The following is a 67,703-nucleotide window of genomic DNA, read 5'->3' as shown; positions in this document are numbered from 1 at the left end:
GGGTGGTAGAGGTAAATGGCGTAGCTCAACAGCCAGTGCAGGTACTGTATTTCCACGCATGGTAGTCAACGGTGAGTTGCTCTATAGGGTAGACAAAATCTGGGACGAGGTTGTGGAACAGTTAGTGGTACCTCAGTCGTACCGTCGGGCGGTTCTGGAGATGGAACACACACACCTGCTGGGTGGACACTTAGGGGTTAAAAAGACACAAGAACTAATCTTTTGGCCGGGGATTTACGTAGAGGTCCAAAAGTACTGCGAATCCTGCCCCAAATGTCAACTGACCACACCCACTGCCAGTTTCTGTAGCCCATTGGTACCTCTGTCAGTGATAGAGGTACCTTTTGAACGGATTGCAATGGACGTGGTAGAACCCATTGTAAAATCCGCTCGTGGTCACCAACATATACTTGTGGTCGTCGACTATGCCTCCCGGTACCCGGTGGCTGTACCTCTACGCCACACCTCGGCGAAACTGATTGCACAGGAGCTGTTTGCCATGTTCTGTCACCTTGGGCTACCTAAGGAGATCCTGATGGATCAAGGGACCCCTTTTATGTCCAAGGTGACGAGGGAACTGTGCAAACTGCTAAAAATAAAACAATTGCGCACCTTGGTGTACCACCCTCAAACCGACGGGCTAGTAGAACGGTTCAATAAAACCCTCAAGTCCATGTTAAAAAAAGGTGGTTTCTAAGGACGGAAGGGATTGGGACATGTTGCTACCCTATTTGATGTTCGCCGTTCGTGAGGTACCCCAGGCTTCCACAGGGTTCTCTCCCTTTGAGTTACTGTATGGCAGACACCCTAGGGGTCTGTTGAATGTAGCCAAAGAGACCTGGGAACAAGAGCTGACTCCACATAGGAGTATAATTGAACACTAATGGCTAATATGCAGGACCGGATCGCGGCGGTCATGCCCATCGTGAAAGAACATCTGTTAGATACCCAGGCAGTACAGAGGCGTACATATAATAAAAGAGCCATGGTTGGTCGGGTCTTTTAACAAAGGCGATTGGGTGTTGGTCCTGGTACCCACAGCCAAGAGTAAGCTCATGGCCAAGTGGCAAGGGCCATATGAAGTTCAAGAAAAGGTGGGGGGGGGTAAATTACCGGGTGTATCAGCCCGGAAGGAGGAAACCTGAGCAGCTTTATCATGTAAACCTGCTAAAACCACGGAAAGATGGAGAGTGTTTAGTTACAGACGTCACTCCGGGCATGCCGCCAGAGAGTTCTCTACCTTCAGGGAGAGGTCAGGATAAGTGATGCTCTCACTAAACAGCAGCGATGGGAAGCTAGCTCGCTGGTGCAGCAGAATACCGACGTGTTCTCAAAGCTACCGGGTAGGACTACGGTTCTCCAACATGACATTGTCACTGAACCTGGGGTAAAGGTACGAATGAGACCGTACCGGGTACCCGAAGCCCGGAGGCAAGCCATCACGGCTGATGTAAAACAAATGCTCCAGTTAGGCGTCATCGAGGAATCACGGAGTGAGTGGGCTAGCCCCATCGTACTGATTTCGAAACCAGACGGATCATTACGCTTCTGTAACAATTTTCGGAAATTGAATGAAGTGTTGAAACTTGACCTTTATCCAATGCTCAGGGTGGATGAACTGATTGAGAGACTGGGACAGGCCCAGTACTTTCCCACGCTCGATCTCACCAAAGGTTAATGGCAGGTACCTCTCACGGAATCGGCGAAGGAAAAGACCGCCTTCATAACTCCGGAGGGTCTATATCACTATGTGGTCTTACCTTTTGAGTTACATGACCCCGGCTACATTCCAGAGGCTGATGGACATAGTACTCAAGCCTCATCAAAAGTACGGGTATGTGTATCTAGATGATATTATCATCTTTAGCACCGACTGGCATACGCACCTATCCGAGGTACAAGTGCTGCTCCCAGTATAATCGGAGTGGGAAGGCCCTCCAGGACATAACAAGGAATTACTTCATAATGAAAAGATCCCACCCTTAGTCTTATATTATGTACAATCTGAGATCTCTGCAAGTGCCGCTGAGTCAATGGCATAAATAGGGATGGGCTTAGTTAAGGTACAGCTAGTAAGCCCATGAGTTCTCACAAACCCAGCCTCAACCATGCTGACTCCAGCTCCACTGTCCACAAACACAGAAATGTTCTCAGTCCTGCTCTTTAGCACCACCTCTGCCCTCAGGACAAACTGAGAACTGCATGTTGAAGACAAAAACACCCCCTGATTATCCAACTCCTCACTACTAAGGGTTAATCAAGTTTCTTTTTGCTTAGGAACCGAGGGACAGACCCCAATAAAATGTCCCTTTTTACCACAAAAAAAACGCCCCCCCCTTTCTCTTGCGGATTTTAGGGGAAATATGAGACGCACTAACTCCCCCTAACTGCATGGGTTCCTCCATCTCCATAAGTACAAGTTCACCCCCAGACCGTCCCCCCGGCAAAGGGGCATGGCCCCAAAAAGGGGGCTCAGGAGAAGCTGGTCTCACCCTCCTATCCCAAAAGCGTCTATCTACGCATATGGCCAATGACACGGCAGCCTCCAAGGACCCCGGGGTTTCGTAAACTGCCAAGGCATCCTTTAACCTTTCTGAAAAGCCCTAACAAAATTGGCTTCTAAGAGTCAGGTCATTCCATCTGGTATCGGTTGCCCATCTACGGAATACGGAACTATAAGTCTCCACTGACCAATTCTCCTGCCGAAGGTGACGCAGCCTGGATTCAGCCAAGGAGACTCGGTCAGGATCATCATAGAGAAGGGCCAGAGCCCTGAAAAATCCTTCAAACAATCTGAGGCAAGCAGAGCCCTGTGGCAAAGAGAAAGCTCAGGATTGAGGATCTCCTTGCAACAGTGAAATCACAATCCCCACTCACTGCTCCTCGTTTCCAGAGGAGTAAGGTCGAAAATACAACTTACAAGCTTCTTTAAATACAAAAAACTTGTCTCTACCTCCTGAAAACCTGTCCGGGAGGGCAATTTTGGGTTCAAGCTGGACCGGCTTGAACCCAACATTTAGAGTCCCCAACATTAAGAGTCTGTGGCTGCTGCAGTTACTGCTGAACCTCTAATCAAAGGTCAGTCGCCTCCAGTGACAAACTCCAAAGCTGCTCTGCCAGCACCGAAAAGGGATACATAAACCCGGAAGGAAAAAAAAAAAACACACAAAAAAAAAACAAAACACAAAAGTCCCCCCCCCTCCTAAAAGGTTGGTGATAATGTCATGCTAGGTATGGGAAGAACCCAGAGTACGACTATGGGAAAAGGGGGGAAGCCCAGCAACTAGGGAGAGGGGTGAGTGGAGACACCTAAGCAGATCTAACAACACCCTGACTCCCCTATCGTCCCTAAATAAGTTCCGCTCCTATCAGCGAGCAGGATATATGAGCCCTGGCTGACCTTAGAGCTAGACCCTAGGTAGGGAGGGGTGAGCAACTAAAGACAAACAAGGGAAACATACAAGGTATACACTTAGCTTTGAGAAGACATCAGAGAGATAACACCTACAATCCACAAAGGAACTCCAAGGAGAATCTAGCCGACTGCTAGAATTCCAGACCTGAACAGAGGAATTAACTTTATCACCAGCAACTCTCTGGAGAAACGGATTGTATTTAAAGATCCAGCAACGTTGTGTCAATTAGCAGCAGAAGGTGGAGATCACCGCTGGGTTCTAGAGAGGGAGAGATAATGAAAGGATCAAGAAGGAGTCTGCCAAGCCAAGCACAGTGACCTTCTACAGCCGGATCCAGAATGACTGTCTGTGAAACCTAACACAGCCGTGACAGTTTTACACAGTTACATGAACACGGGTAAGCCTCCTACATCCCTCCAGCCGAATGCAAGTTGGCATGTTTCTCAAAATCTATATTAATCAATTGCCGATTTGTAATGGCCGTACTGTTTTGTATGGTTTACGAGCAGAACTGTGTGACAATTAATCAAATTGGTGGCAGACGCAATGTAAGACTGTACCCTCGCGTTTATTCACATATCAGTATTTCTCACCCATGTTCTGTGCTTTTAAAAATAGAGACCCATGATTTTTAAAGGGGATCGATCACTAATAATTGAATAATTTAACTAATTGAAGATTAGCTGAATTTAGAGACAGAAATCCTGATCCCAGCGATGTGTCAGTTACTGGGCTGCTTGCTGTAGTTTTGATAAAATCACTGTTTTATCAGCAGGAAATTATCACTAGAGGACTAGTAATCCTCCTGCCATGTAGTTCAACCCTGCCCCACCACTGATTGGCAGATTTGGCAGAGGTTTTATCAAAACTGCAGCAACTAGAAAAGAGATCTCAGGGTCACTGCCCCTACATGATGCTACTCTCAGATGGAGTATGAAAAAATGGTGACAGAATCCCCTTAACCCCTTCCTAACATGTGCCATATATATACGGCGCTGCAGGAGCTGAGCTCCCGCAAGGCTACGTACGGCGCCGCTATCGCGTGGGCTCACGCTGAGCACCACCGTGATCGAGTGCGGGTGTCAGCTCTATGTGCAGCAACGCCCACAATCGGTACTAGCACCGATCGCGGGCCTTTAACCCCTGTAATGCAACATCGCAGCGAATCGCACAGAGAGTGAGGTCCCTGTCTTCTTCCATCAGCACAACGCGATGCGATCGCGTTGTGCTGATGGTCTCCACGGCGACCCACGGTCCCATGATGGCCTCGAGGTCCTTCAGCGTCCTTCAGGAAGGTGGCATGTCATCGCCTGCTCAGATAGCAGGAGCTGAGACGCCTCCTTCCTGCCTGTAAGGCGCTGATCTAATGTCACTGCAGAGTATTAGATCAGTGATCAGGGGAGGGAAAGTTGATGTCCCATAGTGGGACAATCAATATAATAAAGTAAAAAAAATGTTAATAAAAATTATAAAAATATTTTTTTTTAAAAATCACAAAATAAAAAACAACAACAAAAAAAATTAATCCAATAAATACATTTGTGTAAAAAACAACAACAAAAGTACACATATTTGGTATTGCCACATCCGGAACCATCCAACTTATAAAACTATCCCACCAGTTAATCCCTTCAGTGAACACCGTAAAAAAATAAATTAAAAACAAGGCAATAAACTATGCTTTATCATCATACTGCCAAGCAAAAAGTGGAATAAAATGCAATCAAAAAGACAAATGTAGATAAAAATGGTATCACTGAAAACGTCATCTTGTCCCGCGAAAAACAAGCCACCATGCAGCTCCGTCGTCAGCAAAAAAATAAAGTTACAGCTCTCAGAATAAAGCGATGCAAAAATAATTATTTTTTCTATAAAATAGTTTTTATTATGCAAAAGCGCCAAAACATAAAAAACTATATAGTAAATGTAGTATCGCTGTAATTGTACTGACCCAAAAATAAGGCTGCCTTATCAATTTATTGTGCCACTGTAAGGAGATGGACAAGTGAGAAGACTCACACAGTTAATGCCTAACCGAGTGCCTGCAAGCGAACACCGCCATCTGCTGGTCAAAGATGACAGGAAAATTAAAAGCAGAGAGAATTACATTAGAAGGAACTGAAGAGTGAAGTGCATGTTCCCTCAGGTAAGAGATTGGAGGAGACACCAGGTTAGGTGATAGCTATGGCACAGTTAGTAATTATAAAAGGCCCAGGAGGGCAGTGAAGGGGAGGAGTCAGAGATTGGACCTGTAGCAGGACAGACGTGTGGTACAGTGGGTTTGGCTTATAGCCGCCATTATGAGTGACCAGACCCAAGTAAAGGACCGAGAGACCGGAAATAGAACTAAGTGATCGGGGCCAGAACCGAGCGAACAAAATTGGAGCCAAGAGAAGCGAGCAGATCTTATTAGAGGGACATTCGTGAGATCCACAACATAAAGGGCAGAAGTACGGTACACAGGTGACCGAGGTCGTGCTTCAGAGAACGGAGGCGGCCAGCATAACGTGTGCTAGAAGCGGATCACCAAGAAGGGACTTGCGGCCTGTGTAATAGCATAGAATCCCGTTGGGGCCTAGACAGCGTGTGTCACTACCGCCAAAGTGACTGGGTAACAACAGTGATGTAGTGCCGGCGTCCCTGCCCTCTGCTAGGCAGGGACGCTGCTCCCCTCACCGCTCTGCTCCGTGCCCGGCTTCCTTCCCCCGCTCTGCTGTCAGCGCGCGCTCCGTCCCGGCGTCCTCCTCCTGCTCTGCTCTCAGCGCGCGCTCCTTCCCGGCCCCTGTGCTTAGGGCGCGCGCGCGCGCGCTCCCCTCCTCTTAAAGGGGCCGCGCGCGCCGCCCTAAAGAGTCCCCGGCCAATGGCCGGAGGACTTCATCATATATAAGGCACCTCCTCCAAAATGGAGGTGCCCGAGCAATGTTGTTTGCACCTGTGTCTCACCTGTGCTTCAGCCCTCAGGTCCCGTTGCCAGTTACCTGCCAGTTACCTGCCAGTTTCCTGCTAGTTACCTGCCTGATTCCTGCCTGAATACTTGTTACCTGCCTGCCTGCCTGAGGTCCGACGGTCTGCCTTACAACTCCGGTCAGTCTGTCTAAGGACCAACTTGTCCGCTCACCTGGGAGCGCACATCAGCTACCTGCCTGCTTGCCTGAGGTCCGACGGTCTGCCTTACAACTCCGGTCAGTCTGTCTATGGACCAGCTTGCCCGCTCACCTGGGAGCGCTTCTCCGCTACCTGCCTGCTTGCCAGCCCGGAGGCTCCGTTGTCACGTGCTGTGACCACCAGCTATCTCAGAGACTCTTGCCCGCTCACCTGGGAGCGCATCTCCGTTACCTGCCTGCTTGCCAGCCCGGAGGTCCCGTTGTCACGTGCGGTGACCACCAGCTATTCCAGAGACTCTTGCCCGCTCACCTGGGAGCGCTTCTCCGTTACCTACCTGCCTGCCAGCCCGGAGGTTCCGCCGTCACGTGCCGTGACCACCTGCTATTCCAGAGACTCTCGCTTGCTCACCTGGGAGCACACATCTACCATCTGCCTGCTAGCCTACCCGGAGGCTCTGCCATCACAGGTCGTACCTACCCCTTACCCAGAGACTGCCCTGATCACTTGCCGTAACTCCCTGTCCGTTCATCCAGAGACTGCCACCCGCTCCCTTACAAGGGCCGCCCCCTTGTATAGTAGCTCAGAGGTTCCGCCTCCCGGACCCGTTACAGTTTGCTCGGGCCATGGAACCCGGTGGCACCCAAGCTCCCTCGCTCACGGACCTGTGTCATGAACTATCCCGTCAAAGGTCCCAACAGGAGTCCATCCTGGGTCACCTGCGGAATGTCAATACTCGCCTGGACACTCTGACTGCACCACCTGCAGCCACTGCCAGTACCATGACTCGCAACCCGGCAGCTCCGCTACCCACTAATACCATGGTAACCTATCCCGGACCCCGGCTGTCTGCACCTCCTCGCTTCGGAGGTGACTCCGCCCAGGCTCGGGGCTTCATAAATCAGTGCACCCTGCACTTTGAACTTTTGTCCCATCAGTTTAATTCCGACCGGGCCAAAATTGCCTTTATCATGTCCCATCTCACCGGGGAGGCCCTGGCCTGGCTAAATCCTCTATGGGAGAGAGGAGACCCCCTGGTGTCCAACTTGCCTGCTTTTCTCTCAGCTTTCCGGAAAGTCTTCGACGAACCCGGACGGAAGACCTCATCCGCATCCTCTCTGCTACGCCTCCGTCAGGAGGGTCTCACCGTGGGCCAATATGCCATACGGTTCCGCACCCTTGCCTAGGAGCTGGCCTGGGATAACGACGCTCTGGTATCCGTCTTCTGGGAGGGTCTGTCCGGTCGTATTAAAGATGAACTTGCTGGTCGGGACATTCCTACCTCTCTCGATGATCTAATAACCCTTGCCACCCGGATTGACCTACGGTTCCAGGAGCGTGCCAAAGAGGTCACCCGTGAGAGAAGGATTCCACGTTTAGCTCCTACTTTCCAGAAACCCGTCATTCCCTCCGTTTCTCCCCAGGTACACTCTCCTGAGCCTATGCAGGTCGACCAGACCAAGATGGTCAAAACCCGTCAGGACTCACGCCGTGCCGAGGGGAGCTGCTTCTACTGTGGCAGTAAGGAGCACCGGATCCGTGCCTGCCCGGAGAGGTCGGGAAACGCCTGTGTCTAGGTTCGCTCAGAGAGGTCCACCTAGACAAGAATAAATCCTCTCCATCCCTGCTGTTGTCTGTTTCGATCATCTACGGGAAGAACCGTTATTTCGAACTAGCCCAACTTGACTCTGGAGCAGCCGGGAACCTTATTTCACAGTCCCTGGTTGAGAAATACCGCATCCCCACCAAACCTCTGGCTGTACCCTTGTCTGTCGCTGCCGTGGATGGGGGCCTCTTACCTCGCCCCATTCAACTCATCACCGAATCCATTACCCTGCAGGTGGGAATGCTGCATTCTGAAAGTATCTCCTTTCATGTTCTGCCTGGACTCTCTCACGCCCTCTTGCTAGGTCTGCCCTGGCTCCAGAGACATGCACCCGTGCTAGACTGGCAAACCGGAGAGGTCCTTCGCTGGGGACAAGACTGTCATAAAACCTGCCTGGTTCCCGTCCATCCCGTCCGTCCCTCTCCTACCCCAGCTAATCTACCTGGACTTCCGATTCCTTATTGGTCTTATGCAGATGTCTTTAATAAAAAGGAGGCAGAGACATTACCACCACATAGACCATACGACTGTCCCATCGATCTGCTACCCGGTACTACTCCTCCCCGTGGGTGTATCTATCCTTTATCCGCTGCTGAGACCCGGTCAATGTCCGAATATATTGAGGAGAATCTGGCCAGAGGATTCATCCGGAAATCTACCTCCCCGGCGGGAGCAGGCTTCTTTTTCGTCAAAAAGAAGGACGGCTCTCTCCGTCCCTGTATAGACTATAGAGGCCTAAACCTGATCACGGTGAAGAATAAGTACCCCCTTCCGCTCATTCCAGAATTATTTGATCGTCTGAGGGGGGCTAGGATCTTCACCAAACTGGACCTTCGTGGGGCGTACAACCTGGTTCGTATTCGTCAGGGGGATGAATGGAAGACGGCATTCAACACCCGGGACGGCCACTATGAATACCTGGTAATGCCCTTTGGTCTCTGTAACGCTCCTGCCGTCTTTCAAGAGTTGGTCAATGACATCTTCCGGGACCTTCTCTACTCCTGCGTAGTGGTGTACCTGGACGACATCTTGGTCTTCTCTCCGGATCTCCAGACTCACCGGAGGGACGTTCGTCAGGTCCTGCTCAGGCTAAGGCAGAACCATCTCTACGCTAAATTTGAGAAGTGCCTCTTTGAGCAGACCTCGCTTCCGTTTCTGGGCTACATTATCTCTCAGACCGGCCTACAAATGGATCCTGAGAAACTGTCTGCCATCGAGAAATGGCCCCGACCGGAGGGGTTGAAGGCCATTCAGCGATTCCTGGGCTTCGCCAACTACTACCGCCTCTTCATACCACACTTCTCTTCCCGGACGGCCCCAATTTCTGCGCTCACCCGTAAAGGTACTAATCCCAAAGAGTGGCCACCCGAAGCAGAAGAGGCCTTTCTTTCCCTTAAACAGGCCTTCTCTTCCGCCCCGGTGCTGCATCGCCCAGATGGCAACAAGCAGTTCTTCCTGGAAGTTGACGCCTCCTCCTCTGGAGCCGGAGCGGTACTTACTCAAAAATCATCTTCCGGGAGGATGGTAACTTGTGGCTTCTTCTCTAAACTCTTCTCCTCCTCTGAGCGCAACTATTCCATAGGAGACCGAGAGTTATTGGCCATCAAACTGGCATTGGAGGAGTGGCGTTACCTGCTCGAGGGGGCTCTTCACCCGGTAATAATTTACACTGACCACAAGAACTTGGCTTACCTCCAGCATGCCCAGAGACTTAACCCGCGCCAAGCCCGGTGGTCCTTGTTTTTTGCTCGTTTTGATTTTGTCCTTCATTTTCGCCCGGCTGACAAAAACGTCAAGGCGGACGCCTTGTCTCGATCCTTTCTGGTGTCTGATCTCGAGGAGGATCCGAAACATATCATCGATCCCGCCAGAGTAATGCAGGTGGCTCCCGTGAGTCTAAATCGTCTTCCTCCTGGTAAGACGTTCGTACCAGTACCTGATCGGGAGAAGATCCTACACTGGGGTCATTCGTCTAAACTAGCTGGCCACGCCGGTCAGAAAAAGACCCTCCAGCTTATTACCCGGCACTACTGGTGGCCTAACCTGCACAAGGATGTAATAGACTTTGTTTCTGCCTGTGTGTCCTGCGCCCGCAACAAAGTTCCGAGACACCTGCCGGCCGGCCGCCTCCTACCTCTGCCAGTACCTGCTGCCCCCTGGCAGCATATAGCGATGGACTTCATTACTGATCTGCCCGTCTCTGCCGGTTGTACGGTCATTTGGGTGGTCGCTGACCGCTTCTCCAAGATGGCTCACTTCATTCCACTGCCAGGTCTTCCGTCTGCACCCGAGCTGGCTAAAGACTTTATCCGCCACATCTTCCGTCTTCATGGCCTGCCCCGTCACATCGTGTCGGATCGTGGGGTACAGTTCACTTCCCGTTTCTGGAGAGCCACTTGTAAATTGCTGGACGTCACCCTGGACTTCTCCTCCGCTTACCACCCACAGTCTAATGGTCAAGTGGAGCGGATCAATCAGAACCTGACCAGTTACCTTCGGCACTTCGTTAATGCCCACCATTCTGACTGGGTGGATCTCCTGCCATGGGCCGAATTCTCGTACAACAATCACGAGAGCGAGTCTTCCTCCAAATCCCCGTTTTTTGTAGTCTACGGTCAGCATCCTCGGATCCCGTTTCCCGTCTCCACCTCGGCGGACAATCCGGCTGCGGAATCTCTTGTTAACAAATTTTCCTCCATATGGGAGAGTACCCGGTCCGCACTCCTTCTGTCATCCGAGCGTATGAAAAGACACGCTGACAAAAAACGTCTGGACCCTCCTCAATTCCGCCCTGGGGATAAAGTCTGGCTCTCGTCCAAATATGTCCGGCTCAAGATCCCTTCCTATAAGTTAGGGCCTCGGTTCATCGGCCCACTGGAGGTCATCAGTCAGATCAACCCGGTGGCCTATAAATTGAAACTCCCGGCCAACTTACGGATCCCTAACTCCTTCCATGTATCTCTCCTCAAACCTGTGGTACTTAACTCTTTTTCCAAGTCTACAGGTACGCCTCCTGCTCCGGTTTCTGCTGAGGACGAGTTTGAGGTAGAGAACATTCTTGCCACCAAAAGGGTAAGAGGAAAGACCTTTTTTCTGGTAGATTGGAAGGGGTTTGGTCCTGAGGAGAGAACGTGGGAGCCCCGGGAGAACATCCATGCCCCTCTCATCCTAGCTAAATTTCTGTCTGGCCTAAAAAAGGGGGGGCCTAAAGGGGGGGGTACTGTAGTGCCGGCGTCCCTGCCCTCTGCTAGGCAGGGACGCTGCTCCCCTCACCGCTCTGCTCCGTGCCCGGCTTCCTTCCCCCGCTCTGCTGTCAGCGCGCGCTCCGTCCCGGCGTCCTCCTCCTGCTCTGCTCTCAGCGCGCGCTCCTTCCCGGCCCCTGTGCTTAGGGCGCGCGCGCGCGCGCTCCCCTCCTCTTAAAGGGGCCGCGCGCGCCGCCCTAAAGAGTCCCCGGCCAATGGCCGGAGGACTTCATCATATATAAGGCACCTCCTCCAAAATGGAGGTGCCCGAGCAATGTTGTTTGCACCTGTGTCTCACCTGTGCTTCAGCCCTCAGGTCCCGTTGCCAGTTACCTGCCAGTTACCTGCCAGTTTCCTGCCAGTTTCCTGCTAGTTACCTGCCTGATTCCTGCCTGAATACTTGTTACCTGCCTGCCTGCCTGAGGTCCGACGGTCTGCCTTACAACTCCGGTCAGTCTGTCTAAGGACCAACTTGTCCGCTCACCTGGGAGCGCACATCAGCTACCTGCCTGCTTGCCTGAGGTCCGACGGTCTGCCTTACAACTCCGGTCAGTCTGTCTATGGACCAGCTTGCCCGCTCACCTGGGAGCGCTTCTCCGCTACCTGCCTGCTTGCCAGCCCGGAGGCTCCGTTGTCACGTGCTGTGACCATCAGCTATCTCAGAGACTCTTGCCCGCTCACCTGGGAGCGCATCTCCGTTACCTGCCTGCTTGCCAGCCCGGAGGTCCCGTTGTCACGTGCGGTGACCACCAGCTATTCCAGAGACTCTTGCCCGCTCACCTGGGAGCGCTTCTCCGTTACCTACCTGCCTGCCAGCCCGGAGGTTCCGCCGTCACGTGCCGTGACCACCTGCTATTCCAGAGACTCTCGCTTGCTCACCTGGGAGCACACATCTACCATCTGCCTGCTAGCCTACCCGGAGGCTCTGCCATCACAGGTCGTACCTACCCCTTACCCAGAGACTGCCCTGATCACTTGCCGTAACTCCCTGTCCGTTCATCCAGAGACTGCCACCCGCTCCCTTACAAGGGCCGCCCCCTTGTATAGTAGCTCAGAGGTTCCGCCTCCCGGACCCGTTACAAGTGATGGATTAAGATCTTACTGTGACGCACCCTGGAACCGAGCGACAGCTTAGAGAAGCTTGTATCCATTGTAAATGTTCAGTGCTTTGTATAATAGGGTTTAATTGTTAAAACTGTGAATGCTGCTTCTATCTGAAGAAGTAACTTATGTTTAGATTGCAAATCATTTTATTGGTCTCTAATAATCTGGTAACCTTGTTTAATTTTTTATCCTAATCATTCACATTTCTGTGTTAGAATAATAAACAGTCTTTGGTTAAGTTACTGCTCTGTCCTCATCTTCTGCACTGTTGCATCCCAAGCACCTGTTTACACCACACACCGACTATAAGAAAAAAAAGTGAGATTATTTATTTTATTATATTCACTTATATAGTGCCATTAATTCCACAGTGCTTTACAGACATTAGTGGTGCAGTCCACATGGGGGCTCACAATCTGTATTTCCTATCAGTGTGTCTTTGGAGTGTGGGAGGAAACCCACACAAGCACAGGGAGAACATACAAACTGCTTGGGTTTTGATCTCGGGACCCCAGTGCTGCAAGGCTGCAGTGCTAACCACTGAGCCACCATGATGCCACCAGTGGCTTGTACCACTCAACACTATATGCCATCTTTGGTGCTGGACCTCATGTGCCTAGTGACAAATATGGCCTTCACTTGGGTGTCTGCCATGGTAGTAGTGCAGGTCCTCATTGAATGTATGAGACTTCATTAAATAAAATAATAATAATAAAAAAGCACAAAGTGAGTTTGTGTTATAGGCGTGTAGCTTTTTTTCCTTTGAGGAAACAATCTCACATTCCTTTGTCACAAAATAATCTCACATTCGCTACATTCTGGTAGACAGCAGCTGTCGTACTACAGAGTGCCATAGTGGTTGCATTGAATTGACATTTGTACGTGTATGCTAATTTGATGTAATTAGGGCTTTGCCTTTGTCATACAACTTCAGTGTAACATCTCTTTTTCACCCCCTGTCTTCTTAAGGGACTCTGTCAGCCCAGAATGACTGTTCAAACCAAGTACAGGCGCTCGGTGCCCCATGACATGGCCAAACATTTAACTATACCTTCCCACCTGCTTGTTTTCCCTCAATCTCCGCCGCCCCCTCTTCTTTGATTGACAGCTCTGGTTTCCAGGAGCCAGAAAAGGGTGGAGATGGAGGGAAACCAAGCACGTAGGAAGGTGTAGTTAAATGTTTGGCCACGCCATGGGGCACCAAGCGAGTGTACTTGGTTTAAACAGTCATTCTGTGCTGATAGAATGCTTTTAATATCATAAAAGTAACCGCTAGGCGCTACATGAACCCCCTCTTAAGGCAGTGTTCACACAAGCATATAAAGCATTGTTCAGAGTTTCACCTATAAAATGTGGATTTTTTTTTCTCGCATTTGTCATCCGTGTACAATCCACTTTTTTACAGCAGCAGCCATTAATCATTTACAAGACAGTTTACAATGCATCCGTAAAAATCGGATGTTGTCATGCTGTGTCTCCGTATAGCATCCGATTTTTTTTACACACCCATAGACTTTAACTGGGGAGTCTCATCCAATTTACGGAAGAAGCTACTGCATGCTGCCATTTTTTGTTTTGTCAGCGAAATAAAAAAATATATATATATCGCTCATCTGCACTGCCCGATTAAATAACATTGGTCCGAGTGCTGTCTTTCACGGACAACACCTAGACTGAAAAAACGGTCATGTGAAGGAGTCATTAAACTAACAAAAAGAAATGGGGCATTTAAACTATGGTCATATGAGGAAGGTTTTTTAACATTTGAAAAAATCTCCAAGCCCCCTCTTTAAAAACACAAAACCAAACCTGGGTGTTGGAGTAGGGTCGTTTTTGGTGTGGTCCAACACACCTAAACTCCGAATGATGCACGTCTCTTGGACGTTAGAAAGACAGCAATCACTGGCGGAATTGAGGGAGGAATTTCCAGAACTCCATATATCATGGTTTGAGTATTTGCAGCTACGTTCCTTTGTGTCGTCCCACCAGCTGACTTCAATACATGAAACAGATCTGATGCCATTGGCATCATTGATGATGTAAGAGACGAGCCCTGCACGCCCAGTCTCACAGGTATACTCAATTCTTATGTCAGAGAAAGCTGACTATGGTTTGCCTTGGATTGGGAACAGGAGATTTGGCTAGTTTTCTCCTGAGCAATGGAAAAGAGCTTTTTTCTGCGCACACAGGCTTCTCCTGGCTTGTAGGGCTCAGGAAATGAACTTTAAACTTTTAACTAGGTGGTACAGATGTCCAGCACACCTTCATAAGGTATACCCACTGGTATCTGACCTCTGCTGGAAATGCGAGGCATCTGAGGGTACCATGCTCCACATCTGGTGGGATTGTCCAATAATTAAAAGACTTTGGAATAAGGTTTTTGAAATATACTCAAATGTTTCTGGTGACATCATTCAAAGTAACCCACAACTGGGCCTACTGTCAATGATTGAAGGCTCCTTTAGGAACATCAAGATAGGACTCCTAAAACATTGCATAACGGCCACTCACACTATCATTCCTAGTAAGTGGCGTTCTAAGACAGCCCCCAATATCGGGGGTTGGATAGTTGAAATGGATTTCTTATGTAGGATGGAAAAGCTATCCACTGTTACCACACAGCGTGAGGATACATTTTACAAAGCATGGCAGGAATGGATTATGTTTCGCGAATCACCGGAATTCCTAACACTCTCGGAGACACATTAGCGGAGTAAGATAGAACAGAGAGGAGGTTAACACCAACGGGAAAGACTCAACTCTCCTCATACTTCACCCCTCAGTTCCCCCTCTCCCCCTTTTTTTTTTTCTTTTCCTCTTCCGCCCTCTTAGCCAGACCCCCCTATCTCCTCCTATCCCCTTTTTCCTTATTTTATATTATCTACTCTACACTCTTTTCTTTTAATTTTATTTTGTTTCTCAGATGTTTATGATGATAAGGAATATAATACTCAAGACAGCATTATGGCAACGCTCTGGACAATCAGTCAGTGGTTTTTGAGTGAATTTGACTTATGAAGGCGGATATGTTTTACTTGATTGTCTTACTGTTCTATTTGTCTGTTTTGCTATTTTTGCTTTTTCTTGTCCCTGCATGGACACGTTATTTTTTGTATGTTATATATGAAAACATCTAATAAAAACTGTTTAAGAGAAAATACAAATCAGTTATGTAAAGATTAATTATTACCAATCTGGGGCTGCCTTTTTTATTTAATAGAATGGGCAGCCCCACACTGATTTATCTATCGCTATATATAGTTGAAACCAGAAGTTTACATACACTATATCAAAAGACACATATGCATGTTTTTCTCAATATATTTCTTAATATTTGCCAAATGCCAGAATAATGAGAGAGAGAAAATGTTTTAAGGCATTTTTATTACTTACTGCAAAGTCAAAAGTTTACATACATTTCATTAGTATTTGGTACCATTGCCCTTAAACTGAATGACTTGGGTGAAACTTTTGGGATATCCTTCCACAAGCTTCTCACAATAGTTGGGCAGAATTTGGGCCCATTCCTCCTGACAAAACTGATGTCACTGATCCAGGTTTGTAGGTCGCCTTGCTCGCACCTTCCTTTTCAGCTTTGCCCATAAATTTTCAATAGGATTGAGATCAGGGCTTTGTGATGGCCACTCCAAAACATTGACTTTGTTATCCTTAAGCCACTTTGTTACCATTTTGGCAGTATGCTTCGGTTCATTGTCCCTTTGGAAGACCCATTTCCGCCCAAGCTTTAACTTCCTGGCTGATGTCTTGAGATGTTGCTTCAGTATTGCCACATAATCTTCTTTTCTCATGACGCCATATATTTTCTGAAGTGCACCAGTCCCTCCTGCAGCAAAACAACCCAACATGATGCTTCCACCCCTCGTGTTTCACTGTTGGGATGGTGTTCTTAGGCTTCCAAGCTTCTACCTTTTTCCTCCAAAAGTAACGATGGTCATTATGCCCAAAAAGTTAAATTTTAGTTTCATCAAACCACAGGACATGTCTCCAAAAATTAAGGTCTTTGTTCCTGTGTGCATTTGCAAACATTAATCTGGCTTATGTTTATTTTGAAGTAATGACTTCTTCCTGGCAGAGTGGCCTTTCAGCCCATGTTGATACAGTACTCGTTTCAATGTGGATATTGACACAATCTTACCAGCTTCCACCATCATCTTCACAAGGTCTTTTGCTTTTGTCCTTGGGTTGATATGCACATGTCGGACCAAAGCACGTTCATCTCTGGGACACAGAACCAGTCTCCTTCCTGAGCGGTATGATGGCTGGACATTCCCATCTTGTTTGTACTAGCATATAATTGTTTGTACAGAAGAACAGGGCACCTTCAGGTATCTTGAAATTGTACCCAAGGTTGAGCCAGACTTCTGCAAGTCCCCAATTCTCTTCCTGAGATCTTTCTTTAGACTTTCCCATGATGCTATACAAAGCAGAAGTGGATTTCAGGTGTGCATTAAAATACATCCACAGGTGTTTCTCTAACTCAGATGTTGCCAAAAAATATATCAGAAGCTTCCAAACATATGACATCATCATACGGGCAGTCCAGAATTGTTTAAAGGCATAGTAATCTTAGAGTGTGTAAACGTTTGACTTTGCAGCAAGTAATAAAAATGCCTTAAAACATTCTCTCTCTCATTCCGGCATTTGGCAAATACTAAAAACTATGGTACTCTTAATTGACATAAAATGGGAAAGGTATATTCTGATTTCATGTCAGATATTGAGAAAAACATGCATATTGGTCTTTTTGTAAAGTGTATGTAAACTTCTGGTTTCAACTGTATGTTATTGTTTCAAGTGCTCCGAAATAACACTAAATGACCCGAAAAAGGCCTAACTTTCTAGCTAAAGTCAGGCCCAAACTTCCAAGTTGTGGTTTCCTGGCATGGATTAATGCAAAGATCGAGAGCAAGGAAGGCCACAGACAGTTGTGGGATCCCATAACCCAGAAGTTTGGGCTCCACTTTTGCTATAAAGTTGGGTCTTTTTAGGGCCATTAGGGTTACTTCTGAGTACTTTTGACAACTTACATTTAGCAAAATCACCGGTCTGGGTCAGCCTACTCTTTTATTAAGTAAAAAGGGCAGACCAAGATGATAGTTACTCTGAAAGGAAAATCTTAGGCACTGTTTCCAACCGTGCAGCAACTGGAGACTCTTGGAGCTCAACTCTAATATAGCCAATAAAACTCAGGTAGGACTTTCAAAATCACACAGCCACTGAAAGCGGTGGCTGCCACAGCTGGTAGACCTGGCCTTAGAGATGTATATGTTGTGTGTATCTGTCTGATGTCCAGTGAACACTTTCATGCAAGATTTCTCATTGCTGCTCAGGAAAGTCCAAGATCAGAATTGACTCAATAATGCAAGATTCACGCATCAGTGTTTCGTGGTTTGAGTACGGACCGCCCATCGGTCTCCCGAATCTTATTTCCATAGCTTCATATATTCCCAGATAGACAGGGTCAGAAGAACAGAGTGCATCACGGTCCGTACTTGGACTACAAAACACAGATGTGTGAATCAGGCTCAACTAGAATCAGTTTTCCTCTTTCCAGACACAAGTAAACCCTATAAAAAGTCCTTTTACACCAACTTAGTTGACACTTTACCAATCTATGGAGCCAAATAATGGAGGTTAGAAAAAAAAAAAAAAAAAGTTCTTATTTTGTAATTCTACATCGTAATAACTTTTTTTTTTTTTGAAGGAATAAGTAAACTTTGGTTACATGCAAAGAGTTTCCAACATCTTTAAGGCAGGTGCAGATGACTGCAGATTCATCCGAGATTTGGGCTGATTATGCAGATCAAACTCTTAGTGTGATCTGATTCTCTTGGATGTAAAAAAAAATAAAAATTCTCCATCTTCTCCATAGTGTCAGTACTTGGAAATTGGACTGCACTTAGATGTCATCAGAGTGCAGTACGATGGTTTCCAAGCGCTCATTGACTTGCATGGCTGAGTGCAATCTGAATAAGCGCTCAAACTGGGGCATGCAGTGATTTTTTTCCCCTCAGACTGGCTTGGTCAAAGGAGAAAAAAAAAAAAAAAAAAGTAAAAAAGTCTTGACATGTGCACGGCCCCATAGCAATCCAATGTTTTGGTGGATCACTCTCAGACCGAAAATAGGCTCCACACACCCCAACCTTCTGCCTGATCATATGCCTTTACCAGAGTATAGTTTTTTAAAAGAGGTTGTACAGGAATAGTAAAAAAATTAAAATAAAAAAAAAAATGTTGTGCTTTTTGGGGGGTACTGCAGCTCTGGACCATTTAGGTAAATCAAGACTAGCTGCAACATTAGACAGAACTTGGGTAAGAAAAGCCCTGATTCTGGGAAAGCCTGGTCTATTGTCCTTTTCAAGCACTAATCTTCTATATGAACAGAGTATTATGTTTCTGTAGCCCAGTTATATTTTCTTTCCATTTCTTCACGTTGGGAGGGTAAATTATTCTAAAATGAACCGCTATATGGATGGATTCTGAATGTATCTCACAAGTTCATTCTCGGTCAGTGTCTCTGCTCTCCTGATCACCCACACCCAGGATCGGACACTTTTTCTAGTTTTGGTCCAAGCTTTTACATCACTTCTGACGGGCACGGATACTTTACAGATCTTTTCCTCCATGTCTTCACACAGACTGACACCACTTTTGGTAAAATAAGACAGGCACCAATGCAAACACCAAAACTTAAAAAAATAATTACAATTTATTCCAGTATCTTAGAAAGATCATTTTGATTTTATATACAAGAAAAAAAAAATTCTGACCTTTTAGGTAAACTTCCAAGAAACACCAGATTGGGAAAAATAAATGGAAACAGATGCTTTATTCGTAAAGAGGTCACTTCTTTACCAGCATGAGAAGAGGAGGGCACAGGGACCAGCCATAGTAGTTATTAACACATTGCTTCCAGGTCATTTATACATCACTAAGCCAATGAATGAGAAGTACCGGATCATACAGATAGATAATGTGTTACAAAAACATCCAAAATCTAAAACTTGTGTCTTTAAACAGCCGTATAAAACTGTACAAAATTCTGTTGGCCAGATCAGGACTAAAAGGATCACACGGGCTGCAGCGTGACACCTGGTATGGTAGCGACAGACCACCGGGAAGTATTTGTTCACTAATACCAGAGAAGTCATATTCTAAAGTCATAAGTGTTAAATGATAGATTTTGAGGGTGTTTTTTTTTTTTTTTTAGTAGCGAAGTAATCAAAAATGGTTTTGGAAAAAAAAAAAAGTTGGGAGGGTGATGGGGAGCGGAAAAAAAATAATGATAAAAAAACTGACATAAACACCCCTGCAGACATGTCAAAAGATATATTTATGGCTTGTGGATACTTAATCGGCTTGTTTAGAGTAAAAAGCAAAATGGCTTTCCTGTGGCTGTCGGAGCATGCTGGGAGTGGTAGTTCAACAGCAGCTGGCGACCAGTGGTATATGGTATCTGTGGCTCTCTACCTGTTGCTTTGCAGATATGAGTTGCCACAGAGATGTTGAAAGCAGGTACAGGCTATGGACATCAGATCAGTAGGGGGCAGTGTAGTGTGCGCTGTGTCTTACTTGCTGAAATCACGCTCTCATGAGACTGGAGCTGAAGCTAGACCTGTAAGTAATAAATTAATTTTTCTTAACTAAAACAGAGTTATATTACAAACATACGATTAAATAAAAAATAGACATTATCTGAACGGAACTGGAAAGTAGCTTTAAAGTTAATGAAAGGTCCATAGCGAGCAGCGTAAAGAAAACCCGACAAGACGAGATCCGAGCTTTTCATGGATTTGGCTCTTGCTTCCGCAGCAGACACGTCAGCCAGTGATTACTGGACCCATAAGACTGGACACTGGCGCACCCCTTTATTTAGCACAGGTTGCCGCCGCTGGTGTATGTCTTCTCATGGTGCCTGCACATCTTTCTTTTCCACTAGTGAAAAAGCGCCTTTACTCTATAGCAAGTTTCCGTTAAATATTCTGCTCGTTCCCTTAGATATCTTGCTCTGGTCTAAGATGCAAGTGAGGTTTCTGCAGGTGGTAGAGGCTCATGCAGCTTTCTTCATGCATGTACCAGGCATGTCTTGAAGGTTGATTTTGGATCTGGAAAAAAAAAAAGAAAAAGTGTATTGTTCAATATATAAAAAATGTCACCGCTGGTCACGATAAAAGCCTTAATGTCAGAAATGTGACAAGTCTCTCGACTGACTACCATTGAACAGTGCAGTCATGTGACTGCAGCGATTCTGGTTTGAAGTGTTGCAGTGTCATATGCGCTAGACCACTTGGAGGCGCTCATGCATGTGGTGCTAGAAGTTCAGTTTTCTATAGAATAGCCGTAGGAAGAGATGCGAGTAGAGTTGGGGACAACCATTGGTTTCGTAGATTCTTGTGTTTTGTAACAGTTGTATATAGAATATAATACATTTCTCTACAAGTTTTTATTTCAGTTTCTACTTTAATGAAAATACCCTCCATATTACCTGTTGTGGACCATGTGGCTCTTGACTAGGTGGCCAGCTGCCAAGGCAGACATTAAGGAAAGCTCTCCTGCCATTACTGTGCCACAGACGATCTGTGCAAGCTGGCAGGCATTTTTGCCAGGGTATTCTGTGCTGGCTCCTTGGACTCCTAGCATCTGTACATAAAAGAGAGATTTCATGAATGCATAGCTACCATTATATACAGCCATCAGGATTTTATTTATTCTGCTCCAACACAGTATGACATTTCCACACCTTTTCTTTTTATCATAAACGTTTCATCTTAAAGAAGCACTCCTCCTCCCATCAAAGTTCTTATCCTATTATACAGCACTGTGCATTTACAATTGCTCATTTTACCCTTCTACCTACTTAAAGAAACTGTCAGCACAGAATGACTGTTCAAACCAAGTACAGACGCTCGGTGATTTATGGCGGGGCCAGATATTTATATACACCTTCCCACCTGCTTGTTTTCCATCTATCTGCACCCTTCTCTGACCCTATGAAGCCAGAGCGGTCAAAGAAGAGGGGAGAGGAGACAGAGGGAACACAAGCAGGTGGGAAGGTAAATTTAAATGATTGACAGCGCCATAATGCACCAAGCGGCGGGACTTCGTTTGAACTGTTATTCTCTGCTGACAGAGCCCCTTTAATTCTTCTGTTTTCCATTAGGTCTATGATATCACGTGATAAAAACTGACTAGCAGAATCCCTCTAAGTTCTATGTAGAAACAGGAGGTCAATTTTCCCTGCATGAGTCATCACTGCAAAAGTCAATGGTAGTGGGAGCTGCTAGGTCAGGAGTTGGAGGGGAATGATACATGCAGGGAACATATACTTATGTTTCTACAAAGAGCAAAAAAAAAAAATAAAAAATTAACTGGGTAGAAAGGAAAAATGAGCAATTGTAAGTACACAGTGCTATATAATATGAGGAGAGCAATATATTAAGAGGATAAAAACTTTGATCGCAGTGATTTAAAGAAGAAATTCCACCCAAATGTTTATCCACCAGTCTTTTCAAAATATGCACGTGAATACTTTCAGATCGCTGACTTCCCCAGTTTCCAATGATGATCCGCTTCTCTTCTGGCTGATGTAAGCGCCACTCACCTCAACTTTGCCAGATTACATAGGGACCGCTGTATGGCTCTGCTACTTCTACCAATGTAAGTCAATGGGATTCAGAACCAGGCCCTATAGACTTACATTGTTAAAGCAACTTCAGGTTGATACATAAAACCTGAGTGATCCGGCTAGTCAGAATTAAAGCCACATAATTCAGAAGAGAGGAGCGGCACTGGAAACTAGGAAAGATGGCGATCGGTAAGTATTTTTGTAGGTAGCATGGTGGCTCAGTGGTTAGCACTATAGCTTTGCAGCTCCTAGGTGGCACTACAGTTCAAGTCCTCTTCCTCTCTGAAGAGAAAATTTGCATATTTAAATTTCCCAGAGGAACACGCAAGGCATTTAAGTCTCCTCTATTGGCGTGCCAGGCCTGGCATGTCACTCTCCACAAGGAGAAACCTTACCCCTTAAATCCCAGCTCAGAACTCAAATCCCACCAAGGACAATATTAGCAGTTTATATGTTCTCCCAATGTTTGCATAGGTTTCCTCAGGGTTCTCCGTCTTTTTCCCACACTCCAAACACATACTGATAGGGAATTAATATCATGAGCCCCAATGGGGACAGTGATGAGTTCGCTTGTAAAGCGGTGGTATGATGGCACTATATAAGCAAGCACAATAAAATACAACTACACTACATCACATACAATCCTGCAGATTCAGGCAATCCATGGATTACATAGGAAGACCTTCATCTAAATGATGCAGTACAATGCTATATTCTCTCCGCAACAGCAGAAATGCTAAAGAGACTGCAGTCATCAGAAATAACTCATTCACTTGTCTCAAAAAAGGAATCTGGCTTCTGAAACCCCAAGAAATTGATGATGTATATAGGTAACCTACCAAATTATCAGGCGATTATTAGCAGTGTGCTTTTGCTTGAGAGAAAACCCTTTATTATACGTACTTGTAGACAGGCCTGTTGTGGGGCCAGGTTGGTGCCTCCTCCCACAGTCCCGATCTCTATAGAAGGCATTGTGCAGCTGATGTACAGGTCCTCATTTGTGGGACCTGTAGCTTCCATCAGTGTGATACAGTTTGAGCTTCCAACATTTTGGGCAGCATCCTGTAACGTCAAATATATATTTTTTATAATATATAAATTACTCTATGTAGCAATGTTGTGCATTTTGTCAACTTTTCCATCATCTGACCTGTCCACAGGCAATGTAAATTGCAGTCACAATATTGGCTGAGTGTGCATTGTAGCCTCCGATGCTGCCCGCCATTGCAGAGCCAACCAAGTTCTTGTGAATGTTCACTTCGACCAATGCAGTTGTAGATGTCTTCAGTACCTGCAGACGAAAGATATTTGGTGTCAGACACAACCCATACAATAGAAGTTGTAAAATAGAATAAATGGTTACTTTTCCCCCCCAGCTCTTGCACATAGGTTGGGTCCGATTGCAGCTCACCATCATTCAAAGTGAAGACCCTTTTTTGCAAATCTAGTGCAACCATTTTAACCACTCAGAGAAAAACCTTTATGACTCCTGGGCATATACCAACCAAAATCAAAACTGTGCATTAGAAACTGTTCAGTTCATTCTTACCTCTCGCACCACATTTGCTGGTATGGTGGCTTCACAAACAACAGACTTCCCTCGGCCCTCCACCCAGTTGATGGCAGCCGGCTTCTTGTCGGTGCAGTAATTACCACTAACGGCAAGAACTTGGAGCTCAGGAAATTCCTCTTGTAATCTGGAAAGAGCCTTTTCAGTGCCCTGTACCAATATGATAAAATGTTAATACTCAAAAAAAAAAAATAATAATTTTTTACCAATAGACAAGGTAGTTCACCTTTGAAATCATGTTCATTCCCATAGCATCTCCAGTTTTAGACTGGAAGCGAATGTATAAATTCCGCCCGGCTACACTGGTCTGAAGTCTCCCAAGACGAGCAAATCTAGCAAGAAAACAAGGTGATAAGTGAGGGAATGGTCCGGACATTAACGCAAACTGCAGAAGTGGTCATTGAATATTGTCATGCAGAAAAGCCTCTTAGGCCACAGCCCCACTATCAGTATTTGGTCAGTATTTTTTCTCAGGAGTGGGAGCCAAAACCAGGTGAGGAACAATCAGAGAAAAAGGTATAATACAAACAAGTCACCAATTCTGCATTTACCACCCACTCCTGGTTTTGGCTCCCACTCCTGAGAAAAAAAGACTGACCGAATACTGATAGTGGGGCCACTGACTTAGCCGAGCAGTGGGACTGCCATGTACTAATACTTATCGTACTTACAGATCGCCGCTTCCTAATAGAAACAAATCTGTTTGTTTTACTGTTTTATGCCATAAAAAAAGTCCATTATAGTGAAAAGGGTTTAAGATAAGAAATAAGACCTGCAGTGGAGTGGAGACATGCTCAAGCCAACTTCAATTCTAGTTTCCCCATACTAAGGTCATGGGCAGTTGAGTAAGGTACTTGGGGCCGATGATCTGTGGGGGTCGTAGCAATCTGACATATATTATCCTGTAGACCGGTATCAATTTTCATTGTGGGAAGATCAATTTAAGGTTGCAGTCAAGACGGCCGTATTACTTGCGTGAGCATCGCAATCCTCGGACTTTCCGTCAGCTCTTCTTACCGGAGCGTGATAGCTGTATACAAATACATTCTGTCATGCTCAGGTGAGGAGAGGCGCTGGCCAGTCCGAGGGATGCGATGAGAGCACAAGTAATAAAGGCTGTGACCGCGCCCCAAGAAAAATTTCTGGAACCCCCAGTCAAGATTCTGTCATGTTTTGCCGATATAGCAGTAAGCTGCATTACAATCGGTGTGAATGTAATTTAAATGGTTCTGCAAGTACAGTTGCCATTTATGCTCATCAATATAAAAAATAAAATAAAACTCACAATAAACAAACAGTGTGGTCATTAGTGCTAACTTTAATACTCAATTTTTCCTATTCTGTGGAAAGAATTTCTGAAAATATAAAATTCACCTACCTGCTTGTGCTATCAAAGGTTTCTTTTATAACTTTAAATCCCTCAGGACTATCAAGCCAGCCCTTAACCTCAGCAGCTTCACAAGCTGAAGGCAACCTGGTAACTGGTCCACGAGTCATGCCGTCAGCAAGGATCCGGCTGTGTGCTCCACCGCCCAGCTAGGAGGAAGGAATTAAAGCTCAGTATCTATTACTTACTGGCACCAGGTCTCCCAAATGACTTTATAGTAGTCAGCAATGTCAGAAGATTGATCATAAATGATTTTCTAAAGAAACCATAAAGCTGTGAATTAAACTCACCATTATGGCTCTGCAGCCTCGGTTGGTGCTGGCCACAAGGCAACCTTCTGTTGTAGCCATAGGGACCTGGTACTCTTTATTATCCAGGATAAGAGGACCTGCTACTCCAACGGGGATTGGCATATATCCTATTACATTCTCACAGCATGCACCCATAACCTAAAAAAAAAAAACCCAAACCATAAGACAGACTTAAAATTATCAAATTCAAGAAATATAACATCTAACTGTGACCCATGGAAAAGAAGAGACAAAAATATACAAATACTGGAAGATGGAAGTGATCTGTAATCTTCTCAGCACTAACCACTTACCAAGGAGTAGTTGTAGTTTTTGTAAGGCAGATTCAAAAGGGCCGATGACTGAGGCAACTTGTGAGACAGCATTTGTCTGCGAATTGCAACTCCCCTCTCCGGGGACTCCATCATGGACTCCAGCTTATAGGAAGGGATGTGTTTAGCATTCACCAACTTGATCACTTCCGCATCACTTAAGTACTGGGCGCCTTGCTACATAGGAAAGAAAATAAATTCTGATGAGCGATTCCTGCAGAAAACTGAAAAATACAGAGGCAATTGTTATGTTTATTAATCCAAAAGTGACAATTCCCCAATTTTCAAATATATTTTACCCCTAATCTCATCAGACTTATTTAGCGTGTTTGAAGCTTGGCCTGAATTGTTCACAGCAGCTGAGAGGTTTATGCTCACACCTTCATTAGTAAGCATATTTTAATAGGGATTACCTGGAAGCTGAGAACTTATTTAAGTCTGACAAATCCACTTTACGTCACAGCATTACAGTTTATATATGCGCCATAATGCGCAGACCGAATGTATCATAACTAGATGAAATACGGTCCTGATCTGTACTGGCCAGAAGTTGGCCATTGAGAGTCCACCACTTTTCTGAAAACAATTGTGTTTTTAAGTCTTCAGCTTGATAAAGTGAGACATAATATCTAAAAAGGTAATACGATGTCAATGTATTTATATGCAGTAACCATATGTAATAAAGGCTGGATAATGATACACTTTAGTATTGGTAAAAGTTAAGGGGTTTTTCTCATCATGTTAAAGAGATCCTGTCATCAGGTCAAAAGTGGCCAGTTTGTGGTCTTATTTTATTCCCTCTGATCTCCAGAGTCAGAAGAGGCAGGGTATGAGCAGGAAGAAAATGACAAATCCTCTAAGTGTTTAAAATTGCAACCAGCTTCTAAAACCAAGTAACTTTGCAATTTCCTTGTTTTTAAAAATACTCTCAAGAAGAGAGGAATTTTTAAATTTTATAAGTTCACTGTTCAATGCCTCGGCTACCGACCTCCACTGCAGTGCATCAGTGATGGCTGGTCTCCTAGGGAAGACCCTCTATGAGATATGGTATAGCTTCCTTCCAGCTTTAGTGCCCCTGTGCTCCTCCGATGCTGCAGAGCTAAAGCGGCCTTTGCGTGCAGTAAGAGAGTGCAGAGTTTGTGCCAGCGGTGAGACAATGTCGCCAATCAGGAGCCCATTATGCTCTGACAAGAAGGAGGTTGGGGAGTGGTGTGCTCTTGTTCAATGAGATGAGAATAACCCTGGAAGAAGCTTTAGATCAGCAATGCTTTGGGGTCATTCAGTTACTCGCTATTCACTTACATCTGGATTCTTAAGGATGCGGACACATTCGTCAATGGGTCGGGGCACCTCTGGTATATCAAACATTGTTTCCTTCTCCTCTTCACTTGTATCAGGTGACGATGATGAGGTATCGCCCAGCACAAAGTTAGCCTTCGTTGAATTTTCAAGTGGCAATGGCTTTATGACCGCTTCTAAAAGTATACAGATAGAATTCGGTGAATAAAAGTGAAAAAAAAAAAAAAAATGAACAATTTAAAAAACGTACCGAGTTTAGATATAAAATATCTAAGTAATACCTTTCTCTTCCTTTGATGACAGGTCTTCTACTTTACAATCTTTGGCAGGCTTTTCGGGCACCGGTTCCATTCGGCAGCAGCCATCTACTTGCTTCTTTGGCACAGTGACAGGAGAGGTGATTGGGTTCTTTAAGGAGAAGGTAGACTCTGTCTCCGTCTGCTCAAAAAATATGTACTTGACTGCCAGAAGGAGAGCAAGACTCAGTGTTATGACTTGCTCGATGTCCATGGTGACCATCCTGTGGAATACAGATACAGCACTATCAGATGCTGAGGCGAGGCGTGCAACGTAGGGTTATCTTTATTGTACCATTTCAGAAGATATATGTAAAAATTACACACACTATGTATTTATAATAATTGCACACATAGCAAATAAATAAAAAGAACAGATAATTAACTTACCTAGACAGATAGAATTGCCAAAGAGCCATGTTGGGTTCAATTCTCTTTGGCATGGTATCATCTAAGCCAATAGTAACCTTGTGATCTGAAATGGAAGTGTTGTTCTGAGGGGACGGTTCACTTATCCACCGACTGTGTGCATGAACAAGGACCAGGCCGAGGGACTGAAAGAGAGAAGGAATATTAAGTCACCAGAAACAAAATGGCAAACAGAAATGATAGATTATTGCTTAGAAACAAAATCAAAAGTACACAATGTACATGCAAAAAACCCCCAAAAAACAAAAACCACAGCATCCAGCAGCTCAAGAGAGGCACTCACCATGATCATCTTCACCCTCTGTGTCACAGGGTTTGGTTTGTTATCTTCTTCTTCCTCTAATACATTTGCAAACTGTGTAAGCTGCCAGATTGGACGTCCCTCCCGGCTCTCCCTGGAAAGCTGGCAAAAGATCAAAGCATGTTCTTCATCCACAACCTTACATGTAAATATGCAGAAATAGCATAGACAGGTAACCCAGGACAATTATATATGTATGATAATTAGCCGATACTAATTCCGCTTTTAAGTCACGCACCTCCAAGACCAAAGACACGCAGGCTGGGAAGAATGTCATGAAGGCAAAGTAGTTTGCTAGGACGGACATGCAGCCAAAACAGCACATAATCTCTAACTGGCGAACACCTAAAAAGAGAATAATTTAATAATTCTATATAATAAATAAAGGTATAACAAAAAGCATGAATAGACATAGCCATCCAGTGGCCTCTATTGGAGGCTTCTGTTGCTGGTATACATTAGAAAATGTTTCCAAAACATACCTACAAATGAGAAGACCCAGAAGGTCTGTCCAAAGCCTTACAAAACACACTGAGGACAGGTGCAGGTGTATGCTCTCTTCCAAGAGACTTGGGCCGATGATGCAAATCACACCCTGATCAAGCTCTGAACAGAGTTTGATCAGAGCATGAGCCAATTCTCTTGGATGAGGAGAAGATGGTTTCCACAGACTCCTTGACCTACATTGCCGATTGCAATCCAAATATAGGATCAAACTCGGGTATTCCAAAGAAAAAAATTTGACATGTGCATGGCCTCATAGACTAACATTGGTCTGAGTGTGATCCGTTGTTTTGTCATGCAGGCTGTCAATGTGCAGGGGAGTAATAACAGCGCACTCACTGTAGTGAATGGTTGCTGCTATTGTCCCGTTGACTGAACGCAGACAGCTGCAAGGAAAATAAAACATAACTTTCTCCCTGCAGCTGCTGCTACAGTAATCAGGCTGCACAGGGTTTAAGTGCCATTTACTTGCAGATTAACCCTATATGTGCAAGTAACTAGCATTTCTGGACATGACCATAAACTTTTATATCTGAATCACATCTTCCTGTGGTAAATAAATACTATACAATAACCTTTATAGAAGAGATTTGCTACTAACCAGACATTGTTCCAACTCCAATCACAAGACATTCTACAAGGGCATCCAGGGTAAATGTAGGCCCTAGAATGGCCATGCCACGAGCAATGTTGTCTCGAACTTCATCCTGGAAAAGATTTTTTTTTTTTTATATATTTTCATCACCAGGTAGATATAAAAGTGCTGTAATAGTTTTGGAGCCAGAAATGTACCTCCAGGCATGATTTATGTGCTCACCTGAGAGTTGGAGCTAAGAGCAAACTTCGCCAAAGCACTGGCCTTTGAGAGGTCAATAAGAAGCAGGAAAAAGGGGAGCGCCTCGCTGCCGGTGGGGGAAAGAAGTGTTAATTTCTACAGATATACTGCAAAATTATAAAATGCACCAGCCAACACCGACTTACTTCAGGCCTGTCAATTCTTTATCCAGAAAATGAATAACCACTGTGCTGAAGACAAAGCTTGAAAAGATGGTAAAGAGGCCAGCAATACCTAAATATGAAGAAAACCTCAGTTATTGACGCAGATCATATAACGACAATGGCTGGAGATGAACGGCACATACACTGCACATACCTAAAATGTATTTGGAGCCAAGCTGCCTGAGGTTCTGAAACTGAAAGTAGATGTAGAGGATTGCAATGCACCGTGTGATGGTCAATATGATAATGTCGCTGCTCAGAACATCCTGTAATGTGGAAAAGGAAAACCAGAAGTTACATACAAGTGCTTAATTCACCTTCTATCATCCTGTCTCACTGCTCACACAAAAACACATACATTTTGTAAAAAAGTATATAGGGAATCATTTAGGAAAATGTACACAAATAAACATTATTTATCTATTTCTTCTATGTCATATGATACATATAACATAAGTATGGACAATAATATGCAGGGGTGGCCAAATCACTATAGGTATTAGAAGCCAGTTAGACCAATCCGGCATAGACCGTAATAGAAAGCAATCCAAAAACTGAGGCACATGCTGAAACTTTGAATGCACTTTTGCTTTTTGGCTCCTGGGATTTCTCGCAAACTAAGGCTAGGGTCATACGTCCCATTTTCTCAGAGGTGGAGAAGATGTAAAAAAACGAAAACAATTATATACCGTATTTTTCGGACCATAAGACGCACTTTCCCCCCCCAAATTTTGGGGGGGAAAAGGGGTTGCATCTTATGGTCCGAATGTAGTCAAAATATAGATATTATGGTGCTTACTGTGGTGGTGTGGGGTGGAGGCGGCAGGGGGGGGGGGGGGTGATTGAGTGTGGTCGTACTGCAGGTAGCGGGTGGCAGAGCAGGGCGAGGGATCACACACAGCAAAATCAGTGGCGCCATTAATGCACTTACGCTGCGTTACACAGGAGAAAGTGGGCGGTCCCGGGCCAGATCACATGCTGCAGTGACGAAACAAAAGAGGCAGGGCCGGGGGGACTGCACGCTGTGCTGTTATGTGTTGTCTCGGCCCTACCTCTTTTGTTTCGTCACTGCAGCATGTGATCTGGCCCGAGACCGCCCACTTTCTCCTGTGTAACGCAGCGTAAGTGCATTAATGGCGGCGCCACTGATTTTGTTGTGTGTGATCCCTCTCCCTGCCTAGTCCGATGGAGCTGTCATAGTGAATCCAACGGCGCTGTTATGAATTCACTATGGCAGTGTTAGACAGGAGTTAGTGGGCGGTCCCGGGCCAGATCACGTGCTGCAGGGCCGGGGCAACACAAAACAGCACAGTATGCAGTCCCCCGCAGCCCTGCCTCTTTTGTATTGTTACTGCAGCATGTGATCTGGCTTGGGACCACCCACTAACTCATGTCTAACACTGCCATAGTGAATTCATAACAGCGCCGTTGATCCCTGATGATCCTCTCCCAGCAGTGCGACCCAGCTCCCTCCAAACAAGAAACAGTGAGGCAAGCATTACCCTAGTTAAAGCACATACAGCAAAACACTACCAGTGATGAACTATAAGTCATAGCATGCCATAGAAGCTGCAGGACATGCTGGGAGTTAGTTCTCCTCAGGGAAATCACATGAAATAAATGTAGGGTGAACTATAACTCCCAGCATGCCATAGAAGCTGAAGGACATTCTAGGAGTTATAGTAAATTTTACCACATTTTTTGCTACAGAAGTTTTTTTCCCCTATTTTCCACCTCTAAAACCTGGGTGCGTCTTATGGTCCAGTGCGTCTTATAGTCAGAAAAATACGGTAAATATATTTTTTTCATTCTGTCAGTCCGTGAAAACTGGTCATCCAAGTGCGCTTTTCTTGACGGACCCATTGACTTGAATGGTCGAGTGAGATCTGTTTTACGGATGCAAATTGTGCATTCTGCGAAGTAGAAGCTAAACCCCCCCCCCACCAAAAAAAATGGAAATAGACATGTGCACGGCCCCAGAGAATAACATAGGTCAGAGCGCGATCCAATGTTTTGTCAGATCGCACTAGGAGTCAGAACTTACTTCTTCAAACTTGGGGCACTCATAGTTCCAGCCGCAGATCTTATCATTCCCAGTGAACATGTTCATGGACATCATGCAAATAGTGATGGTCACTGTACCCACGATCACCTCCCATGGGTGGGAAGCCACAAACTGGCCATGCATGCGGAACAATCGGGACAGCATCTTCAAGGTTAGTGTGACCTAAAGGAAAGGGGAAAAAAAAATAATAAAAAAAAAAATATATAAAAAAAAATTAACTCTTTCATTTGCACGAATCTCACATATGAGGAATTATTAGGTAACCCTGTTATCGCACTCTTCCTACACACTGAATCCAATCTCAAAAAAAATCTATCTCCATCAAGTCATCTTCACAAATGTCCAAATACAGCACCTCAGTGTTATTTTTACCTTCAGCACCGAGTCTCTGCTGCTGCAAACTAACCTGCTATTAACCATTTATTCTACAGCTGTAGAATATAACAAGGATACTCCATAACTATATGTATGATAGCGTTTCTCACCTCAGGGATCCCACCAATTCGGAGGTGCTCTTAAGATGACTGCAAAGCTTTAAGAACTTGTTCCACAATGTACATTTATCACCCATCTACTTATGTGGGGGCACTACTGGTAAGACTCCCATGATCACTGGAATTTGGGTCCCAACTCCAGGATTGGTCAGGGCTTGAGTTTTCAGAGCATGAGGGTTTCATCGCTACATTGCAGCAGCTGGACTTTCCACTCTAGATCATGAGTTATTCTGATATTCTACATCATGGCCTGCAATGTTGGGAAAGCCCCTGCTCTCATCACTGGCAGGCACAGGATTCTTGGTGGACATTTGGCTTCGTTTACAGGACTGCTTTTTCTTGGCTTTAGCTGAAGACCACACTGACTTTCACTTTGTGACTGTCAAATCATTTCATGGACATTACATCAGCATTTCTCCACTTCCATTCTCACGTTACTGTCGGTACAGTTCACCTGGTCCATATTTAACACATCCATACAGCACCGTCACCTTTATACATACTAATCATTATCTGCTCATTATGTCTCTTATCAGGGAGAGTCCTTGGACTTCGAAGTTTCCAATGAACACCAAGGACACTCACACTGATTGATGTATATAATATTACACAGCTTATCATACTCTATTAGAGGGCTGAAACAGAAGCTACATCCGCTCCCACAATGAGAATTAGGTCTTTGAGGGGACGTATGAGACGACGGGACACACTTGCCCCCGATCTGTGTCTAGTACTACAGTTACAGGTGCATCATACTAAGTTAGAATATCATCAAAAAGTGAATTTATTTCAGTTCTTCAATACAAAAAGTGAAACTCATATTATATAGAGTCATTAAAAACAGAGTGATCTATTTCAAGTGTTTATCTCTGTTCATGTTGAATTATGGCTTACAGCCAATGAAAACACAAGAGTCATTATCTCAGTAAATTAGAATCATTAACAGAAAACACCTGCAAAGGCTTCCCAAGCACTTAAAAAGGTCCCTTAGTCTATTTCAGTAGGCTCCACAATCATGGGGAAGACTGCTGACTTGACAGATGTCCAGAAGGCAGTCACTGACACTCCAGAAGGTCCCAGAGTTCCAATTTTCATTTGGAAATCAAGGTCCCAGAGTCTGGAGGAAGAGTGCAGAGGCCACAATCCAAGCTGCTTGAGATCTAGTGTGAAGTTTCCACAATCAGTGATGGTTTGGGGAGCCATGTCATCTGCTGGTGTAGGTCCACTGTGTTTTATCAAGACCAAAGTCAGCGCAGCCATCTACCAGGAAATTATAGAGCACTTCATGCTTCCCTCTGCCGACAAGCTTTTTGGAGATGGAAATGTCATTCTCCAGTAGGACTTGGCGCCAGTCCACACTGCCAAAAGTACCAATACCTGGTTTAAAAACAACAGTATCATTGTGCTTGATTGGCCAACAAACTCACCTGACCTTAACCCTATAGAGAATCTATGGGGTATTGTCAAGAGGAAGATGAGAGACACCAGACCCAACAATGCAGAAGAGCTGAAGGCTGCTATCAAAGCAACCTGGGCTTCCATAACACCTCAGCAGTGCCACAGGCTGATCGCCTCCATGCCACGCCGCATTGATGCAGTAATTGATGCAAAAGGAAAACTGACCAGGTATTGAGTGCATTTACTGAGCATACATTTCAGTAGGCCAATATTTCAGATTTAAAAAACATTTTTCAAGCTGTTGTTATAAAGTATTCTAATTTACTGAGATAATGACTTGTGTGTTTTCATTGGCTGTAACCCATAATCATCAACATTAACAGAAATAAACAATTGAAATAGATCACTCTGTTTGTAATGACTCTATATAATATACGAGTTTCACTTTTTGTATTGAAGAACTGAAATAGAATATCAAAGTTAATTTAATTTAGTGAGATGCACCTGTATGTGCCCATTTACAACAGTGACTTTTTTCTGATATTCTCTTTACACTACATTCACACATTGTGACCTCAGTGTGCTTTTTTTTTTCTTGCTTTAAATACACGATTAAAATATAAGGCCCCTAGGCTGCAATTTGTGAACACACCATTAAAGGGTCCCACTCGCTGATCGTTACAGGTCCCATTGCTCCAGAAAACAGGGTTCTGAATTGCCCACCTTTAATGGGGCTATAGCCACAAACAGAACCTACCGCTGTATTCACTGCCCATAGGACTGCTGGAGATCACCAAGTACAACACTTGGCTACCTCAAGCAGGTCCATAGATAATGACTGGAGGCGCATGCGCAGCCTTATCTTCATTTATACAAGGCACCTCAGGTCTCTTCTTGGGTGCTAACTTTCTAGGATGGGAAATCCCTTTAAGGCTGTGTGCCCACGATGCGTTTTTTTAAGCATTTCCCCAGCGGCAATTCCGTTGCGGAAACGCATAAAAAATGCTTTGTAGCAGGTCTGCAATGTTCCCCAATAATAATACGCATGTGCTGTGCACATGCTGCGGAAATTTCCGCAACGGATTATCATTGCGGAAAAATACGCAGCACTACCAATTATTTTGCGGAATCGCAGCGTTTTCACTGCCATTGACTTGCATTGAATCACATGACCTCCGCATTACTAGATATGCACATGCGGATATCTTGCAGTTCAATGTGCGGATGGTACCTGGGTTTGGAGAAGAGGAGACTCTCCTCCAGACTCGGGTACTATTGAACCTGTAAAAAAAAAAAAAATATATTAGACTTACCTTCTGATGGCCCCCGGTCTCCACAGTTATTCGTCCTGGCTTGCCGGCAGCTCGCGATGTTAAAAGGACCTGCCATGACGTCATTTAGTCATGTGACGGATCACGTGACCGCCGACGGTAGCGGTCGTGTGACCCGTCATATGACTGAATGATGTCATAGCAGGTCCTTTTAGACTATCGCGAGCTGCCGGCAAGCCAGGACTGATAACTATGGAGACCGGGGGCCATCAGAAGGTAAATATAATATTTATTTTTTACCATTCTTTTCCGGTCACACTATATAAATCCATGCCGTTTGCATGGATTTATATAGTGTGACCAAGTTGTCAAGCATTTTCAAAAAAAAAAAAAAAAAAAAAATTGCTTGGAAAGCGCTTCACATCCGCATGTCCCTGACAGGAAAACGCATGTACAATCCGCATGTGTTTTTTCTGCCAGGGAGATGCAGAAACGCTCAGGAAAAAATCCGGAGCATTTCTGCATCGTGGGCACATAGCCTAAGGCCCATTTATATAATATATATTGTTACTGTTTGATTAGTCTGAGCACTTGTAGTGATCCTGCTTATTGTAAGAGCACAAAACAATGCAAATATCCCCTTAAAGGGAATGTCCAGGCTTGGGGGGAAAAAAAAGTCAGTAATTACTGTGTTACGGCAGGCTGTCATGATGCCCTGTTATTCCTGGCGTGAGCGAGCAGTCACCTGGCAGCACGTATGCAATTTGCATAGCTGCCGTCACGTGTTGACTAGATTCTCTTCCACTTCTCTCAATTCTGTTACTGATTGAAGCGGGCTCTTCTCGTCGGCCATTGACTGCAAGTATGCAAAATGCATACACACCGTCATAGTGACAGCATGCACATCTCACACTGTCACGATTCGCCAGTCTGCCTTCACATACAGTTTCTATCTCAAGTCTGGACAATGATGGCACCTTTTTCACCAGCAGACACTTAGCTTGGAGCCCTCAATAAATAGAGAAAGGTAAAGGGAGATTTGCAACCTTTTCTTTCATTTAACACATGGCCCAGTGTACTATCAAATCAATAAACAGCGCGAGCGGCAAGGAGAGACAGCGGCAGCGCACCTGGCGAGCGGAGCAGTGGCGCACCTGGCGAGCGGCAAGGAGAGACAGCTGAGCATATGCTCTTTATTATTTGACAGTACTGAAGGGCCATATGTTACAGAAAAGAAAATGGTGGAAAGCCCCTTCACAAGAGAACAAAAGCCAGGAACTTCCGGACATGGAAAGTCCGGCTCTACTATATCCAAATACTGTAATGTTATCTCCAGTCACTACGGCAGTTCGGATAGATGATAAGCAGGAGAATTGGACTTCCCTAGATTACATGCTCCAGAGATGTCACATAGCATGGCCAGGAAGCTATAATGCTATTGCATGCTTTAGAAATATAAGTAAGTTATCCCACTCATGGATGAAAAAAAATGAATAGTAACATTCCATGGCAAAATGTATGTGACCATTATCATTAATAGCATTCTTTATGTGATATGTCTCATGATCAGCCAGAACGTACAAGTAGAAATTTATAACTACAACTACTATCATCAAATGCACCTTCCTACATGGGGCCGCTGACATCTGGGAAGACTTTTTCCCTCTCCTAAAGCATAAGGAACTTTAAGTTACTGAAACACATTGCTACTAAAATAATATTTTTCACATCTCAAAATAATAAATGGGTTTCTTGTGAGACCACGGTGTCATTCAGCAGCTCTGACTGTAAACTCGCTGTCAGATGGTGACTAGGACTGCACAAGCTCAGTCGTAGGTGGCCACATAATTAGTCACAAGTTGTACACTGCGACACTTTTACACTTTTCTCATCCTGCACAGAAAAAGAAGCTGCCGACCAGTAGTGATGGCACAAATCTAGATTTACATCCCCTTCTATAGCGGAAATTTCCCAAAATTTGACATAACAGTAAAATTTGTTAATGGGCAGAAGTTACTCGTAAGAAAACATTTACATAGTAAAAGTGGTGTAATTTAAAGATCATGCACCCCAATCCAAAATCTCCAACAGGACCCCTAACTATTACAAGTCTCTAATAGTAATGGTCTTTTATTGGCCAAAAGGAGCCTGTAGGACCCTGGTGTAACTGCAAGCCCACTTTAGTTAACACCCTGGCATACAGCAATAATACACCCAATCTTTTAGAATAAGACAGTATTTTATTTATTGTAGAATAGCATAAAACATTACAATCAGATTCAGAACATGAAGGCACAAAACAACGTAAACCCCTCATACCGGGCTAATTTATAGTGAACAACAACACTGATGGACAACAAAATGGGAAAAAACAAACCCAAAACAAAAGTAAGCACCCTATAAAGATGAGGTAGCTACAGATTACTAGGTACATTAGTTACCAGACTTCTGCACCTGACCAGCTCTGCTCTCAGGATATGCTCCAAACATATGTATCCATAGATGGGATCTTGTATCCAATATGCTTTATTTACTAACAGACTAAATAAACATATGCACTGCTACAGAGTATCCACATCCATAGCACATCTATAGATGTAAAGAGAGCAGGCAGAAAACCACAAAGGGGTGGACAGCTTGATGTAGAATTTAGGCACAATCCAGACCCTATGGACTTTTTTTTTTTTTTAATTTATTTTTTTTACTGTTGTACACTATAGACAGTAATAGTAAAGAATCCAAAAAGTTAGCTGCCGGTTTAGGCTGACAGGGTGCAAGGCTCCGGGGATTCAACACAAGACGAACGTGTAACAAAATGAATAAAACACACATGCAAAAAAATTATATATATATATTAGTTTTTACAAAAATTTTTAAAACATAAATACAAAACATTAGTAACCTGAAGGAGCACAGTGGCCGATCAGATTGGGGTTAGACCATGTCTGTGCTGTATATATAGTGGTTTATAAATCACCAAGACTCATCTATCCAGCACAGGCCAATGTTACAGCATGGGAGCTCGTTCACTAGAATACGGAGGCGATGTGATCTCCTGCTGGCGTCCGTTATATACACCCGGGGGCGTCCACAAACGGCAGAACAAGACGACAAAAAAAACATTTTCTGTTTATTCTCAGCTGCTTACAGCAACTTACACTGTCCAATTTACTGTCCCCTCCCGGTCACCGTACACTCACAACCCGCCGCCGTCACCTCCTGTCCATGGTGCCCTCGGACCCTGCAGTCAGTGACCTCACCGTTTCCCTGCAGGAAGAAGCTATATCCTCCCTGTAAGGCCCCATCTGCCAGTTACGCCACGGGCTGTCTAATACAATGCCTGATTATTATGATCGAAACCAAAGTCACCGCCGACGAGCGTATACACTCACCTCCGGGCAGGTGTTTCGGTGCTGACTGGCCCGGCGGCGGCGGTGACTGCTGGTCAGGAAGCGGCAATGATAAAGAGAGCAGCACTCCCGTCCGCCGCCGCAAAGCGAGTGAACGAGCGCGTCACCTGATCACAGCCTAGTGACAGCCTCAGCAACGGGGGGCGGGGCCAGAGGGAGAGAGTCTTCCAGTGGCCTGATCGTGCAGCCAATAGGAGCGCCGGCCAGGTGAGCTCGTCATGGCCGTTTCTGTGGTAACGAGCATCTATGTAAGACGAGGAGGGGAACGCGCGATCTCTCCTCACTGATAGCGAGCCAATGGCAGCGGAGAGCCCGGACAGATGGGGCCGCAGCAGCCGGTAACGCGAACATGTCCATGACCTGTGTGTACAGCAGCACCGCCAGCTGCAGAGCCCACCCAGACATTGCATCACACGGCACATCTCCACATATAAAAAAAACCCTAAAATATTCCCAGATCTATGTCATACACTAATAGTGCACCATAGAAGTATTATATTAGAAACTAACGGGAATCCAAAGATACAAAGATAATAAATTTTATTCAAGATAGTATCAATATATGACAAAAATACAAATCATCTAAAAGGTATGGAATAGAGGGAAGTGCTGCTGTGGTGATATAGAAAAGGTGATAGAATCACTATCACACTAAGACAGTTCTAGAGACACGAAAGGTCCCATCCAGTGAGAGCAAGCCATTGAAAAAAGTTATAAGGCAAATCCCTACGTGTACTGAACTGTTAAATGACAGCAGGATTGAATGCCAACTATTAGTCAGACTCATAGTATGCAATCATGTTGGATCCCTATATATGTGGGTGACCAACTAAAGGGGGTACAGCATGAGGGGATTACCTTGTGCCATGCTCGCAGATGGAGCGGAGCGTCTGTGGGATCCGTGCAGTGGCCTCGACGCGCGTTTCACCTTCCGGCTTCGTCAGGAGGCGTAGTTATAATTTAAAAGTAGGAGCTATTTGAGTAAGTGAATCAAGGCCACAAGCGAATCGGCGCACGACTCGTCATGTTGTCCCGCCCCGTGGCGCGGCCAGCCAGCGCGAGCGGGAGACGACGAGGAGGAGGACGACATGCGTCATCCCCCCCGTCGCCCCAGCAACCCGTCCGGCCAGCAACGCCACACGGCGCGGACAGCGCATGTGCGAGGCGCGTCTGCGCTGAGGGAAAGAAGGAATAAGGTCTGAGTGAGTATATCAGGAGATGCATACCAATGCCCACATGGATCTGATCTGTATGTGTCAATAAAGGAAAAAGAAAAAATAATAATAACGAGTTGCAAACCAACAGAACTAAACTGTTGCCATGCCAGCATCGTTATACAAAAAATTCTGTAAAATAGTACAACGCAGATAATATATATAAATTATTATAAGATGATTAAACCTTTGAAGCATTCGCAGGGGATCATAAATCACAAATGACAACATCATCAAAGGTATAAGAGTTAAACTAGAAGAAGAGGGGATGGGAAGAAAAATGCCGGACACGAACATGCAACCAGAGAACATACTAATGAAAGATATGAAGTGCGACAAAGAAGGTCCAAGACAAGATACTTGGAAGGGAGGTAAGAAAATTTCTAATACAATCCACAGGGAGAAGATTGGAACAAAACAAAATCGTGTAAACTGCATTCTAGCAAATGCCAGAAGCCTGACAAACAAGATGGATGAACTGGAAGCAGAAATATCTACAGGTAACTATGACATAGTGGGAATAACCGAGACATGGTTAGATGAAAGCTATGACTGGGCAGTTAACTTACAGGGTTACAGTCTGTTTAGAAGGGATCGAAGAAGTCGGAAAGGGGGTGGAGTCTGTCTATATGTAAAGACGTGTCTAAAGCCTACAATACGGGAGGATGTATGGGAGGGAAATGAGGAGGTCGAGTCCTTATGGGTGGAGATACATGGGGCAAAAAACAATAATAAAATTATCATAGGAGTCTGTTATAAACCACCAAATATAGCAGAAGCCACGGAAAGTCTATTAATGAGACAAATAGACGAAGTAGCAAAAAATGACGAGGTGATTATTATGGGGGACTTCAACTACCCCGACATAGACTGGGAAACTGAAAGCTGTAGATCTCAGAAAGGAAACAGGTTTCTGTCAATTATCAAAGACAATTATTTGTCACAACTTGTGCAGGAACCAACTAGAGGGACGGCCCTTTTAGACTTAATATTAACTAACAGGCCAGACAGAATAACTGAGGTGCAGGTCGGGGGTCACCTGGGAAATAGTGACCACAACATTATACAATTCCACATGTGCTTCAGTAGGGTGCCCAGCAAGGGAGTCACAAAAACATTGAACTTCAGGAGGGCAAAGTTTGATCAGCTAAGAGATGCCCTTCACCTTATAGACTGGGATAGTATCTTTAGTAATAGGAGCACGGATAGAAAATGGGAAATTTTCAAAACAGTCCTACATAGTCACTGTAGAAGGTACATACCTTATGGAAATAAAAGGGCTAGGAATAGGAGGAAGCCAATGTGGCTAAATAAGGAAGTCAAGAGGGCAATGAAAAACAAAAAAAGGGCTTTCGGTAAACTTAAACATGAAGGCAGCGAGGAAGCGCTAATATCTTATAGGGAAAAAAACAAAATCTGTAAGAAACAAATAAGAATAGCAAAAGAGGAGACAGAGAGACTAATTGCCAAGGAAAGTAAAACGAATCCCAAACTGTTCTTTAACTATATAAACAGTAAAAGGATTAAAACTGATGGAGTTGGCCCATTGAAAAATAACCTGGGTAAAATCATAGAGGGCGATGAGGGTAAAGCAAACCTACTCAATAGCTTCTTCTCCACTGTTTTCACAAAAGAAAACAATTTATCGGAGGAAATGCAGAGTGATAAAGTAAACCCTCCGCTAAATATCACCCACCTAACCCAGGAGGAAGTTCAGAAACACCTAAATAATATCAAAATAGACAAGTCACCAGGCCCAGATGGCATACACCCCCGGGTACTAAAAGAATTAAGTAATGTGATAGACAGACCGCTGTATCTTATATTCAAGCACTCTTTATGGACAGGGACTGTCCCACTAGACTGGCGCCAATCAAATGTGATACCAATATTCAAAAAGGGGTCTAAAAGTGACCCTGGGAACTATAGACCAGTCAGCTTAACGGCTGTTGTGGGTAAATTGTTTGAAGGATTTCTTAGAGATGCTATTGTAGAATATCTTAATGATAATAACTGTCTAACTCCATATCAACATGGATTCATGAGGGATCGCTCCTGCCAAACAAACCTGATCGCCTTCTACGAGGAGGTGAGCTCACAGCTGGACCGGGGAGAGTCAGTGGATGTTGTATACCTTGACTTCTCCAAAGCGTTTGATACTGTGCCACACAAAAGGTTGGTTTATAAAATGAGAATGCTTGGTCTGGGGGATAATGTGTGCAAGTGGGTAAATAGCTGGCTGAGTGATAGAAAGCAGAGGGTGGTTATCAATGGAGTAAGCTCAGGGTGTGTCAGGGTTACTAGTGGGGTGCCTCAAGGGTCTGTCTTGGGCCCTATATTATTTAATATATTTATTAATGATCTAGTGGAAGGGTTGCATAGTAAAATAGCAATATTTGCAGATGATACTAAACTTTGTAAAGTAGTTAATACAGATGAGGATAGGGCACAGCTACAGGAGGATTTAGATAAATTGGGGAGTTGGGCCAAAAAATGGCAAATGGGGTTCAATGCCGATAAATGTAAGGTCATGCACATGGGAAAGAAAAACAGCAGTCACCCATACATATTAAATGGGAAACCGTTGGGGAAATCTGACATGGAGAAGGACCTGGGCATCTTGGTTAATAGCAAATTAAATTGGAGTGCCCAGTGTCAGGCAGCAGCTGCGAAGGCAAATAGAGTCATGGCATGCATCAGAAGAGGAATAGGGGCATATGATGAGAACATTGTTCTTCCTCTGTATAAAGCGCTGGTAAGGCCGCACTTAGAATATTGTGCACAGTTCTGGGCTCCGGTGCTCAGGAAAGATATATTGGAGCTAGAGGGGGTACAAAGGAGGGCGACTAAGGTAATAAAGGGAATGGAGGGCCTAGAATACCCAGAGAGGTTGTCAAAATTAGGCCTATTTACGTTGGAAAAGAGAAGGCTTAGGGGAGACCTCATAAACATGTATAAATACATCAGGGGGCAGTACAGAGATCTCTCCCATGACCTATTTATACCAAGGATGGTGACAAAGACGAGGGGGCACACTATGCGTCTGGAGGAAAGGAGGTTCCTGCACCAGCATAGAAGGGGATTTTTTACGGTCAGAGCCGTGAGACTCTGGAACTCTCTGGGAGAGGAAGTGGTGATGTCCAACTCACTTAATGAGTTCAAGAGAGGCCTGGACGCCTTTCTTGAGAACAATAAAATTACATCTTATGCTTAGTTAATTAATCCAGGGATTTAATCTGACTGCCAGATTGGTGTCGGGAAGTGAATTTTTCCTCAATGATGTAAATTGGCCTATACCGCATGGTTTTCTGTTGCCTTCCCCTGGATCAACGCTGCGGAATAGCTGCAGTGCACAAGAAATAGGCTGAACTGGATGGACGCTTGTCTTTTTTCGGCCTTATAAACTATGTAACTATGTAACATCAGAAATATAGAAAATACGTCAGATCAGATCAAAGAATATGGTAAAAAGGCCATATCCTCGGTAAATGACGGATGTTAGCCTTAGGTTAATGAGTAATCATTATAGCCAATGACTGGCCTAAATATGATCCGCAGTGGTATAATATCAAAAAGGTAAGAAGGTAAAGGGATGAACTACAAAATAAATCAAAATATGATAGTAAATCGTACATGAACGTCCATATAACAGTGTACATCTATTAAAGATAGACATGCAAATACTGTAAGTGCGGGACCAGTTATATCCCCTATCTTGCTATCATCGTTTCTAGTCGTAATAATAACATATTCCCGCGCATGCCGAAAAACATTGTTAGAGTGCACATGTCAGCACCATATGTACAGGAACGTCCATCCTCAGATGGGAAATCCTCATCTTTGACCACATTAGCTATATCCTCCCACACATATGTATCTATGCATACACGGAAACCGTACATTGAGGCCAATAATAATGATATTAATTACAGACATAATATACGAAATAATCGTTCAGGCCTTTTCATGAAGGCAGTGAAGAATTCTTCTTTATGGATGCTTGTGCAAGAAACAGGTTGATCGGAATAATTGATCCAGGAGGTACAGACAGACCATATGAATTCTCTTCTCCGAATGGCTATTCACTTGTGGAATCGTGACAAAAGAAAATCCGACACTAAAAGGAGATCAGTAAACAATATCCAAATCAAAATCAGACACAGAAAAGCATAAAACCATACATAGCTCCCACGGTTAAAACAAAAAAGCACTCAGAGGAAATGACAAAAAAGATTTGAAACTGATGGCTTCATTGAGGCCATTGGGGACTAGCGTATCCAGTGTGACCATCCATTTAGTTTCTTTTTGGAATAGTTTCTGTTTTATGTTTCCTCCCCTGATCCCTGTATAGATGCGATCAATGCCGCAGGCCGCAAAGCCCTTGGGGTTGCAGCTATGATGTTCAAAGAAATGTCTGGGGATAGTTTTTAATAACTGGGGCTCAGTACAGTTTGCTGCATTCTTGATATCTCGGATATGTTCCTGTATCCTTATTTTTAATGCTCTCGAGGTCATACCAATATATATAAGCCCACATGGGCATTTTATATGGTAGACTACTGCCTCAGTCTCACACGTGATGTGATGAATAATTTTAAAGACCCTATCGTTTTTGGAATTTGAAAAGGACTTAGTCCTTGGGATATATGTACACACTGAGCAGCTACCGCAAGGAAAATAGCCCCAGGGGGGGCCCGGGCTGTCAAACAGGAACTTACTTTTAGGTGGTGCGTAGTGGCTATTGCAGAGTATGTCCCCCAGTGTACGCGATTTACGCCATGTGATGGAAGGGTATTTAGGGAGCTCATATTGTAAACTCCTATCAGTACGTAGTACTGACCAATGTTTGAGTAAAATACCCTTGATGTCCTTCCAGTTGGTGTTGAAGGTAGTGATAAATCTTGGAGGGGCATGTGTTAAGGGAGATTTTTGCTTGCCCTGTCCCATAAGGAGAGTTTGTCTATTAGTTCCTTTAGCGCGGTTGAAGCCTCTGCAGATATCCCGATATTTATAGCCCCTATTAGTAAATCTACAAGATAGCTCTGCTGCCTGTGCACAAAACCGTGTATTGTCCGAACAAATACGGCGTGTTCTGAGGTATTGACTGACTGGGATGGATTTTTTCAAATTAGGTGGGTGTGAAGACTCAAAATGCAGGAGTGCATTCACAGATGTCTCTTTCCTAAAAATATCTGTACTTAGAGTACCGTCAGAGGACTTAGTGACCAGTACGTCGAGGAAATCAATTTGGACTTGGCTATATTTCCAAGTAAGCCTGACGTTAATGTCGTTGATATTAAGCTGGTTAAGAAATAAGTCAAGCTGCGACGCGGAGCCCTGCCAGACAAATAATATGTCGTCAACATACCTTGACCATGAGACCACATGTTCATGACCAGGTGTGCCAAGGACCGTATCCCTCTCCCACAGCCCCAGGAAAAAGTTAGCATATGAGGGTGCGCAGGTGGCCCCCATTGCCGTCCCCTGGAGCTGTAGGAAGGGGCAGTCCTTGAACACGAAGTTATGCGTCAAAACAAATTGAAGTAATGACACAATAAAAGTAATTAGGTCAGGGTCCAAATTGGTCATGCTCAAATAGAATCTTGAAGCCCTGATCCCATGGTCATGGCATATTGACGTGTAGAGGGACTCCATGTCGCAGGTGACAAGCCACATGTCGTCGTCCAATATGATCCCCTCAAGTCTCTTTAGTACATCAGTGGTATCCTTCACAAATGAGGGGAGGGTTTCTACACACTTCTGTAAATAAAAGTCAATAAATTGGCAGGCAGGTTCACAAAGACCCCCCAACCCGGAGACAATGGGTCTACCTGGTGGGCGAAGGGGGTCCTTGTGAACCTTAGGGAGCAAATAAAAAGTGGGTACAATAGGATGTTCGGGCAATAATGCCTTTTCCATTTTAGATGGAATAATGGAAAAAGCAACTGCCTCTTGAAGCAGATCAGAGAATTGCTGTTTAAATTTTGTTAAAGGAAGTGAGTCTAATTTTTTATACCAGTCCCTTCTGTTTAGTTGTTTAAAGACTTCCGCTTCGTACATGTCCACGGGCCAGAGAACCACATTGCCACCTTTATCGTCTCTCTTAATAACGATGTCTTTCATATTCTTTAATTCCTGTATAGCCTTCCTATGTGACCGTGAAAGGTTATCATAAGTAATGCCGGGGTCTAATTTACGGAAATCATCCCTGACCAATTTTACAAAAATTTCCACCGATGGACAGGTGGATAAAGGTGGGAACACCTGGGACCGTGGATACAAAAATGTTTGCAGAGAGGGATTGTCAGGTAATGCAGTTTCAGCTGCCAATGATTCGAGGTCATATACTCACTCAGACCTTATTCCTTCTTTCGCTCAGCGCAGACGCGCCTCGCACATGCGCTGTCCGCGCCGTGTGGCGTTGCTGGCCGGACGGGTTGCTGGGGCGACGGGGGGGATGACGCATGTCGTCCTCCTCCTCGTCGTCTCCCGCTCGCGCCGGCTGGCCGCGCCACGGGGCGGGACAACATGACGAGTCGTGCGCCGATTCGCTTGTGGCCTTGATTCACTTACTCAAATAGCTCCTACTTTTAAATTATAACTACGCCTCCTGACGAAGCCGGAAGGTGAAATGCTCGTCGAGCCCACTGCACGGATCCCACAGACGCTCCGCTCCATCTGCGAGCATGGCACAAGGTAATCCCCTCATGCTGTACCCCCTTTAGTTGGTCACCCACATATATAGGGATCCAACATGATTGCATACTATGAGTCTGACTAATAGTTGGCATTCAATCCAGCTGTCATTTAACAGTTCAGTACACGTAGGGATTTGCCTTATAACTTTTTTCAATGGCTTGCTCTCACTGGATGGGACCTTTCGTGTCTCTAGAACTGTCTTAGTGTGATAGTGATTCTATCACCTTTTCTATATCACCACAGCAGCACTTCCCTCTATTCCATACCTTTTAGATGATTTGTATTTTTGTCATATATTGATACTATCTTGAATAAAATTTATTATCTTTGTATAAAACTGACTCCACAGTTTGTTTGGATTCCCGTTAGTTTCTAATATAATACTTCTATGGTGCACTATTAGTGTATGACATAGATCTGGGAATATTTTAGGGTTTTTGTCTATTTTTGGACGGATCTCACCCCTGAGTGATTTCCTTATACATTTATACATCTGCACCTATAGCCTACATATGTGTACAAAGTATGGTGACATCACAGCTCTAGGGTATGGTGACAGCATAGCTGTGGGGTATGGTGACAGCACAGCTCTGGGGTATGGTGACAGCACAGCTCTGGGGTATGGTGACAGCACAGCTCTGGGGTATGGTGACAGCATAGCTGTGGGGTATGGTGAGAGCACAGCTCTGGGGTATGGTGACATCACAGCTCTGGGCTAGGTGACAGCACAGCTCTGGGGTATGGTGACAGCATAGCTGTGGGGTATGGTGACAGCACAGCTCTCGGGGTATGGTGACATCATAGCTCTGGGATATGGTGACAGCATAGCTGTGGGGTATGGTGACATCACAGCTCTGGGGTATGGTGACATCACAGCTCTGGGGTATGGTGACAGCATAGCTGTGGGGTATGATGACATCACAGCTCTGGGGTATGGTGACAGCACAGCTCTGGAGTATGGTGACAGCACAGCTCTGGGGTATGGTGACAGCACAGCTCTGGGGTTATGGTGACAGCATAGCTCTGGGGTATGGTGACAGCATAGCTCTGGGGTATGGTGACAGCATAGCTCTGGGGTATGGTGACAGCATAGCTGTGGGGTATGGGGACATTATAGCTGTGGGGTATGGGGACAGCATAGCTCTAGCGTATGGTGACATCACAGCTCTGTGGTATGGTGACATCACAGCTCTGGGGTATGGTGACAGCACAGCTCTGGGCTATGGTGACAGCATAGCTGTGGGGTATGGTGACATCACAGCTCTGGGGTATGGTGACATCACAGCTCTGGGGTATGGAGACAGCAAAGCTGTGGGGTATGGTGACATCACAGCTCTGGGGTACGGTGACATCACAGCTCTAGGGTACGGTGACAGCATAGCTGTGGGGTATGGTGACATCACAGCTCTGGGGTATGGTGACGGCACAGCTGTGGGGTATGGTGACATCACAGCTCTGGGGTATGGTGACATCACAGCTCTGGGGTATGGTGACAGCATAGGTGTGGGGTATGGTGACAGCATAGCTGTGGGGTATGGTGACATCACAGCTCTGGGGTATGGTGACATCACAGCTCTAGGGTACGGTGACAGCATAGCTGTGGGGTATGGTGACAGCCCAGCTCTGGGGTATGGTGACATCACAGCTCTGGGGTATGGTGACAGCATAGCTGTGGGGTATGGCCTGACATCACAGCTCTGGGGTATGGTGACATCACAGCTCAAGGGTATGGTGACATCACAGCTCTAGGGTATGGTGACGGCACAGCTCTGGGGTATGGTGACAGCATAGCTGTGGGGTATGGGGACATTATAGCTGTGGGGTATGGGGACAGCATAGCTCTGGGGTATGGTGACATCACAGCTCTGGGGTATGGTGACATCACAGCTCTGGGGTATGGTGACATCACAGCTCTGGGGTATGGTGACATCACAGCTCTGGGGTATGGAGAGAGCATAGCTGTGGGGTATGGTGACAGCATAGCTGTGGGGTATGGCCTGACATCACAGCTCTGGGGTATGGTGACATCACAGCTCTAGGGCATGGTGACAGCACAGCTCTGGGGTATGGTGACAGCATAGCTGTGGGGTATGGTGACAGCATAGCTGTGGGGTATGGTGACAGCATAGCTGTGGGGTATGGTGACATCACAGCTCTGGGGTATGGTGACAGCATAGCTGTGGGGTATGGTGACAGCATAGCTGTGGGGTATGGTGACATCACAGCTCTGGGGTATGGTGACATCACAGCTCTGGGGTATGGTGACAGCATAGGTGTGGGGTATGGTGGCATCACAGCTCGGGGGTATGGTGACAGCATAGCTGTGGTGTATGGTGACAGCACAGCTCTGGGGTATAGTGACATCACAGCTCTGGGGTATGGTGACATCACAGCTCTGGGGTATGGTGACATCACAGCTCTGGGGTATGGTGACATCACCGCTCTGGGGTATGGTGACATCACCGCTCTGGGGTATGGTGACAGCACAGCTGTGGGGTATGGTGACATCACAGCTCTGGGGTATGGTGACAGCATAGCTGTGGGGTATGGCCTGACATCACAGCTCTGGGGTATGGTGACAGCACAACTCCGGGGCATGGTGACATCACAGCTCTGGGGTATGGTGACAGCATATCTGTGGGTTATGGCGACATCACCGCTCTGGGGTATGGTGACAGCATAGCTGTGGGGTATGGCCTGACATCACAGCTCTGGGGTATAGTGACAGCACAGCTCTGGGGAATGGTGACATCACAGCTCTGGGGTATGGTGACAGCACAGCTCTGGGGAATGGTGACAGCATAGCTGTGGGGTATGGTGACAGCATAGCTGTGGGGTGTGGTGACATCACAGCTCTGGGATATGGTGACATCACAGCTCTGGGTTATGGTGACAGCATAGCTGTGGGGTATGGTGACAGCATAGCTGTGGGGTATGGTGACATCACAGCTCTGGGGTATGGGTGACAACATAGCTGTTGGGTATGGTGACAGCACAGCTCTGGGGTATGGTGACATCACAGCTCTGGGGTATGGTGACAGCACAGCTCTGGGGTATGGTGACAGCACAGTTCTGGGGTATGGTGACATCACAGCTCTGGGGTATAGTGACAGCATAGCTGTGGGGTATGGACTGACATCACAGCTCTGGGGTATGGTGACATCACAGCTCTAGGATATGGTGACAGCACATCTCTGGGGTATGGTGACAGCATAGCTGTGGGGTATGGTGACAGCATAGCTCTGGGGTATTGTGACATCACAGCTCTGGGGTATGGTGACGGCACAGCTGTGGGGTATGGTGACAGCACAGCTGTGGGGTATGGTGACATCACAGCTCTGGGGTATGGTGACATCACAGCTCTGGGGTATGGTGACAGCATAGCTCTGGGGTATGATGACATCACAGCTCAGGGGTATGGTGACATCACAGCTCTGGGGTATGGTGACAGCACAGCTCTGGGATATGGTGACAGCACAGCTCTGGGATATGGTGACAGCACAGCTCTGGGATATGGTGACATCACAGCTCTGGGGTATGGTGACATCACAGCTCTGGGGTATGGTGACAGCACAGCTCTGGGGTATGGTGACATCCCAGCTCTGGGGTATGGTGACATACCAGCTCTGGGGTATGGTGACAGCATAGCTCTGGGGTATGGTGACAGCATAACTCTGGGGTATGGTGACAGCACAGCTCTGGGGTATGGTGACATCACAGCTCTGGGGTATGGTGACAGCACAGCTCTGGGGTATGGTGACATCACAGCTCTGGGGTATGGTGACATCACCGCTCTGGGGTATGGTGACATCACCGCTCTGGGGTATGGTGACATCACCGCTCTGGGGTATGGTGACAGCACAGCTGTGGGGTATGGTGACATCACAGCTCTGGGGTATGGTGACAGCATAGCTGTGGGGTATGGCCTGACATCACAGCTCTGGGGTATGGTGACAGCACAGCTCCGGGGCATGGTGACATCACAGCTCTGGGGTATGGTGACAGCATAGCTGTGGGTTATGGCGACATCACCGCTCTGGGGTATGGTGACAGCATAGCTGTGGGGTATGGCCTGACATCACAGCTCTGGGGTATGGTGACATCACAGCTCTGGGGTATGGTGACAGCACAGCTCTGGGGAATGGTGACAGCATAGCTGTGGGGTATGGTGACAGCACAGCTGTGGGGTATGGTGACATCACAGCTCTGGGGTATGGTGACAGCATAGCTGTGGGGTATGGCCTGACATCACAGCTCTGGGGTATGGTGACAGCACAGCTCCGGGGCATGGTGACATCACAGCTCTGGGGTATGGTGACAGCATAGCTGTGGGTTATGGCGACATCACCGCTCTGGGGTATGGTGACAGCATAGCTGTGGGGTATGGCCTGACATCACAGCTCTGGGGTATGGTGACATCACAGCTCTGGGGTATGGTGACAGCACAGCTCTGGGGAATGGTGACAGCATAGCTGTGGGGTATGGTGACAGCATAGCTGTGGGGTGTGGTGACATCACAGCTCTGGGATATTTTGACATCACAGCTCTGGGTTATGGTGACAGCATAGCTGTGGGGTATGGTGACAGCATAGCTGTGGGGTATGGTGACATCACAGCTCTGGGGTATGGGTGACAGCACAGCTCTGGGGTATGGTGACATCACAGCTCTGGGGTATGGTGACAGCACAGCTCTGGGGTATGGTGACAGCACAGCTCTGGTGTATGGTGACATCACAGCTCTGGGGTATGGTGACATCACAGCTCTGGGGTATAGTGACAGTATAGCTGTGGGGTATGGACTGACATCACAGCTCTGGTGTATGGTGACATCACAGCTCTAGGATATGGTGACAGCACATCTCTGGGGTATGGTGACAGCATAGCTGTGGGGTATGGTGACAGCATAGCTCTGGGGTGTTGTGACATCACAGCTCTGGGGTATGGTGACGGCACAGCTGTGGGGTATGGTGACAGCACAGCTGTGGGGTATGGTGACATCACAGCTCTGGGGTATGGTGACATCACAGCTCTGGGGTATGGTGACAGCATAGCTCTGGGGTATGGTGACATCACAGCTCGGGGGTATGGTGACATCACAGCTCTGGGGTATGGTGACAGCACAGCTCTGGGATATGGTGACAGCACAGCTCTGGGATATGGTGACAGCACAGCTCTGGGATATGGTGACATCACAGCTCTGGGGTATGGTGACATCACAGCTCTAGGGTATGGTGACAGCACAGCTCTGGGGTATGGTGACATCCCAGCTCTGGGGTATGGTGACATCCCAGCTCTGGGGTATGGTGACAGCATAGCTCTGGGGTATGGTGACAGCATAGCTCTGGGGTATGGTGACAGCACAGCTCTGGGGTATGGTGACATCACAGCTCTGGGGTATGGTGACAGCACAGCTCTGGGATATGGTGACATCATAGCTGTGGGGTATGGTGACAGCACAGCTCTAGGGTATGGTGACATCACAGCTCTGGGGTATGGTGACAGCATAGCTGTGGGGTATGGCCTGACATCACAGCTCTGGGGTATGGTGACAGCATTGCTCTGGGGCATGGTGACGTTACAGCTCTGGGGTATGGTGACAGCATAGCTGTGGGGTATGGCGACATCACAGCTCTGGGGTATGGTGACAGCATAGCTGTGGGGTATGGCCTGACATCACAGCTCTGGGGTATGGTGACATCACAGCTCTAGGGTGTGGTGACGGCACACTCTGGGGTATGGTGACGGCACAGCTCTGGGGTATGGTGACGGCACAGCTCTGGGGTATGGTGACACCACAGCTCTGGGGTATGGTGACATCGCAGCTCTGGGGTATGGTGACAGCACAGCACTGGGGTATGGTGACAGCACAGCTCTGGGGTATGGTGACATCACAGCTCTGGGGTATGGTGACATCACAGCTCCGGGGTATGGTGACATCACAGCTCCGGGGTATGGTGACAGCACAGCTCTGGGGTATGGTGACAGCACAGCTCTGTGGTATGGTGACATCACAGCTCTGGGGTATGGTGACAGCACATCTGTGGGGTATGGTGACAGCACAGCTGTGGGGTATGGTGACAGCATAGCTGTGGGGTATGGCCTGACATCACAGCTCTGGGGTATGGTGACATCACAGCTCTAGGGTATGGTGACAGCACAGCTCTGGGGCATGGTGACATCACAGCTCTGGGGTATCTTGAGAGCATAGCTGTGGGGTATGGTGACTTCACAGCTCTGTGGTATGGTGACATCACAGCTCTGGAGTATGGTGACATCACAGCTCTGGGGTATGGTGACAGCATAGCTGTGGGGTATGGTGACAGCATAGCTGTGGGGTATGGTGACATCAAAGCTCGGGGGTATGGTGACAGCACAGCTGTGGGGTATGGTGACAGCACAGCTCTGGGGTATGGTGACAGCACAGCTCTGGGATATGGTGACATCACAGCTCTGGGGTATGGTGACAGCACAGCTCTGGGATATGGTGACATCACTGCTCTGGGGTATGGTGACATCACAGCTCTGGGGTATGGTGACAGCACAGCTCTGGGGTATAGTGACATCACAGCTCTGGACTATGGTGACAGCACCGCTCTGGGGTATGGTGACATCACTGCTCTGGGGTATGGTGACATCACTGCTCTGGGGTATGGTGACAGCACAGCTCTGGGGTATGGTGACAGCATAGCTGTGGGGTATGGTGACAGCCCAGCTCTGGGGTATGGTGACATCACAGGTCTGGGGTATGGTGACAGCATAGCTGTGTGGTATGGCCTGACATCACAGCTCTGGGGTATGGTGACATCACAGCTCTAGGGTATGGTGACGGCACACTCTGGGGTATGGTGACGGCACAGCTCTGGGGTATGGTGACAGCATAGCTGTGGGGTATGGGGACATTATAGCTGTGGGGTATGGGGACAGCATAGCTCTGGGGTATGGTGACATCACAGCTCTGGGGTATGGTGACAGCACAGCTCTGGGGTATGGTGACAGCATAGCTGTGGGGTATGGTGACATCACAGCTCTGGGGTATGGTGACATCACAGCTCTGGGGTATGGAGACAGCATAGCTGTGGGGTATGGTGACATCACAGCTCTGGGGTATGGTGACAGCACAGCTGTGGGGTATGTTGACATCACAGCTCTGGGGTATGGTGACAGCATAGCTGTGGGGTATGGCCTGACATCACAGCTTTGGGGTATGGTGACAGCACAGCTCCGGGGCATGGTGACATCACAGCTCTGGGGTATGGTGACAGCATAGCTGTGGGTTATGGCGACATCACCGCTCTGGGGTATGGTGACAGCATAGCTGTGGGGTATGGCCTGACATTACAGCTCTGGGGTATGGTGACAGCACAGCTCTGGGGAATGGTGACAGCATAGCTGTGGGGTATGGTGACAGCATAGCTGTGGGGTATGGCCTGACATCACAGCTCTGGGGTATGGTGACATCACAGCTCTAGGGTATGGTGACAGCACAGCTCTGGGGCATGGTGACATCACAGCTCTGGGGTATCTTGAGAGCATAGCTGTGGGGTATGGTGACTTCACAGCTCTGTGGTATGGTGACATCACAGCTCTGGAGTATGGTGACATCACAGCTCTGGGGTATGGTGACAGCATAGCTGTGGGGTATGGTGACAGCATAGCTGTGGGGTATGGTGACATCAAAGCTCGGGGGTATGGTGACAGCACAGCTGTGGGGTATTGTGACAGCACAGCTCTGGGGTATGGTGACAGCACAGCTCTGGGATATGGTGACATCACAGCTCTGGGGTATGGTGACAGCACAGCTCTGGGATATGGTGACATCACTGCTCTGGGGTATGGTGACATCACAGCTCTGGGGTATGGTGACAGCACAGCTCTGGGGTATAGTGACATCACAGCTCTGGACTATGGTGACAGCACCGCTCTGGGGTATGGTGACATCACTGCTCTGGGGTATGGTGACATCACTGCTCTGGGGTATGGTGACAGCACAGCTCTGGGGTATGGTGACAGCATAGCTGTGGGGTATGGTGACAGCCCAGCTCTGGGGTATGGTGACATCACAGGTCTGGGGTATGGTGACAGCATAGCTGTGTGGTATGGCCTGACATCACAGCTCTGGGGTATGGTGACATCACAGCTCTAGGGTATGGTGACGGCACACTCTGGGGTATGGTGACGGCACAGCTCTGGGGTATGGTGACAGCATAGCTGTGGGGTATGGGGACATTATAGCTGTGGGGTATGGGGACAGCATAGCTCTGGGGTATGGTGACATCACAGCTCTGGGGTATGGTGACAGCACAGCTCTGGGGTATGGTGACAGCATAGCTGTGGGGTATGGTGACATCACAGCTCTGGGGTATGGTGACATCACAGCTCTGGGGTATGGAGACAGCATAGCTGTGGGGTATGGTGACATCACAGCTCTGGGGTATGGTGACAGCACAGCTGTGGGGTATGTTGACATCACAGCTCTGGGGTATGGTGACAGCATAGCTGTGGGGTATGGCCTGACATCACAGCTTTGGGCTATGGTGACAGCACAGCTCCGGGGCATGGTGACATCACAGCTCTGGGGTATGGTGACAGCATAGCTGTGGGTTATGGCGACATCACCGCTCTGGGGTATGGTGACAGCATAGCTGTGGGGTATGGCCTGACATTACAGCTCTGGGGTATGGTGACAGCACAGCTCTGGGGAATGGTGACAGCATAGCTGTGGGGTATGGTGACAGCATAGCTGTGGGGTATGGTGACATCACAGCTCTGGGATATGGTGACATCACAGCTGTGGGGTATGGTGACAGCATAGCTGTGGGGTATGGTGACAGCATAGCTGTGGGGTATGGTGACATCACAGCTCTGGGGTATGGGTGACAGCATAGCTGTTGGGTATGGTGACAGCACAGCTCTGGGGTATGGTGACATCACAGCTCTGGGGTATGGTGACAGCACAGCTCTGGGGTATGGTGACATCACAGCTCTGGGGTATGGTGACATCACAGCTCTGGGGTATGGTGACAGCATAGCTCTGGGGTATGGTGACAGCACTGCTCTGGGGTATGGTGACATCACAGCTCTGGGGTATAGTGACAGCATAGCTGTGGGGTATGGACTGACATCACAGCTCTGGGGTATGGTGACATCACAGCTCTAGGGTATGGTGACAGCACATCTCTGGGGTATGGTGACAGCATAGCTGTGGGGTATGGTGACAGCATAGCTCTGGGGTATTGTGACATCACAGCTCTGGGGTATGGTGACGGCACAGCTGTGGGGTATGGTGACATCACAGCTCTGGGGTATGGTGACATCACAGCTCTGGGGTATGGTGACCGCATAGCTCTGGGGTATGGTGACAGCATAGCTCTGGGGTATGGTGACATCACAGCTCGGGGGTATGGTGACATCACAGCTCTGGGGTATGGTGACAGCACAGCTCTGGGATATGGTGACAGCACAGCTCTGGGGTATGGTGACAGCACAGCTCTGGGGTATGGTGACATCACAGCTCTGGGGTATGGTGACAGTGTAGCACCCTGAGGATTCGGCTGCTACAGGGGTATTGCACCTCAACCCAGAGGTGTGATATTCCACTCCCGGGTAAGGATGGAGAGTGGAACTGAGCTCGGTAGGCTGCATGCACTACATACATCCCATTTCCGAGGAACAGGCCGACGGTACTCCCACTTAGAAATGTGCAGGTACGACCGAGTCTGTTCCTGGCTGGAGTGGGAGGGGGGTGGTACATCCCAAGTAGTGTAGGGGCAGATAGGGGGAGCAGCCTGGGTAAAGTTAGGAGCTCATTGGGTGCTGGTCACCTGAGCTCACACATAGAGGGTGTATATAAGGTGGGCACCAACTAAGATCAGGGTCAGATGCAGAGGATCAGATACAGAGAGTCAGCTGCAGAGAACAAGTCAGGAGCAGAGGAGAGAAGAAAGACAAAGACCCAGAGTGAGAGAGGAGAAAAGAGAGAGACCCAGAGCACAGAAGAGAAGGACTCTGAGATCCCAACTAAAAGCACCGGGTGAAGAGTCGGCATCAGGGTACCGGAACCCAAGCTGGTGGGGGTAAAAACACTCCCCAGCCAGAGACCGGAGATCGTGGGCAGCGTTTGCCACGGTCACCCATCACATCCACCCCGAAGGCACACCACATGAAGGGTCAGGGAACCCAGGGCCAAGGGTGTCCCAACAGAAGGCCCGAGGGAGCTGGACCTAGGTGGATTACTGGTGGGGACGGCCAGAGAACGGGACAGAAAGAGAGCTCAGGGCCACGCTCCGGACTTGTTTGGGGGTTGGCTGGATCCAGGACCTGGTGGACGCAGCACGGCTCGGGTGGTCACTAGCAGCTGGAGTGACCAGTACAACATCTGCAGTAAGTAAACACCCTTAACTGCACAACCCGACTCTGTCTTCACTGCCGTCTGCACTACACCACCACAACCCCCATCCTCTGCGCCTGTCCCCTCTGAGGCTATACCCCTCCCGTTGGGGGTTATCCCACCAAGCTGCGCACCCACCATCAGCCTCAGCGGACCCTGCTGCAGCGGCGGCCACAGTGACCGCATCCCAACGGGTGGCGTAGTCGACACAAAAGAACTCTTAATAACATCTGTAGGACTGCCACATAACACTGAGCTTGACGCCCTGGGCACGGGCCGGGTCACAGCCGCTCGGAGACTACAACCCCCCATCTGATCCGGTGCCGGGTATTCCCCTCAAAAAGGAATATGTCCCAGGGGGCGCGTCAACTTTGGCGTAGTCGGCAGGATTACGTGCCCGCAACACCCGGGTACTGCGTGCCTGAAGAAAAGTGCAAGTTTACCTCAGAAAGAAGTCTCCCGCCGGTTCCGGAGGGTCCACGCCATCGGACTCCATCACCAGTCGTTTCCCGCCGATTGTCCGCCATTTCCAGCTTGTTCCCGCCATCTGCAGAGTTTCCCGCCACTGGGCGACGCTTCCCGCCAAATCCGAAGATTTCCCGCCTTGGAAAAGCAGCGGACGCCATTATGGGCGTGCCAAAGGAGGGCAAGAGGCCACCTCCCATCGTGGGCCAGGACAGAAAATGGCGCCAAAAGTGGAAACCGCCCCCACCAACAGAGACTGTGATGCTGGAGGTGTCTGTCAGCGTGAAAGAACTACCCCTGGAGCTGACAGTCACCGAGTTGCCCCGGGACCGCCCTCGAAGTGGGAGGAGACGAAAGAAAAGAGCGAAGATGGGTGCCGCCTGGAGCAGTCTGGAGCGAGCGCACCCGGAGACAAGAAGTCTGGAGAGGAGTAGCAGAGAAGCTCACCCGGAGATGTCCAGAGAGCAGAGCAGCACCGGCCCGCTGGCCAGGAGCCTGCTGGAAGAAGAGCAGAGCAGCACCGACCCGTTGGTCAGGAGCCTGCTGGACACCACGACCCCACTAGGCCTAGTGGAGGTCCTTGCACAGCTCCCCCGAGACCGGGAGTGTGCACAGACTGCCCTGGAGGGCCTCGCACGGAGGATGGCCCGGGTACAGCGCGAGATATTGGCGGAATGGAGCCGGGAGATGGCCCAGCAAGCTGAAACCAAGACGCAAGCTGAAACCAAGACCCGGAGCACGCCAGCCGAGATGAGGAAGGAGACCGCCTCTGAGGATGGCGCGGGAGGACCCAAGGCCGGAGACGGCGCCGAGGAGGGAGCCGAACGCATGGAGGCAGGTAAAGGGGACGCCTATACCCCAAGCCGTGACACCGCTTACCTGCCCCAGCTCCCCGTCGCAGAGCCCGAAAGTCCCCCTGCTGTGCCCGAAAACGCCATGTCACCGACGCAGACTAGGCCCCAACCGGAAGCCGCCGCCGCGACCCCTGTGACGTCACACGCCTCGACCCCGAGCGTGACCAAGCAGGAAGTACCACCAGCCTGGTCGCAGGGCCTAGAATTCCCGGGCGTCGCATCACCAACAGCGCCCCCTACCTCCGCGGAGCCTCCGGCCTGGCCGCAAGGCCAGGTAGCCCAGGGCGCCGCCGTCCTAACGGTGCCCTTCACCTTCCAGGTGCCCCAGGCCTGGCCGCAAGGCCTGGGCAACCCGGGCGCCACCACCACCGCGCCCGCACCCGTAAAACCAAGGGTGCCGCGTCTGGGAGAGGACTTGTTTGCCCAGCACACGTGGCCGGACGGGCAGCCTTTCATCTGGCCCCAGAAGTATTACGAACTGGAGCACCAGAGGAGGGTTGGGGCCATGTGTGCACCCCTGATTCCGGCTCCGAAGCCCAGAATAAGGATCTCGCCCCCGCTAGCGGAAGCGCAGTTTGAGTGGGACCCCACCGGAGAAGATCTAATGGGGTTCACTCAGGAAACCAGGGCAGCTGCAGCGGAGCGCGCTGAGTGTTGCCGACAACAGCTCGAGGAGTTTGCGAGGGAGCGGAGAGAGAGGCGGGTCCGGGAACAACAGGCCCAAATAAGGAGCGCCGAGCAAAAGAGCCGGACCAGGAGGGACCCCCGTGCAGCGCACAGTCCCCGTACCACCGGGACTGTAATAAAGTTTAATCTGCAGCATGGGTGGGGCTTCATTCGAGACAACAACACCCACGGCGACGTCTTTGTCACGCGCAGAGACGTGGAGTCCCATCTGCCGGAGGGGCACAGAGGTCGTGACCTCTACATCGGAGACGAGGTCACCTTCACCCGGCACAAGTGTGCCAAAGGACCTTACGCCCTCCACGTACACCGCCTGACGGAGGAGGAGTTGCAGTGCGAGGAGGAGGAGCAAGAGGACCCGGACGGGCCTGAAGTAACAACCAGCTGTAAGCAAAGAGCAGGAGGAAGACGCCGTTGAGTGCGGCAGAGAAGTGATGTAAATAGTTACCCGACCGGGTACCAAAGAAACTGTTGATACATATATATATAGTCCCCGTTGGGACCAGCTGAGTGAACTGTTTACCCGTTAACCCCTTCATCCCACAGGCTGAGGACTGTGAGCAGCCATTCCCTTCCCTCTACCTGGCCGAGGACTGAGAGCGGCCAACTTCCCCTGTACATAGTTGCGCTTCCTAAAGCGCCCCCTACCGGTTTTATAGGAAAACCAGTTTTTCTAAGAGACTGTCGCACTTTTCCCGGACACACGTTGCACAGTGTCCGGAGGAGGAACCTGAAACAAGAGACGACGAGAATGTTTATATGAAAAGTTTTATATATATAATGTTTTATATGTTTTATTATGTTTATATGAAAAAAAAAATGTATGTTTTTGGTGTTATTTATGTCTTACAGCCCGAGGACGTGCTGTGATTTACCAGGGGGGAATGTAGCACCCTGAGGATTCGGCTGCTACAGGGGTATTGCACCTCAACCCAGAGGTGTGATATTCCACTCCCGGGTAAGGATGGAGAGTGGAACTGAGCTCGGTAGGCTGCATGCACTACATACATCCCATTTCCGAGGAACAGGCCGACGGTACTCCCACTTAGAAATGTGCAGGTACGACCGAGTCTGTTCCTGGCTGGAGTGGGAGGGGGGTGGTACATCCCAAGTAGTGTAGGGGCAGATAGGGGGAGCAGCCTGGGTAAAGTTAGGAGCTCATTGGGTGCTGGTCACCTGAGCTCACACATAGAGGGTGTATATAAGGTGGGCACCAACTAAGATCAGGGTCAGATGCAGAGGATCAGATACAGAGAGTCAGCTGCAGAGAACAAGTCAGGAGCAGAGGAGAGAAGAAAGACAAAGACCCAGAGTGAGAGAGGAGAAAAGAGAGAGACCCAGAGCACAGAAGAGAAGGACTCTGAGATCCCAACTAAAAGCACCGGGTGAAGAGTCGGCATCAGGGTACCGGAACCCAAGCTGGTGGGGGTAAAAACACTCCCCAGCCAGAGACCGGAGATCGTGGGCAGCGTTTGCCACGGTCACCCATCACATCCACCCCGAAGGCACACCACATGAAGGGTCAGGGAACCCAGGGCCAAGGGTGTCCCAACAGAAGGCCCGAGGGAGCTGGACCTAGGTGGATTACTGGTGGGGACGGCCAGAGAACGGGACAGAAAGAGAGCTCAGGGCCACGCTCCGGACTTGTTTGGGGGTTGGCTGGATCCAGGACCTGGTGGACGCAGCACGGCTCGGGTGGTCACTAGCAGCTGGAGTGACCAGTACAACATCTGCAGTAAGTAAACACCCTTAACTGCACAACCCGACTCTGTCTTCACTGCCGTCTGCACTACACCACCACAACCCCCATCCTCTGCGCCTGTCCCCTCTGAGGCTATACCCCTCCCGTTGGGGGTTATCCCACCAAGCTGCGCACCCACCATCAGCCTCAGCGGACCCTGCTGCAGCGGCGGCCACAGTGACCGCATCCCAACGGGTGGCGTAGTCGACACAAAAGAACTCTTAATAACATCTGTAGGACTGCCACATAACACTGAGCTTGACGCCCTGGGCACGGGCCGGGTCACAGCCGCTCGGAGACTACAACCCCCCATCTGATCCGGTGCCGGGTATTCCCCTCAAAAAGGAATATGTCCCAGGGGGCGCGTCAACAGCACAGCTCTGGGGTATGGTGACATCCCAGCTCTGGGGTATGGTGACATCCCAGCTCTGGGGTATGGAGACAGCACAGCTCTGGGGTATGGTGACAGCACAGCTCTGGGGTATGGTGACATCACAACTCTGGGGTATGGTGACAGCACAGCTCTGGGGTATGGTGACATCATAGCTGTGGGGTATGGTGACAGCACAGCTCTAGGGTATGGTGACATCACAGCTCTGGGGTATGGTGACAGCATAGCTGTGGGGTATGGCCTGACATCACAGCTCTGGGGTATGGTGACAGCATTGCTCTGGGGCATGGTGACGTTACAGCTCTGGGGTATGGCGACAGCATAGCTGTGGGGTATGGCGACATCACAGCTCTGGGGTATGGTGACAGCATAGCTGTGGGGTATGGCCTGACATCACAGCTCTGGGGTATGGTGACATCACAGCTCTAGGGTATGGTGACTGCACACTCTGGGGTATGGTGACGGCACAGCTCTGGGGTATGATGACGGCACAGCTCTGGGGTATGGTGACGGCACAGCTCTGGGGTATGGTGACGGCGCAGCTCTGGGGTATGGTGACAGCGCAGCTCTGGGGTATGGTGACATCACAGCTCTGGGGTATGGTGACATCACATCTCTGGGGTATGGTGACATCACAGCTCTGGGGTATGTTGACAGCATAGGTGTGGGGTATGGTGGCATCACAGCTCGGGGGTATGGTGACAGCACAGCTGTGGTGTATGGTGACAGCACAGCTCTGGGGTATGGTGACATCACAGCTCTGGGGTATGGTGACAGCACAGCTCTGGGGTATGGTGACATCACAGCTCTGGGGTATGGTGACATCACAGCTCTGGGGTATGGTGACATCACCGCTCTGGGGTATGGTGACAGCACAGCTGTGGGGTATGGTGACATCACAGCTCTGGGGTATGGTGACAGCATAGCTGTGGGGTATGGCCTGACATCACAGCTCTGGGGTATGGTGACAGCACAGCTCCGGGGCATGGTGACATCACAGCTCTGGGGTATGGTGACAGCATAGCTGTGGGTTATGGCGACATCACCGCTCTGGGGTATGGTGACAGCATAGCTGTGGGGTATGGCCTGACATCACAGCTCTGGGGAATGGTGACAGCATAGCTGTGGGGTATGGTGACATCACAGCTCTGGGGTATGGTGACAGCATAGCTGTGGGGTATGGTGACAGCATAGCTGTGGGGTATGGTGACATCACAGCTCTGGGGTATGGTGACAGCACAGCTCTGGGGTAGTGGTGACAGCATAGCTGTGGGGTATGGTGACAGCACAGCTCTAGGGTATGGTGACATCACAGCTCTGGGGTAGTGGTGACAGCATAGCTGTGGGGTATGGTGACAGCACAGCTCTAGGGTATGGAGACAGCACAGCTCTGGGGCATGGTGACATCACAGGTCTGGGGTATGGTGACAGCATAGCTCTGGGGTATGGTGACAGCACAGCTCTGGGGCATGGTGACATCACAGCTCTGGGGTATGGTGACAGCGTAGCTTTGGGGTATGGCGACATCACAGCTCTGGGGTATGGTGACAGCATAGCTGTGGGGTATGGCCTGACATAACAGCTCTGGGGTATGGTGACAGCACAGCTCTGGGGTATGGTGACAGCCCAGCTCTGGGGTATGGTGACAGCACAGCTCTGGGGTATGGTGACAGCACATCTCTGGGTTATGGAGATATCACAGCTCTCGGGTATGGTGACAGCATAGCTCTGGGGTATGGTGACATCACAGCTTTTGGGTATGGTGACAGCATAGCTCTGGGGTATGGTGACATCACAGCTCTGGGGTATGGTGACATCACCGCTCTGGGGTATGGTGACATCACCGCTCTGGAGTATGGTGACAGCACAGCTGTGGGGTATGGTGACATCACAGCTCTGGGGTATGGTGACAGCATAGCTGTGGGGTATGGTGATATCACAGCTCTGGGGTATGGTGACAGCATAGCTGTGGGGTATGGCCTGACATAACAGCTCTGGGGTATGGTGACAGCACAGCTCTGGGGTATGGTGACAGCACAGCTCTGGGGTATGGTGACATCACATCTCTGGGTTATGGAGATATCACAGCTCTCGGGTATGGTGATAGCATAGCTCTGGGGTATGGTGACATCACAGCTCTGGGGTATGGTGACAGCATAGCTCTGGGGTATGGTGACATCACAGCTCTGGGTTATGGTGACTGCATAGCTGTGGGGTATGGTGACAGCCCAGCTCTAGGGTATGGTGACATCACAGCTCTGGGGTATGTTGACAGCATAGCTGTGGGGTATGGCCTGACATCACAGCTCTAGGGTATGGTGACACCACAGCTCTGGGGTATCGTGACAGCATAGCTGTGGGGTATGGTGACAGCATAGCTGTGGGGTATGGTGACAGCCCAGCTGTGGGGTATGGTGACAGCGCAGCTCTGGGTATGGTGACAGCACAGCTCTGGGGTATGGTGACAGCACAGCTCTGGGGTATGGTGACAGCACAGCTCTGGGGTATGGTGACATCACAGCTCTGGGGTATGGTGACAGCACAGCTCTGGGGTATGGTGACAGCACAGCTCTGGGGTATGGTGACATCACAGCTCTGGGGTATGGTGACAGCACAGCTCTGGGGTATGGTGACAGCACAGCTCTGGGGTATGGTAACAGCATAGCTGTGGGGTGTGGTGACATCACAGCTCTGGGTTGTGGTGACATCACAGCTCTGGGGTATGGTGACAGCATAGCTATGGGGTATGGTGACTGCATAGCTGTGGGGTATGGTGACAGCACAGCTCTGGGGTATGGTGACATCACAGCTCTGGGGTATGGTGACAACACAGCTCTGGGGTATGCTGATAGCATAGCTCTGGGGTATGGTGACATCACAGCTCTGGGGTATGGTGACATCACAGCTCTGGGGTGTGGAGACAGCACAGCTCTGGGGTGTGGTGACAGCACAGCTCTGGGGTATGGTGACATCACAGCTCTAGGGAATGGTGAAAAGCACAGCTCTGGGGTATGGTGACAGCACAGCTCCGGGGTATGGTGACATCACAGCTCTGGGGTATGGTGACATCACAGCTCTGGGGTATGGTGACAGCATAGCTGTGGGGTATGGTGACAGCACAGCTCTAGGGTTTGGTGACATCACAGCTCTGGGGTATGGTGACAGCACAGGTCTGGGGCATGGTGACATCTCAGCTCTGGGGTATGGTGACAGCATAGCTATGGGGTATGGCGACATCACAGCTCTTGGGTATGGTGACAGCATAGCTGTGGGGTATGGCCTGACATCACAGCTCTGGGGTATAGTGACATCACAGCTCTAGGGTATGGTGACAGCACAGCTCTGGGGTATGGTGACAGCACAGCTCTGGGGTATGGTGACATCACAGCTCTCGGGTATGGTGACAGCATAGCTCTGGAGTATCGTGACATCACAGCTGTGGGGTATGGTGACATCACAGCTCGGGGGTATGGTGACATCACAGCTCTGCGGTATGGTGACAGCATAGCTGTGGGGTATGGTGACAGCACAGCTCTGGGGTATGGTGACAGCATAGCTGTGTGGTATGATGACATCACAGCTGTGTGGTATGATGACATCACAGCTCTGGGTTATGGTGACAGCACAGTTCTGGGGTATGGTGACATCACATCTCTAGGGTATGGTGACAGCACATCTCTGGGGTATGGTGACAGCACAGATCTAGGGTATGGTGACAGCTCGGCTCTAGGGTATGGTGACATCACGGCTCTGGGGTATGTTGACATCACGGCTCTGGGGTATGGTGACAGCACAGCTCTGGGGTATGATGACAACACAGCTCTGGGGTATGGTGACAGCACAGCTCTCGGGTATGGTGACAGCACAGCTCTGGGGTATGATGACAGCACAGCTCTGGGGTATGGTGACATCACAGCTCCGGAGTATGGTGACATCACAGCTCTGGGGTATGGTGACAGCATAGCTGTGGGGTATGGTGACAGCACAGCTCTAGGGTTTGGTGACATCACAGCTCTGGGGTATGGTGACAGCACAGCTCTGGGGCATGGTGACATCTCAGCTCTGGGGTATGGTGACAGCATAGCTGTGGGGTATGGCGACATCACAGCTCTAGGGTATGGTGACAGCATAGCTGTGGGGTATGGCCTGACATCACAGCTCTGGGGTATAGTGACATCACAGCTCTAGGGTATGGTGACAGCACAGCTCTGGGGTATGGTGACAGCACAGCTCTGGGGTATGGTGACAGCACAGCTCTGGGGTATGGTGACATCACAGCTCTGGGGTATGGTGACATCACAGCTCTCGGGTATGGTGACAGCATAGCTCTGGAGTATGGTGACATCACAGCTGTGGGGTATGGTGACATCACAGCTCGGGGGTATGGTGACATCACAGCTCTGCGGTATGGTGACAGCATAGCTGTGGGGTATGGTGACAGCACAGCTCTGGGGTATGGTGACAGCATAGCTGTGTGGTATGATGACATCACAGCTGTGTGGTATGATGACATCACAGCTCTGGGTTATGGTGACAGCACAGCTCTGGGGTATGGTGACATCACATCTCTAGGGTATGGTGACAGCACATCTCTGGGGTATGGTGACAGCACAGATCTAGGGTATAGTGACAGCTCGGCTCTAGGGTATGGTGACATCACGGCTCTGGGGTATGGTGACATCACGGCTCTGGGGTATGGTGACAGCACGGCTCTGGGGTATGGTGACAACACGGCTCTGGGGTATGGTGACAGCACAGCTCTCGGGTATGGTGACAGCACAGCTCTGGGGTATGGTGACATCACAGCTCTGGAGTATCGTGACATCACAGCTCTGGGGTATGGTGACAGCATAGCTGTGGGGTATGGTGACAGCACAGCTCTGGGGTTTGGTGACATCACAGCTCTGGGGTATGGTGACAGCACAGCTCTGGGGCATGGTGACATCTCAGCTCTGGGGTATGGTGACAGCATAGCTGTGGGGTATGGCGACATCACAGCTCTAGGGTATGGTGACAGCATAGCTGTGGGGTATGGCCTGACATCACAGCTCTGGGGTATAGTGACATCACAGCTCTAGGGTATGGTGACAGCACAGCTCTGGGGTATGGTGACAGCACAGCTCTGGGATATGGTGACAGCACAGCTCTGGGTATGGTGACAGCACAGCTCTGGGGTATGGTGACATCACAGCTCTGGGGTATGGTGACAGCATAGCTGTGGGGTATGGCCTGACATCACAGCTCTGGGGTATAGTGACATCACAGCTCTAGGGTATGGTGACAGCACAGCTCTGGGGTATGGTGACAGCACAGCTCTGGGGTATGGTGACAGCACAGCTCTGGGGTATGGTGACATCACAGCTCTCCGGTATGGTGACAGCACAGCTCTGGAGTATGGTGACATCACAGCTCTGGGGTATGGTGACATCACAGCTCTGGGGTATGGTGACAGCATAGCTGTGGGGTATGGTGGCAGCATAACTGTGGGGTATGGTGACATCACAGCTCGGGGGTATGGTGACAGCATAGCTGTGGGGTATGGTGACAGCACAGCTCTGGGGTATGGTGACATCACAGCTCTGGGGTATGGTGACATCACAGCTCTGGGGCATGGTGACATCACAGCCCTGGGGTATGGTGACGTCACAGCTCTGGGGTATGGTGACAGCACAGCTCTGGAGTATGGTGACATCACAGCTCTGGGGTATGGTGACAGCACAGCTCTGGGATATGGTGATAGCACAGCTCTGGGGTATGATGACAGCACAGCTCTGGGGTATGGTGACATCACAGCTCTGGGGTATGGTGACAGCATAGCTGTGGGATATGGTGACAGCACAGCTCTAGGGTATGGTGACATCATAGCTCTGGGGCATGGTGACAGCATAGCTGTGGGGTATGGCCTGACATCACAGCTCTGGGGTATGGTGACAGCACAGCTCTGGGGCATGGTGACATCACAGCTCTGGGGTATGGTGAAAGCATAGCTGTGGGGTATGGCGACATCACAGCTCTGGAGTATGGTGACAGCATAGCTGTGGGGTATAGCCTGACATCACAGCTCTGGGGTATGGTGACATCACAGCTCTAGGGTATGGTGACAGCACAGCTCTGGGGTATGGTGACAGCACAGCTCTGGGGTATGGTGACATCACAGCTCTGGGGTATGGTGACATCACAGCTCTCGGCTATGGTGACAGCACAGCTCTGGGGTATGGTGACAGCACAGCTCTGGGGTATGGTGACATCACAGCTCTGGGGTATGGTAACATCACAGCTCTAGGGTATGGTGACATCACAGCTCTGGGGTATGGTGACAGCACAGCTCTGGGGTATGGTGACAGCACAGCTCTGGGGTATGGTGACATCACAGCTCTGGGGTATGGTGACAGCACAGCTCTGGGGTATGGTGACATCACAGCTCTGGGGTATGGTGACAGCATAGCTATGGGGTATGGTGACTGCATAGCTGTGGGGTATGGTGACAGCACAGCTCTGGGGTATGGTGATATCACAGCTCTGGGGTATGGTGACAACACAGCTCTGGGGTATGCTGATAGCATAGCTCTGGGGTATGGTGACATCACAGCTCTGGGGTATGGTGATATCACAGCTCTGGGGTGTGGTGACAGCACAGCTCTGGGGTATGGTGACATCACAGCTCTAGGGAATGGTGAAAAGCACAACTCCGGGGTATGGTGACAGCACAGCTCCGTGGTATGGTGACATCACAGCTCTGGGGTGTGGTGACAGCATAGCTGTGGGGTATGGTGACAGCACAGCTCTAGGGTTTGGTGACATCACAGCTCTGGGATATGGTGACATCACAGCTCTGGGGTATGGTGACATCACAGCTCTGGGGTATGGTGACAGCATAGCTGTGGGGTATGGTGACAGCACAGCTCTAGGGTTTGGTGACATCACAGCTCTGGGGTATGGTGACAGTACAGCTCTGGGGCATGTTGACATCTCAGCTCTGGGGTATGGTGACAGCATAGCTGTGGGGTATGGCGACATCACAGCTCTAGGGTATGGTGACAGCACAGCTGTGGGGTATGGCCTGACATCACAGCTCTGGGGTATAGTGACATCACAGCTCTAGGGTAT

General features: G+C 48.2%; 1 protein-coding gene across 3 annotated transcripts; it reads right to left on the bottom strand.

Annotated features, from left to right (window-relative positions):
• Positions 1-19,181: 19,181 nt before the first annotated feature.
• Positions 19,182-38,300, bottom strand: HMGCR (3-hydroxy-3-methylglutaryl-CoA reductase). 3 transcript variants are annotated; one of them, XM_073679984.1, is made up of 20 exons: positions 38,144-38,300; positions 31,568-31,750; positions 29,678-29,789; positions 29,506-29,593; positions 29,342-29,426; positions 29,126-29,231; positions 28,259-28,365; positions 28,003-28,158; positions 27,681-27,844; positions 27,276-27,514; positions 26,998-27,170; positions 25,678-25,872; positions 25,364-25,522; positions 25,065-25,222; positions 23,913-24,018; positions 23,666-23,836; positions 23,267-23,407; positions 23,020-23,178; positions 20,977-21,131; positions 19,182-20,596 (listed from the first exon to the last, which is right to left on the bottom strand). In XM_073679984.1, the coding sequence occupies exons 2-20, from the start codon at positions 31,730-31,732 to the stop codon at positions 20,542-20,544; spliced, it is 2,694 nt and encodes an 897-aa protein (XP_073536085.1). In that variant the 5' UTR covers positions 31,733-31,750; positions 38,144-38,300; the 3' UTR covers positions 19,182-20,541. The 3 variants fall into 3 exon arrangements, with proteins under 3 accessions (XP_073536085.1, XP_073536103.1, XP_073536095.1); XM_073680002.1 differs by having other exon boundaries at positions 28,003-28,122; XM_073679994.1 differs by lacking the exon at positions 38,144-38,300 and adding an exon at positions 37,910-38,058.
• Between the last annotated feature and the right edge of the window lie 29,403 nt (positions 38,301-67,703).

The sequence above is a fragment of the Phyllobates terribilis genome, unplaced genomic scaffold (genome assembly GCF_046119375.1).
Source record: "Phyllobates terribilis strain yellow unplaced genomic scaffold, ASM4611937v1 Scaffold_1__5_contigs__length_1240528914, whole genome shotgun sequence".
Classification (NCBI taxonomy): domain Eukaryota; kingdom Metazoa; phylum Chordata; class Amphibia; order Anura; family Dendrobatidae; genus Phyllobates; species Phyllobates terribilis.
This window is presented reverse-complemented; position numbering and strand designations above follow the sequence as displayed.

What these genes read in the sequence shown, in the direction of transcription:
- HMGCR (XM_073679984.1), bottom strand. Translation starts at nt 31,732, where the DNA reads ATGCTGTCCCGATTGTTCCGCATGCATGGCCAGTTTGTGGCTTCCCAC. An exon ending in AAAACTACAACTACTCCTTG is followed by an intron (nt 25,523 to 25,677) that starts GTAAGTGGTTAG and finishes TTTTTTTTTTAG; the next exon opens with GTTATGGGTGCATGCTGTGA. An exon ending in CAGCAAATGTGGTGCGAGAG is followed by an intron (nt 23,408 to 23,665) that starts GTAAGAATGAAC and finishes TTTCGTCTGCAG; the next exon opens with GTACTGAAGACATCTACAAC.